This window comes from Mus musculus, chromosome 4 (assembly GCF_000001635.26).
Source record: "Mus musculus strain C57BL/6J chromosome 4, GRCm38.p6 C57BL/6J".
Taxonomy (NCBI): Eukaryota; Metazoa; Chordata; class Mammalia; order Rodentia; family Muridae; genus Mus; species Mus musculus.
Genome location: NC_000070.6, coordinates 34341254 through 34413342, shown reverse-complemented (window position 1 = coordinate 34413342; position 72089 = coordinate 34341254). Strand labels below are relative to the sequence as shown.

Sequence of the window (72089 nt, the reverse complement as noted above, 5' to 3'; positions counted from 1 at the left end):
TTCTAATTTATTGGAGACAGGGATATATCATGATGGGAATGGCAGGGTACCTGGCCCATGAGGTCCCAGGAAGTCTCTTGTTTCCACCTCCCATTTGCTTGAACACTGGAATTGCAAATCTATATACTATCATGCCTGACTATATATGGATTCTGGTGAATCAAATTCAGCTCCACACACTTGTGTGACAAATACTTAACTCACAGAACCATATCCTCAGTCACAAATTTTATTCCATGTGTATATATGATTAAACTATATATGCCCAGTAATTAAATATTTGTGATCCATTATCAGTAAATGTTTGATTTGTATGTTTACTCTATATTCTTATATATCCAGATATGATGCCTAGTTTTATGTCAGTTTGACTCAAGCTGAAGTCATCTGAGAAGAGAGAACCTCAATTGGGAAAATGCCTGTAGGGAAATTAGTAATTTATGGGGAAGGACCCAGCCCATTGTGAGTGGTGCCATCCCTGACCAGGTGGCCCTGGGTTCTACAAGCAAGAGGACTGAGCAAGCTTGTAAACAGCACCCCTCCATGGTCTCCTCCAGGAGGCTGCTCCTGCCTCCTGGTCCCTACCCTGTTTAAGTTCCTGCCCTGCCACCCTGCCATGTTGAACAGTAATGTGGAAGCGTAAGCTTGCTTTTGGCCATGTGTTTCATCACAGCAATAGTAACTATCATGAAGACACAAGAGTTGCATACGTTTTCTCAGGGGGAAAAGGGGTCCCATGTGGGGAGAATTTAAGGAGCCTGGTTCTGTAGCAGAGTTGAATTCTTTGCAACAGTGTTGAATGCTCATCCAGGCTGCACACAATGTTACTGTACAGCCTGCTACTCCTTGGAATATATTCAAGAAACCTGTTTTCTTAAAAAAAAATTAAAACCATCTACTCCGTAAGTTTTTCTTATCCACCCAAAAATGCAGTTTATAAGAGAATTAATAAGATTTCAGTGTGCAGAATAGATTGGAAATCATGAGTCAGTCAAGAAGCCAACGGGAGCCAATCACTGTGGCTTGGCTATAAAGCAGTAGTCACTGAAGCTTCTGACACGGACTGAAATGCTCAAAAGGAGAAGAAGCGTTAGAATTCCTTCTGAAGGCTTCCGTGCTTTAACCACACTGTAGGAAGAAATGCATGTGCGACTCAGGAGCCTGTCTAAATGCCTAGTTTATACATCTGAGTGTTTGCCTGTATGTAAGTACATACACCATGTGCATGCCTGGTGTCCAAGGAGGCCAGAGACGACATTGGATTGCTTGGAACTGAGTTACAAAGGATAGTGAGCTACCACGTGGGTGCTGGAATTGAACCTGGGTCTTCTGTAACAGCAGCCAGTACTCCTAACCTCTGTGCCAGCTCCCCAGGCCCTAGTTTCTGTATTGCTAAAGGTTTTGCACTTCCATTCCGAGTTTGCTGTTATTCTGTTTAGATGGGTTGTCCTTCATTCTTCAGATCCACTCTGTTGTCACTTCCTAATGTCCATCAAACTTAGTCTTACAGAGACAACATCTTAGAAAAATCGCTAGGTTTTCTTTCTTATCTTTTTTTTTTCTTTTTTTTTTGCAGATGTCGTATGCCATTTCCATCTCCTACCAAGACGTCAACTTCTAGAGGACAAGACTCATGGACCTGCCTTTGTGTTCTCTGGAGTACCTCTTCCATGGCTGTCACCTAGACAAGAGTTGAAAGTCGTGTGACATGAATTTTTGAGGGTTGGTTTTAAATGAAGGTGGAATTTTTACTACATGCTCTTGGTACCTGAGAAAACACTAGATGAGGTGTTTTATTCATACACAGTGGTCTGCCAAGTTGTAAAAATGTAAATTATTTTAGTTAAAGGTGTGAAAATCACACACTCTGTGTTTACACCTGTGGTTTCTAAGCTGGCCACTGTGAATAGCCAGTATGATTCTCACTTTCCTGAGTATATAAACACTAGGATTATAGGGTAACCGTTCAAATGACTGCTTCCGAGCTGAGTCCCACCCATTTGGAGTTCCCTGGTTCTTATTTTTGGAGTTTGAATGATATGGGATTTAACTGTGTGGGACTAGCATGGCAAAAGTAAGTTTGCACAATTTCAAAAGATTCATTAGTCAGACCTAATGACTGCATCCTTCGAAACTTGACTAATGAGAACTCGCTCAGAGAGAATTGGTACTCAGGAGAGGGTTCATGACTCACCATGCGAATGCTTTGTCTATGACTCCAGCAGAGGAAAGGGAGGCATCTGAGGCATCCTCTGGGCTTGTGTTTACTTAGTGTTTCATATGTAGATTGTACACTGAAGGGCTTTGCAGATGCAGCGCAGTCACCTGCCCTCAGTGCAGCCCTGGCCCCTTCCTGGGAGAGCATAAACCAGTGAAGACAGATGTGAGGTTGGGCACTCAGTGAGGCTCTCTGATCATCTATTTGCCTTTGGGTTCAGAAAGCCTAGCCCTTTTATATATGACTAGGAAAATCACAATATACAACATTATTCAATAAAAATTCAAACAATTCTTGGAACTCAGCAATCACAAAACAGAGTTTCTTCCTATACTAAAGGAGGGTGGTAGGGGGTGGAATACTCTCCATGCCCTCTGTCCTCTGTAGGAAGCCTGAGCTGTTTCTTTTGTTCTCAGACCTGGGAAGCTCCAAATAAGCACCGAAAAATCTCACAGCAATCTGGTTTTTGGAGTGGAACATGGCTGGTGGTCTCACCGTTTTCATGATCATAATTATTTGTTTGTGGTCAGCTGGGTATGTTACGGACGGAAGCAGCAGGCCAGGGCAAGGAAGCGAGTGTTGCAGTCTCTCCTGCAATATGGCAAAACGACGGTCCTCATCAGTGAGCATACACTCAGGACTCACCTGGCTTTGTCAGCTTCAGCACTGTTTCCTTATCGGCTTATCAGAATCAAATGCATCATTGTTGCTGCTTTGGGAGAGAATTGCTGTAGCAATTCTTATTCTAGATTCACTGACATGTAATTTATAAGTGTTGTAATACTTAAGGCATATGATGTGATTATAGCTGTCAAGCTCATTAACTCTTACTATGTGTGTAAGTATGATGATCTCATACTTCTAGTATGAAGCAGTCTTATAAAGTATTTTAAGCAATTGCGTATGTAAAATTAAAGTCTCTCAAGTGGAATTGTCAACTCTTGTTATCAGGATGTGCTTTAGACTTGAGAGTTTTGAATTGGGATGCTCAGCCTATAAAGAACTTCATAAGTGGTCCCTGTCTAGTTTGGCGTTAGATAGATGCGTACAAAACTCTATGGGAAAAGAATTGGAACCTGAGTAGCACTGACCCAAACCTTCCTCTGGATTCAGTTTTTGTGGAACTGTGATTCGGGAAAACTTGGTTGAACTGGATGCCGCTCGAACCTCTCAGTGTTGGGGAAAACTTAGGAGAGGGCTTCTGGGTCCCCTGATGTGGCTTCCTGTGTCTGTTATGGAAGCTGTTGCCTGATAGGCTTCCATAAGACATTGTTTCTCCATAAGGAGCCAGGGGTCAAATACTTTTAACTGTGCCTGGGCATAGGGGTGGTATGGTCTTATTGTGTGTGACTGGAGAGATGATCCACACAGGTCAATGGGTGTTGAGTTTTGGTTGCCTTTCTGCTACACAGGCTACACTAGAGGTGTCTTTCTTGTCTGGTTGATATCAACTGGAAAGTGACGATTCTATGATTTACTTCATAGAATTCAAACAGAAGTTTGTAGCAGAGACGCTCAGGTGGGAAAACTTTACTGTTAGTCCTTCTTTGTTTTATTATCAAGCATTTCCCGTTATCTTTTTTGTTTGTAAAGTATTATACTAGCTCAGTGTGTCTGTGACTGACTCTGAGTAACTGGATATGGCACGGCCTGTCACCCAGCTCCTGCAAGAGTGTGATAAGAGGATGGTGAGCTTAGGTTGGTCTGGGTAATATAGGAAAACCGCACAGTTCCTGTATGTTCCCGTTCTTTGCTTTCCATACTTTTCCATTTTCCTGGCTTATTTTGTCTAGATCTTCTACTTTATCTTCAAGTCCGCTGAAATTTCTAGTTGGGATATTAAGCTTTTCAATCCCATCTTCACATCACCCTGTGTTCTCTTCAATCTTTTAATCACTTCATTGAATTCACTTTTCAAATCTAGATTTATCTTTGCTAGTTCTTTCAGATGTATATTTATGTTTTCTTGGACATGATTTAAGTGTGCGTTATTAGCCTCTTATAGTTCTGTGTCTTCTTTAAAATTTTGAATTTTTTCATAAAGTTTGTGGTTGCTCTTTTCAGTTCTGTATCGTTGGGTTCATCTAGGTAGCTCTCCTTAGGGGACACTTCTATAGGACTAATGGGTTTGGCAGGAGAGAGACAGGCTGTCAGGGCCATTTGTGTTGTTTTCACTTTTGCAATTTGACCTGGGCATGTGAACTTCTCTGGCTGAGTGTCTGATGTGCTAATCAGGCCTTCCTTAGATTGGGAGACCCGTGCTAAGTCAAGTTAATATGGTGGGTGAGCTGTTTAATTGGACCAGTGAAAGATGGCTTCCAAACCCTGAGGTCTAGTGCTAGGCCAGGCAAGAGAGGGCTGTAAATGTTGGACAGTGTTTTTATTCATAAGCATCATGGTAAGGCTGGGTCATTCACTGTGTAACACCTTCCAGTACTGTGAGAGATAGTCTGCAGTGAGGGTGCTTCCAGGTTGGTTCTTCTAAGTCCTGGATCCGCACGTGGGTGTCTTCAGAAGCAGGAACTTAGTCTTTTGTAGAAGGCAGCCACAATCAGCAGCACTAGCCTTTATTATTTGGGAGTCTTTTGAACTCTTCTAATAACCGAAAAGGTGGTTTCTCATGTCTGGTCCTGGGGGCTTTGTTAGATAGCCTATGGCTCACAGGGGAGAATTATCACACCAAGTGGCAAAATTTCATTTAAATTACACACACACACACACACACACACACACACACAATATATATATATTATAATAATATAATCTCTCTCCATCTCTCTGTATTGCCTGACCTCTCTTTTCTCCCATTAAATCCTCCCCGATTCTCCCTTTCATGGCTTCTGTACCTTGCTCCTCTCTAGATCTCTTCTACTCCTCCATGCTCTATTTTTACTTTCCTTGTTTCTTCAGTTACTCCAGGTTATATACTCACATCTAAAGGTTCAGAACTTTGACCTACAAATAAATGGTAATATGTATTCTTTTTCCTGGGTCTGGGTTACTTCATTCACTGTACACACACACACACACACACACACACACACATACACACACACACACTCACTCACTTATCAGAAAACATTCTTTTATTTTTTTTAAAAGTTGAATATAATTGCATTATGTAAATATGCTACATTTTCATTTTCCATTCAACAGTTAAAAGACGTTTCGGTTGCTTTACTTACCTAGTTATTTCAATAGACACTGAACATGGCTAAACAAGTGTCCTTGGGGTAGAAAGCAAAATCCTTTGGTTATGTGTCTAGGAGCAATATAGCTGGGTCATGTGGTAGATTTATTTTTAGGTTTTGGAAAATTCTCCATATTGGTTTCTACAGTGGTTGTATCAGTTTGCATCCCCAAGTCAGTGAATAAGAGTTCCCTTCCTCTCCATCCTTTCCAACATTTGCTGTGAGTTGTTTTGTTGATCTTGGCCATTCTGACTGGGGTGAGATAAATTTTCAAAAGTAGTTCTCACTTGCATTTCCCAAAGGATGGTGAACTCCTTTAAAGATATGTCTTAATCATCTTTATTTCCGTGTTTGGAGAACTCTCTTCAGATCCGTGTCACCCATTCATTGTTTTAGCTTTATTTACTTTTTTCCATGTGTATGATTCTGAGTGTTCTGCTGAGCATGCATGTGTACCACATGTGTGCCTGGTGCTGGAGGAAAGCACAAGAAGTCATTGGATCTCATGAAATTGAAGTTACGGGTGGTTGGAGCCACCATGTGGGTGGGTTCTGGCAACGAAACCCTAGCCCTCTATGAGACACAGTTGTTTTCAAGGGCTGAGCCAGCTAGCTCTCCAGCCACCAGAGCCTGTTTTTAATGGGGTCATTGATTCTATTGACTTTTTAGTTTTTTTTTATGTATTCTGGGTAGTAATATTTTCTATCAGATGTATACCTGAAAAATGTTCTCTTTCAGTCTCTGGACTTTCTGTTGCCATGCAGAAACTTTTTAGCTTTATGAGGTCCCATTTGTCAGTTGTGACTTAATTTCTGGGCAAAGTGAGTCCTATCCAGAAAGTCTTTAATTATATTATATCTTATAGAGTACTGCCTATAGATTTGTGTGTTTGTTTGTTTTGTTTTGGTTTTGTTTTTTTCCTAGCAGTTTTGGAATTTCAGGTTCATGTTGAAGCCTTTGATCCACTTTGTGTTTTTGTTTTGTTTTGTTTTGTTTGTTTTTGTTTCTGTTTTTTTGGTGCAGGTGATAGGTATCAGTTGTGGCTTTTTTGTTTTTGTTTTAGATCTACTTATTATGTATACAGTGTTCTGCCTGCATGTACATTTGCAGGGCAGAAGAGGGCACCAGATCTCATTATAGATGATTATGAGCCACTATGTGATTGCTGGGAACTGAACTCAGAACCTCTGGAAGAGCAGCCGATGCTCTCAACCTCTGAGCCATCTCTCTAGCCCGAGTTGTGGTGTTTTAATAAGAAGTGTCCTCTATCATCTCAGTCATGTGTGTACTTGATCCCAGTTGGTGGTTCTGCTTTGAGAGGTTTCCTTGGTGTGGCGTGACCTTGCCTCAGAAAGTAGGGGGTGGGCTCTGCGTTTAAAAGCATCACGCCACTGTCAGCAAGCCCTCTAGAGAGGGCTTTGTGTTCTCGGACTGAGACCTTAGTTCTCATGCTCTTGCCACTTGCTGTCATGTTTTTCCCACCATCGTTGACTCGACTTCTCTGGAACCAAGATGAATTTGTGCTTCTATAACGTGTCATGGTCACGGATCCTTATCACAGCAACAGGAACGTAATTCATATAAAATCTAATTTCATTCTTCTACATGCGGACATGTGCCTGGTTTCCGCAGCACCATTTGTTGAAGAAGCTGCTTCTCTGGTATATGGGTTTTTGTTTTTGTTTTTCATCTTTGTGATGGGCTGTCATATCTGAGTCTTCCTTTTGTGTGCATGTCTGTTTTTGTGCATGGCGTTTTTATGCTGTTTTCTATTCCGGTAACTCTGTAATGGAACTTGACATTTGGAATGGTAATCCCTTTAGAGTTTTTCTTTTTGCTCAGGATAGCCTTGACTTCTGAGTCCTTTTGATTCTATATGAATTGTAGGATTTTTTTTTTGTACTTTTGTGGATTTTGGCTGAGATTGCAGTGAATCTATCTGTAAATTGCTTTTGATAAAATGGTCATTTCCACAATATTAATTCTATGAATCCAGGGGGCGTTGGAAGTCTTTTCATTTTCTAGTGTCTTTTTACCTCTTTCTTCAGAGAAGCAAAGGTTTCATTATAGAGGCCTTTCTCCTCTTGCTCCAGTCTATTTCTAGTTACTTTGTTCCTGCTGTCTGAGGCTATTGGGGAGGGAAGAGTGTCAGTGGCCTCTTGGTGTGTGTGTTGGTGGTGCGTAGTGAAGCTGCTGACTTTTGTAAGTAGCTTTTACATCCTGTCCCATTGGTGATACTGATCATTTCTAGAACTTTTTTTTTGGTGGTATTTTTGGGATCTCATGAATAATACCATATCATCTGCAAATGGAGATAACTTGACTTCTTTTCCTATTTGTATCCTTTTATTTATTTCTATTGCTTATTGCTTTAGGTAGTAATGATAAACACTGTATTGATGAGGGGTTATAACAGTGGACAGCTTAGACTCGGTCTTGACCTCCATGGGATTGCTTTGCGTTTTTCTCCATGCAGGGCAATGCTGGGTGTGGACTTGTCTTTTATAAACATTATTGTGTTGAGGCATAGGCTAACCAGTCCTACCCTCTGGCACTTTTATCATCAAAGTGTGTTGAATTTTGTCAAGAGCTTTTTCTGCATCAGTTGAGATGATTCTTGTCTTTAAGTTTATTTATTTGAGTGCTTAGACTTGAGCTAAGCAGTTAGAGTGTTGAACCACCACAGAATCTCTGGATAAAGCCAACTTGATCATGGTGAATGAACTGATTTATGCCTGGATTCAGGTTGTAAGTGCTTTATTGACAATATTTTATCTATTTTCATCAAGGATAATGGCCAATATTTTTCATTTCATCCAGCCTTATATTTGTTTTCTTTTGCATTGCTCAGATATTTATTGCTATTCTCATTGAGCTAGTTTTCATGGCTTCCTTAAACTTTTTGAATTCTTTGATAAAATTTATGATTTTTTAAAAAGTTCTGTGGCCTGGGGTTCATCTAGGCAATTTTCATTGGAAAATATTACTATGGGGGAGATGTACTGTCTTAGCCTTTATTTTGTGTATGTGTTTCTGATGAGAATTGGGTGTGTGGGCTTCTTTTACTGCGTTTCTGATTCTGTAGAGCGGAGCTTTGCTGCTGCTTTTGTTGTTGCTCAGCCTTGATTGAATTCAGGTCAAGAATGAGATGTTGGTAGGTCAATCCTTCGGACGCTCAGTGTTGATTTTGTATTTGAGGAACACTGTGATTCTAGCTGAGTGGTAAGCAAGAAAGAATGCAAGTAGATGAACTTCTGGATCTACTTTTGCTGGTGTGCAAGTTGTGCTGCCCAAGCTATTCCCTGGAACTGTGGGGATGGTGTGGGTGGGCTGGGGTTTGTGGCATTCACTAGATTAGGGCGATGCATAGGCTGTGTGGCTGAGGGAAGGCCTGAGGACTGGGAATAGTGCAGGGAGACTAAGTTCCAGTGAATCACCAGGCTAGATGGGGACTCGGATCTTCTTCCTGAGTTAGGCCTACAGGCAGGATATGCTACAGGCAGGCTAGGGTCTCAAGGATTCGCCAGACTGAACTGACAGACAGGGTCAAGCTGGGAATTGTTCGTAATTCCCAGGCAGGACTGCATTTATTGAGCCAGCCCACAGATGTGCGACCTATGGTATGTCTGGGGACTGGGAAGGGTACAGGTAGGTTGCCGTTCAGGAAACCCTCTAGACATGGGCAAGGCTTGGGTCATGTGATGTGAGTGGGCTAGAGTCAGACAGGCTGACCACATTGGGCCGGCACAGGGGATGAATGGCCGCGGCTGAACTTGAGAGATGGGGATGGTGCAGGCAGGATCAAGCAGACTGGGCTGATCCACAGGCTATGTGACCTGAGATAGGTCTAGGGGTTGGAGAAGGTGCAGGTGGGATAGGGTTCAGGGAACTCACCACACTGGGCCTGGGTACAAGATGAGTGCCTTGGATACATTCCGGAAGATGGATATGGCTGAAGAAGTTTAAAGTCGGGTGAGCTGATGGGACTAGGCTGGACACAAGATGTGTTATTAGGGTCAAGCATCGCAGTTGGAAACAGTGAAAGGGAGAATCAGACAGACCACTCTACAGGGCATGTGGCTGGGACAAAGGCCAGGGACTGGGAGTTAGGGGCTAGTAGTCTTGCCTATAAGGTAAAGGATGGTGTGGTTTGCGAGGTAGAAGGCTGATGTACGTGCTATGAGGTGGGTCTCTGGGATCAGAAGAAAGATTGCGATAGTTGGTAAAGGGGAAAAAAAAAAAAGATCCAGAACTTGTGAAAAAAATCAGAAACATGTTTTCTAGAGATAATTTCTATTTGAGTTTTGGAGCTCGGCGCTGTACATTTTCAGTGTTTATTGCTCAGATACATATGCAGACCTAGCTTTAAGCAGCTCAATTTCTCAGCATAAGCTACATCTTGAGCTAGCAATGAAGCACCACAGGCAAGATATTTGCAAAAGGAGAGGCTAAGGAGATCCCAGTACAAATTCCAAGTTATAAACAGGGGCCAAAGCAACAGCAGTGAGGGCCCCACACCCTTCAGGCAGCATCTTAGGTAGTCTGACTGTAGCAACTGGCCTCTGAGAACTCTGAGTGCCAGAGACTCCATGACCTGGAGTCTCCTGAAGCAGACCCAGAAAAGAAGGCCTTGGTATCCTCCCAGGAAGTAATCCCAGCAGTGGCTGAAGTTGCTAAGCAGAATTTTCTGGTGTGAATGGTAAAATCATTGGATGCCATTGGAGAGCGGCCACGGCTCACTGTTTAATGACTTCCAGAAGGATTACAAAGGATTTCAAAGTAAGCTTGGAGCTATTGAAAGCAAATAATGTGCCAAGAATATGGGAGTAGTTTGGGTTTTGGAGTCTGAATACTACTTTGTTAATTTAGGGAAAAATACAGCTAGTTTCTAGATGTGTTGGAGGTCTGTTGTTTCCCCAATATCATTTGTCTTGTTTCAGCAAGATATGCATCACACGCGCACACACCACCACCACCACCACCACCACCGATGATAAAGGGGATATGTGTGTGTGTGTGTATGTATGTATATATATCTCAGAAAATTTATAGAATCAGGAAAATAATTGTAGATTTGTTTGAGCTGTTCAGTAGATGGGAGGTGGGGAGTAAAGTAGATACAAGAAAAAACAAAATAGAACAAAACTAACAAAAAAACAAAACCATGAATTGTGATTCCTTCCCCAAATGCCAGGAAATATTAAATAAACTTTCTTTTTTAAATAAAAGGACCCCCAAATGTATGACCCTTTGCAATGTAACATTGCATCTCCTTCCATGAAGAGATGGCATGTTTCCCTACTATTTGAATTTGGAAGGGCTTGTTATTTGTTTTGGCCAATAGAAAGCAAGAAGACAATTTGTTGAATTTAGAGCCTTTTCTTACTTCTGCTGTTCCTCTTGGAACTCCACTGAGCCACCAAAGAAGAATCATGGGCAGGCCTGCTAGGTGGCTGTCCAGGTGCCCTAGAAACTGAGGTCAGATTATATACACCCTACTTGAATTTACTAAGTATTCTATCAACCAGTGTTTTTTCAGACTGTGCCTTGGCCTAGGAGACTCTATTACAAGCTGTTTTTTACTTCACTTTGAGGGAGAAGAATGACTGTAGACCCCAAGTGAAAACTGCATCATCTGTCAAGCATCACCATCTGCCACAGACTTGGTAACTTATTCCTAAATGTCTAAAGAGAATCATCTGAAGTCAGATATGGCAGTGCACAGCTTTAATGCTAGCACTCGGAAGGCAGGAACAGGCAGATCTTTGTGAGTTTGAGGCCAGCCTGGTTTACACAGTGAATTCCAGGATGGCAGTGGCTACAGAGAGACCCCGACTCAAAAAACAAACAAAACCAAAACCAAACCACAAAAACCCTAGGCAAAAATAACAGGAAGGTAAAGAAATCTGAGAGCAGGAGAAATAGTCTTCCCCAGGGAAGAACATACCTGTTGTTTATCTAAAATCAGGTAGTCGGCCCTGAAAACATATATACGAATAACATTATACCCTGAAAACAAACATACAAGTATTATTATACAGAACAAGCAGGATATTTTAATGTATTTTACACACACCACCACCACCACAAGCACCACCACCAATTATTGAAAAAGACCTTGAATTTGAAAGAGAGCAAGAAGGGCTATATGAGAGGATTTGGGGCAGAAAAGGGAAGGAGGAAATGGTATAATTATACAGTAATCTCAAAATATAAAAGAAATAATTTTAAACAATACATGTAAAAAGACATCACTCAGTAACCCAGAGCCTCGTGGGTTTTGCCTTGCCCAGTTTGGCATGTCCATTGGCGTCATCCTTGTTCAGCTCGTATTTGGGCAGTCACGTTGGTGAGAAATTACGGGTGTAGCTGTTGATATTAGTGGAACAAATTTTCATAGCAAATTCTCTGATCTGCTGGGTCTTAGAATTTCCATCTCGTCTTCTGTAATGTCCCCTGAACCTGAGGTGTGGAGGTATGAGGTTTTGTAGATATATCTGTTTGGATCGGGCTCTACAACTCTGCATTTTGATTCATTGTGGTTTTCTGTAACGGTCTCCATCTATTGCAAAGAGAAGTTTCCTTGATGAATGGTTAAGACTACACTTATCTGTGGGTATAAGGATAAATGTTTAGATTGTTGTTAGGGATTGTGCTGGTTTAGTGACCATAACCATGATTTTACTAGCACTGAGTAACTAGCTAAGTTCCTAGTATCTAGCATGGTATCCTTCTGTTGAGGAGGTCTTAAGTTCAATTAGAGAGCTACTGATTACTGCCAAGATATGTGTGACGATACTGCACCCTTAAGGTTACCAAGCAGTCATGATAGTTTTGTTCCATTTTTCTATATGTCTGTTTTTGTGCCAGCACCATATGGTTTGTTTGTTTGTTTGTTTTTATTTTTGTTTTTGTTTTGTTTTACTCTAGCTCTCTAATACATCTTAAAATCTGGAATTGTAATCTCTTCAGGATTGTTCTTTTGCTCAAGCGTGCTTTGTGTACCTGGGGTCTTCAGTGATTCCATATGAATTTTAGAATAGTTTTTTCCTACTTCTGTGAAGAATGAGATGGGGATTTTGATTAGGATTTACACTGGATGTATAAATAGATTTAGGTAGAATGGTCATTTTCATGGATTCTACTAATCCATGAACATGGGATGTCTTTCCAATTCCTAGTGTCTTTATCTCTTTCTTTAGAAGTTTAAAGTCCATTGTAGAGGTCTTTCACTTTCTTTGTTAGGTATTCCTAAGATGTCTTATGTTCTTTGAGGCTCCTAGGAATGAGAGTATGCCCATGATTTCTGTCTCTATGTGTTTCTTGTTGATGAATAGTAATATTGATTTGTGGAAGTTGATTTTTTGTCTCCTGACACATTGCTGAATTTATTCTAGAAGTTTCTGGTATAATATTTGGGATCTCTAGTGTATCTCTGTCCATGATTTGTGTCCCTATAATTTCCTTCTCTTGCCTTATTGCTCCAGCTAGTACTTTTGGAACAATGTTGAAAAGGAGTCAGGACAGTGGTCATTCCGGTCTTGTTCCTTACTTTACTGGGATTGCTTCAAGCCTTTCTCCATTTAGGATGACGCTGCCTGTGGCTGTATCTTATGTAGCTCTTACTGTGTTGAGGATGTTAGCCCTAGTTCTGTGTTCTCTGTGACTTTTATCATGAAAATATATTTGACTTTATCAAAGTTTTTTTTTCTTCCACATATTGAGATAGTCGAGTAATCTTTAAGTAGTGTATGTCGTTTATCAAGTTCACTGACTCAAATATTTTTTACCATCCCTCCATTTTAGGGACGAAGCCTGCGTGGTCATTGTGGGTAATCTTTTTGATGTATGTCTGTATTCTGTTTGCAGATCTTCTATTGAACACTTTTTAGTCTATTTTCAAACCTGTAGTTTGGATTTTATATTGTGTCTCTTTACTTGGTTTTAGTATTAGAGTGATACTGGCTTCATAAAAGAGTTTGTGAGTGCTTTCTTTCTTCCTTCCCTTCCTCCCTCCCTTCCTCCCTTCCTTCCTTCCTTCCTTCCTTCCTTCCTTCCTTCCTTCCTTCCTTCCTTCCTTTCTTTCTTTCTTTCTTTCTTTCTTTCTTTCTTTCTTTCTTTCTTTCTTTCTTTCTTTCTTTCAGCAGTTTAAGAAGGCTTGGTTGCATATCTTATTTGAATAACTGGTAGAATTCTGCTGTGAATCCTCTGGCCTACCACTACCACTAGTATTCCTCCTCCTCGTCCTCCTCGTCCTCTTTTTCTTCTTTTTTCTGTAAGGATTTTATTACTATTTCAATATCATTTATATGGGTCTGAGTCTGTTTTGGCTGTTGATTTCTTGATTTAATTTTGGTGGCTTGGATAAGACTAGACATTCAGCCATTTCTTTTTAGTGTTTTTTTTTTTTTTTCCAGCTTAATGGAGTACAGAGTTTTTTTTTTTTTTCCCCAGTATTCTCTTTTAATATTCTAACTTTCATTGGTGTCTCTTGAAATGTTTCCATGTTAATTTCTCCTCTTGTTCCTCTCTTTCTTTTGGTTAATTAGGCCAAGAGTCTGCCATTCTTATTTTTTCTCTCAAAGAACCAATTCTGAGATCTGTTGTTTTTTTTCCCTATTGTTTTGTTTTTTTCCCAGTTCATTGACTTCTGCTCTGATTTTTATTATATCTCGCCTTCTATTGCCTTTGGCTTGGACTTGTTGTTGGTTATTCAAATTTTTGAGTTGCATTATTAAGTCACATGTGTGCTTTTTAAAATGTTTTAACATAGGCACGTAGAGTTCTAAGTTTTCTGAATAGGGCTGCTTTCAATATGCCCCAGAGATTTTGTATTGTTTTTTCATTTAGCTTCAGGAAAATTTCTATTTCCTTAACTCATTCTTCATTCAGTAATGAGTTGTTTAATTCCCATGAGTTTGTGTATGCACTAAACATGTTTTTCTCCCTGGCAACTTTAAATTTTATTGCATTGTGTCAGGTAGCATACAAGGACTGATTTCAACTGTTTTGAATTTGTAAATACTTGTATTGTGTCCCAGGATATCTCTATATTAGAATAGCTCTCATGTGCTGCTAGATAGAATGAATATTCTTTGGTTTTTAGGTAGTATGTTCTGTAGATACCTTTAAGTCCATTTGATGCATGATGTCAATTAATTCTGATGTTTGTCTATTTTTGTTCAGGGGATCTATCTTTTGGAGAAAATGGGATATTAAAATCACCTACTATTAGCGGATAGATGTTAATTCTCTCTGTAAATTGAATAAATACATGCATAATATATATACACCTACACACACATACACACACACACACACACACTACATATATAATGAAATTAGGCACTGCAGGTTTGGTCCATATATGTTTATGATAGCAATGTTTTCTTGGTTAACTATTCCTTTAATCGGAATGAAGTGTCATTCTGATAAGTTTTAGTGTAAAATATATTTTTTCAGATATTAGGTTATTAAAGCCTGCTTGCTTTTTGTTCCCATTTTGTTGGAGTACTTATGTTCACCCTTTACTCTAAGGTGGTGTCTGTCTTTGAAACTAAGATGTGTTTCTTGCAGGAAACAGATGGATTTTTGTTTCTTGATAACATTCAGTCTACCTGTGTCTTTTGATCGGAGAATTGAGACCATTGATATTTAAATTTATTATAGAAATGTGTGTGTTGATTGTAGTAATTGTGTTGTTATTTTTTAGTGTTTTGTGGTGTTCTTGGTGGTACTTTGTGCTGACTAATTATGTTTTTGTATTTCTTTCCACAGTCTCCTCTCTTCAGCTTGAAATACCCCTTCCTGTGTTTTCTTTAGATTTGTTTTTTTTTTTTGGATAGAAAATGTTTAGGCTGATTATGTCATGGAAAGTTTTTCTCTTTCCCTCAGTTATGGCAGATGTTTTTTACTAGGTGTATTAGTCAGTGCTGGCTGACATAGTCTCTTAAGGTTTTGAATGCATTGCTCTAGGCTCCAAATATTACATTGAGCAATCAGCTGTTATTCTGATGGGGTTCTGTATATTTACTAACTATGACATGCTGTGGGGAATTTCTTTTCTGTACCTGTCTGGTGTTCTGTGTGCTTCTTTTATCTATATGGGTATGTCTTTCCATAGTTTGTGGAAGTTTTCTTCTGTGATCTTGTTGAATACCTGGTTTATGTCATTGATTTGCCATTTTTTGTCCCTTATCTATTATGTATCTTTTGCAACATTTGTTTTTTTCCATGGTATCCCACATTTCCTGTATGCTCCTCCCCTCCCCCCATGTGTGTGTGTGTGTGTTTAGTTTTTCATATTCCTTACTTATTTGGTCTAGACCCTCTACTTTATATTTGAGTCCTGCTATTTTACCTTCTGCTTGAATCATTTTAGTTATAAGTCTTTCCTTCAAGCTTTCTAGTTGGGCTATTGGGTTTTTCAGTTTTGTCTTCCTTCCAGCTTGAGCCCTTTCCCTCCCTCCAGTGTTTCTGTCTCCTGACTGAATTCCACACTCAAGTCTTGGGTTATCTTCATTATTTCCATCAGACATCATTCGTACATTTAGTCTCCTTAGTGTCTCTTCCTTTATTTCACTGAGCTGCTTATCTCTGTTCTCTTTAAACTCCTTGAATTCTTTAATAAATTTCATGATTGTTTTGTTTAAGCTTTGTGTCCTGGGGTTCATCGGGGTAATTCCCACTGACAAACATTTCTACAGGACTGGTGGGTTTTCAAGAGAAGACACTGGCTTAATCTTTCAGACTGTTGGTATTATTTTCAATGAGATCCAGGCATGGTTTGTTGGTTTTTGTTTTTTGTTTTTGTTTTTGTTTTTTGTTAGTTCTAAGTCTGATATGGGCAGAGCAGGTTGAGGTAAAAGAAAGAGTGGGAGGGTTGGGCCTAGAGGTTGTAAATGGCTTGAATAGCATTGAGTCAGGTCGACAGAGTGGCCAGGCTGGTAAGTACTGCTCCATGCCTTGAGTGTGAAGGTAGATCTGGTTGGGTAGAAAGTTTGGATATGTTTTAGGAGGAGTCTGTGGGTTAGGAAATAGGTAGGAAGGGTCATGGTTGAAGCCTAGAGATCATTTGCCATGCAGGAAGGGAGGCTATCCTAGGCTGGAATACTAGGTGTGGCACCCAGGCTCAATCAGGTGTACTGGGGAGAAGACTTGGATCAGGTAGCCAGAGAGATTCAATTGGCTAGACTAAAAAAGGAGGTGGGTTGTCTGGATTGGTGGAGATGTTGGATTTGGTACAGAAGGGACTTTAGGTGGTTGTTGGAAGGGTGAGTTCTGGTGCAAGCCTAGAGGTTGGCTGACATGGAGGTGGGGTAGCCAGACTAGTCTGTTATACTGGAGGTGGGACCAAGCTAGAACTGGCTAGTTGGGGAGGAAGCATGGATGAAGAGGTCAGAGTGGCTCACTGGGTTAGACTCTGGAGAAAGAGATGGGGAATCTGCCTGGATAGAAGGGTTGTATGTAGTATCATGTAATATGTTTTAATCCTGTTTTCTTCTAACCTCTCCCAGACCCATTTCACCTCCTTACCTCCTCTAACAATTCCTTTAACAAAAAAATGAAAATCAAAACAAACTTCATGTAACAACAATAACAACAACAACAATAACCTAACATACCAATAGCAAAACATAAAGTATACATGTGTACCCTCCTGCCTCCCAGACACAAAACAAACAAGACCAAAACCCAACCAAACCAACCAACCAACCACCACCACCACCGTCAACAACAACAACAACAACAACAACAACAACAACAACAACAGCAAGAGCTGGTCATCTATTCTATGTTGGTGAACTATTCTTGTTGTTGGTCAACAAGTGTATCCTAGAGTGTGGTTGATTTTCAGGAATTTTTTAAATCATAGCAACAGAAATGACACTAAAACATCTTCTATCACTTTATTTGACGACACAATTTTATCTTGCTGTCAATGCACCCAAATCTAGTCTAGGTTAGATCAGCCTCTCCATTCTTTGTACTGGATACATTGGAAATGTAATTGAATAGAAACTGTCTATGTTTTATTGTTTTTAGGGGTGGGGAAAACTTTTCTTTTTTAAAATAAATAATTAATTAATGTTTTTATACTCCATATTTTATTCCTCCTTCCCCCATCCATCCTTCAACTGTTCCACACCCCACACCTCCTCCCCACGCCCCTATCTCCACATGGATGTCCCCACCCCCACCTGACCTCTAAACTTCCTGGGGCCTCTAGTCTCTTGAGGGTTAGGTGCATCATCTCTGAATGAACACAGACCAGGCAGTCCTCTACTGTATGTGTGTTAGGGGCCTCATATCAGCTGGTGTATGCTGTCTATTTGGTGGTCCAGTGTTTGAGAGATCTCAGGGGTCCACATTAATTGAGACTGCTGGTCCTCTTATAGGATTGCCCTTCTCCTCAGCTTCTTCAGCCTTCTCTAATTCAACAACAGAGGTCAGATCTTCTGTCCATTGGTTGGTTGGGTGCAAATATCTGCATCTGACTCTTGCAGCTGCTTGTTGGGTCTTCCAGAGTGAGGTCATGCTAGGCCCATTTTTTGTGAGCGCTCCATAGCCTAAGTAATAGTGTCAGGCCTTGGACCGGGGAAACCTTTCTTATTGTGCAGCAGTGAATATGTGTGTAGCCTGATGCAGGTAGGGGCTCAAGGGATTTTGAGATTGCTGGGTGCATTGTTTAGGGAGGTGTGGTGTGGTGTGTGTGTGTGTGTGTGTGTGTGTGTGTGTGTGTGTTTGCATGCTATGAGGAAGCCAGATCTGCTTCATTAGTCACTTTTCCATTGCTGTGATAAGACCCACGACCAAGACTACTTACAGAGGAGTTGTTTGGGACTTACAGTTTCAGATGTTTTCAAAGCACCCTGCCAGCACTAATTGGCCAAGCCATGACAGAACTATCAAAGTTAGAAAAGTCTCTGCCCCACTTTTCTTTTCATTTGAAGATATTTGTTGAGAAAGATGAAGAGAAATAGTTACATCTCAGAAAGCTAATGTGGGTTGAAGTAGCAAGACATGGTGTGGTGAAATTGTAAATCACTGGCAGGCTGCATCCAGCTTTGGCCATTCCTCCTCAGGCGCTGAGCAGTGGACAAGTTACTTAGCCACTTTCAGATTCTTGATATGTTAAGGGTGGCAATAATATGCATTTTAGACCGCTATATGAGATTAAAAAAAGAGAGTGATGATATCTGTGTATGTAAAAATTCATGAAACCAAATATGTACTCAGTAAATGGCAAATACTGTCATACTGAAGAGTTAAGTATGGGGCTAGCCATGACCAGCATGGCTTTAGGGATTGCCCTGAGTGGAGCAGCATGGCTTTAGGGATTGCCCTGAGTGGAGCAGCATGGCTTTAGGGATTGACCTGAGTGGAGCAGCATGGCTTTAGGGATTGACCTGAGTGGAGCAGCATGGCTTTAGGGACTGACCTGAGTGGAACACTAGGGGAATGAAGAAAGAGCAGACACACAGTCACATGTACAATAAATCTGCTGCCAGGTGGACCGTGCACACTCTGATGGCGTAGCACCAACTCTGCAGAACCCCAGAATCTCAGTGCATTTATTACATGCAGCACAGGGGAGGGGTTTGTTACTCCCTGGAGGAGGCCTCCATAGGTGAGAGGTGGCAGGCTGTGAACATCAGGGAGAAAGCTGTAGTTTCTAGTTTTTGTACACATTGGTCAATAATTCATGAACATTCATACTTTCACACACTGCAAACATTCTAACACAGACCAGAGGACAGCTTTGCTATCCCTTTGACCACACCCTGGGGATACTCTTCATCAAATTCCTGCCAACTTCACCAAAGCCTCATGAATTGGTTCTTGACATGGCTGTGCCCACGTCAAACAATACACAGCCACTCAGAACGTCATGAACTCCTCCCTTCCTTCCACTGTCACCTAGGGTGCTCTCTGTTTGCCACAGGGCTCTGTTCAGTTGTTTTGCATACTCCTCGGCAAATGCATGTTGTCTTAGTCAGGGTTTCTATTCCTGCACAAACAGCATGACCAAGAAACAAGTTGGGGAGGAAAGGGTTTATTTGGCTTACACTTCCATGCTGCTGTTCATCACCATAGGAAGTCAGGACTGGAACTCAAACAGGGCAGGGAGCAGGAGCTGATGCAGAGGCCATGGAGGGATGTTCTTTACTGGCTTGCTTCTCCTGGCTTGCTCAGCCTGCTCTCTTATAGAACCCAAGACTACCAGCCCAGAGATGGCACCACCCACAAGGGGCCTTTCCCCCTTGATCACTAATTGAGAAAATGCCTTACAGTTGGATCTCATGGAGGCATTTCCTCAACTGAAGCTCCTTTCTCTGTGATAACTCCAGCTGTGTCAAGTTGACACAAAACTAGCCAGTACAATTGACCCCTTGTCAACTTGACACACAAACACATCACTAGTAAGCCTCAACCCTTACATTCTTATTCATCCCCAAGATCTAAACAACTTTAAAAGTCCCACAGTCTTTACATATTCTTAAATTTTCAATCTCTTTAAAATATCCATCTCTTTTAAAATCCAAACTCTTTTTACAATTAAAAGTCTCTTAACTGTGGGCTCCACTAAAACAGTTTCTTCCTTCAAGAGGGAAAATATCAGGGCACAGTCACAATCAAAGCAAAAATCAATCTCCAACCATCCAATGTCTGGGATCCAACTCACGATCTTCTGGGCTCCTCCAAGGGCTTGGGTCACTTCTCCAGCCATGCCCTTTGTAGCACAGGCGTCATCCTCTAGGCTCCAGATGCCTGTACTCCACTGCTGCTGCTGCTCTTGGTGGTCATCTCATGGTACTGGCATCTCCAAAACACTGCATGGTCCCTTCAGTCCTGGGCCTTCAATTGCAACTGAGGCTGCACCGTCACCAATGGCCTTCCATGGCCTCTCACAGTGCCGAGCCTCAGCTGCTCTGCATGACCCCTTCATGCCTTCAAAACCAGTACCACCTGGGTGACCCTTACATATTACCAAGTCCTGCTGCAGCAGGAGTACAACCTTGGCTATCTCTGGAACACAGCCTCTTTGTGCTTTCAGAAAACACTTCCCAGAAGATGTCACCTCAATGATGCTGGTCTCTTCTTAATCACCGCTAATTTCTTAACTCCAGCTAACCAGCATCAATAGTCCCAGTAATGTAAAGTTTTTGCTTTAGTAGTTCTGGTATCTTGTTAATCACAGCTGATTCTTCAGCCCCAGCTAACCAGAACTACAGAATCTTCACAATCAAAACAGCAATGGCCCTGAAAAGAGTCTTTAATTTTCCCTCTGAAATTTCACAAGCCAGGCCTCCATCTTCTGCACTGTTCTCAACATTATCTTCCAAGCTCCCACACAACATCCCACAGAGCTCTTAACAACGAATGGATCTTCAAGACCAAAGTTCCAAAGTCCTTCCACAGACCTCCCCAAAACATGGTCAGGTTGTCACAGGAATACCCCACTCCTGGTACCAATTTGTCTTAGTCAGGGTTTCTATTCCTGCACAAACAGCATGACCAAGAAACAAGTTGGGGAGGAAAGGGTTTATTTGGCTTACACTTCCATGCTGCTGTTCATCACCATAGGAAGTCAGGACTGGAACTCAAACAGGGCAGGGAGCAGGAGCTGATGCAGAGGCCATGGAGGGATGTTCTTTACTGGCTTGCTTCTCCTGGCTTGCTCAGCCTGCTCTCTTATAGAACCCAAGACTACCAGCCCAGAGATGGCACCACCCACAAGGGGCCTTTCCCCCTTGATCACTAATTGAGAAAATGCCTTACAGTTGGATCTCATGGAGGCATTTCCTCAACTGAAGCTCCTTTCTCTGTGATAACTCCAGCTGTGTCAAGTTGACACAAAACTAGCCAGTACACATGTCAAATTCTACTCTACTCATTGCCACCCAGTCTGAGGACTCATCTGTTCCTCCTTCTCTTGACAATGCCTTCTCCCTCCATTCTTGGGTCAGGTAAGCTGTTATCTCAATGCTCGTAGATTCTCTTGATCTCCATTTTGATTATGGTCAGGTCCAAGACTATCAGATCATATGCATTTGCTAAATCATGTGAACCTGACCAAACTGCTGACTTCCCTTCCTTAGCGTGAACCCAAACAGAAACAGTAAAACCTGTAAGGTACTCTTTTCATGGTTACCTTTAGAAAGATTTCTTTTTTATTATGTGTGTGTATGTGGGTTTCTGCCACATGGCGTGCAGTACCTACAGAGGCCAGAAGAGGGAGTTTGATACCATGGCTAAACCCAGAGCCTCATGAACACTAGCTAGGCAACTGGTTTGCCACTGGCTATATGCCCAGCCTCAAATTATTATTTTCTTACGGAAGATATTAATTAGCATTTTCTTGTTTTATGTGACGACTGTGTCATTTAAAAAAATATTCTATATAAAATGAATAAGCGGAATGGATAATGACTTCTGAGGAAAAGCGAAGCTATGTTTCTTTACTTCCAAATGAATTATAATAGCAAGAGTCCAGAAGCTGTAGTTTTTAATTTTTTGTATACTTAATAAGTTAATTAGTTAATTAATTAGTTTATCACGTGTGTATGCGGATATCTCCGTTCTCTCTTTTCTGGGGGTGAGCTCAGGTTGCTTGATTTGGCAGAATGTATCCTGCTCTGAACCTTCTCATCAGCCTAGAAGGCCTGAGTCTAATATAATCACTTCCTGCTTTTCTTTCTTAATTAAAGACTGTAGGTATGTTTGTGCACACATGTATGTATGTATGTGTGCGAACATATGTGTACATGTCTCTGTGTGTGCTGTAGTACACATAGAGATCAGAAGACAGTTTTTCAGACAAGGAATGGTATTTTCTTCCACTTGACTTGAGGCAAGGTCTCTCTGCTTTCTCCTGCTATGCCGCCTGGGAGTTTTTGACCAATTTCCTGTCTCTGTCTTCTGTCTTGCTATAGAAGTATTGGGATGACTGATGCATGTTACTATATCTAGATTTTTATGTGGGTTCCAGGTGTGAAACAAGGTCACCAGAGTTGTACAGCAAGTACTTTAACCCAATATAATCTTTTACAAAATGATGGAAAGTCAAATGAGCTAATTTCAAAGAAATAATGTTTACATTGGAAACAGCTTATTTATTTTCCCCTCTTGAGATGTAGAAAAAATAATCAAATAAATGCATTAGCTTATTTGACGAAGAACATGGAACTTAATAAACATTAGTTATTGATATCATAAGGATGTGTTTTGCATCATTTTATTATCATATAATCGTTACTATCTTAGTGGATTTCATGATAAAAATTTCACACATACATATATAACATATTTTTGATTATGCTCATCCTCACTACTTCCTTTTTGTCATTACTATTCTTGCTGAACCCTTCTTTCCAACTAGTCCCTCTTCTAGAGAAAATATTTTGTGTTGCCATTTTGTGCTGCTACAACAGAAATCCTAGGACTTGATAATTTATAAGACTGGAGGGTTATTTCTCTCTGACTGCAGCATCTGGAAGAGTGGGCCCTGCACCTTGCTTGGGCAGCAGAGTAGAGCTGACTCTGGTGGTGATGGTGTGTGTAGGCCCTCAGGACCAGCTCTCCTGCCTGCTGCAAGTGGTGAGGGGTAGGGTGGGGAATGGAGGAATATCTCCCCCCTACCCATGACACTGCACTGCACAAAGGATGTACTGTGTGACAGCGTGACACACTGCAGCTTTGATCACAAGATTTTGCTTTTTTGTTTGTTTGTTTTGTTTTTTATTTTTTGTTTTCTTTTGAGGGGGAGGTGAGTGGGATTGGGATGCATGATATGAAATTTACAAAGAATCAATTATATATATATATATATATATATATATATATATATATATATATATTAAAGGAGGTAGTTTATTTCTCTCAATTGCAAGCTCAAGATGTGCATGTATTATTTACATTAATGATTAACCCCTAGTGACCAGTGTCACACGAAGAGAGTAATAAGAGGAGTGTGTGCCCTGTGGCCTGGCTTTGGTTTGTGGCCTTATGAGTCACTCTCATCAGTGTCATTGGGTCTAATCCACCTCTTTTTGAATGCAGGTGGAGCTACCACCGCGAGGCTGATTTTTGTGAAGTCTCATGTGGGGAAGACCATCATGCTTGAGGCTGAACCTTCCGACACTATAAAAAATGCAAAGGCGAAGATCCAGGATAAGGAAGGACTTCTGCCTGATCAGCAGAGTTGATCATTGCTGGTAAGCAGCTGGAAGATGGCCGTACTTTGTCTGACTACAACATTCAAATGGAGTCCACCCTTCATCTTGTGTTGAGATTTCATGGTGGTGCTAAAAAGAGGAGGAAGAGGTCTTACACCATTCCCAAGAAGAATAATCATAAGATGAAGAAGGTTAAGTTGGCTGTGCTGAAATGTTATATGGTGGATGAAAATGGCAGAATCAGCCAACCTTGTCGAGAGTGTCATTCTGATGAGCGTGGTGCTGGAGTTTTCATGACTAACACGGGCGTTACTGTGGCAAGTGTTGTCTGGCCTACTGCTTCCACAAGCCAGAAGACAAGTTGCTGTGTAATGTCTTTTGTCTGTGTGATGTCTTTTGTCATCAAAAGGAGGAACTGAAAAAAACCAAACCAAACAAGCAAACAACAAAAAATAAAACAAAAGAAAGAATAAGGGCACCCGTCTCCTGGAATCCAGATGGAACTCTCTATGCTTCCCATGTCTTCCCCTTTCTGCCTGAATATGTGACTGCCCAAAGGCTGTTGTCCGAACCTGCTTGTCCCGTGCCTGTGTATGTGTCTGTCCCTAACAAAAGGCTTCTCTCTGTATTTATTGGATGACATAGATAACATCACAGTGTGGTGTGGGGGAGGAATGGGATAATTTACAGAAATCTATAACGGAGATTTACAAGGGATTAAGACAGTGACTCCAGCTGATCTCAACTGGCCCAGATAAGAAACATCATTGTTTATCAGCTAGTATCCATGCTTCAGCCTTCATGGTAGATTTTAGGAAGTGGCTTTCAGTTTCTGTATTTGCTACTTTCAGCAAATGATTTATATGCATCATCTCTCTCAGGGGCAAAGAAGAGCACATAACATAAAATTACAGCTAGGTGTTAGCTCAGGTTTAAGATGATTGTATAGAAAATCCAAGGCACGTAAGTTTGATTGATACATCAAACTCAGGTTAAACAAACAGTTTGAGTACATAGTAGGCCAGCAGTCTTAAGCCTTAGTGACTTCAGTCTTAAGTTTCAGTCTCTTGTGTAAGGGATATTTTCAGAATATTGCATCACCTCAAAGATTAGGCTTACAAGGAGTAGGGCTTGGTGAGGCCTTTCTTTTTTTTTTTTTTTTGAGACAGGGTTTCTCTGTATAGTCCTGGCTGTCCTGGAACTCACTCTGTAGACCAGGCTGGCCTCGAACTCAGAAATCCGCCTGCCTCTGCCTCCCAAGTGCTGGGATTAAAGGCGTGCGCCACCACGCCCGGCTGGTGAGGCCTTTCTTGATATGATTAGAAATTATTAGAAATATATTTGAACAAACCGTTGATAGTGTCATGGTTACAGATATTATTATGTGAAAGGCACTGGGATAGAAGAGCTAAGGAGCTGGACACAACTTTGACCCTTATTTGCCTTACCATCCAGGATGTCCTCCTACATCAAGAAGTTGTCCAGTATGCTGAAAAAGGGAATTCATTTTATTGGCCCATATCTAGGCTTGGAAACACAAAGAGGAAAAATAAATTCAGCCCAGTGAAATTAGATTTACTTTCAAGTGTGTAATTTTTTTTTCTTGAAGAACATAATTCTTAGAATTAAAAAAAATCCAGAAGGTTGAAGCAGAGGTATTTTGTAGTGTGCATGTGTATGTGTGTGTGAGTGTGTGTGTGCGCGTGCGTGCGAGTGTGTTGTTGTTTTATGAGTCAGTGGTTGATGACTGAAGTTTGGAATGTGATAGGACTCACAGGTTCTTGACAGTATGGTAATAGGGCTACTGCCCTAGTATGATGGACTCTTAACAGACGGTTGAATAAGTATCAGGATGCTAAGAGCCATCTATGAAAATGCCTCCATTTCAAGGAGTAAAGAAGCCCAAAGAATTTCTCGTTGGAGCTGGGGAAGAATTAGGTAATCCAATCAAGCTTAATTCTTTAAATTCATTTTGATTTCTCTCTCTTCTTGAAAAGAAGGTGTCTTATTCTTGACTAACTCTCAGTAAGTCTTTTACCTCTGTTTCTCAAGTGCCGCATTTACACTTGTGAGCCGTAACTAGGTATAACTTGGACTTTAAACAGCAAGAAACAAAATTGGCGTGAGTCATCTTTTCCATAATTAACTCATCAATCCTGTTACCTCGTCAAAGTCAATGTCCTTCTTTTTATTGTTTCTCGGCTATTGTCTTCTGCTTAGGGCTGTCTGTTGCGTGATAACTCAGCAAATAAAAGCAGGGGGAGAAGAAACTGAAATGAGTAGGGGAAAAGAAAGGGCGTTAGTTTCTGGAACCTTAAGAAAAGCTTTGGGCCCTTCCTGAGTGTTCCCTGACCCTGGTGCATCAAGTCTCTGCCAGATGAGGTGCATCTGTGGGAAGAGTCTCAGTGAGGGGTAACGGGGAGGAGGACAGCACTTAGGATATAAATAACCAAATAAATGGATACATTCACAAAAAGAAAAGAAAAGCTTTGAGGACATGGTGCTACCAGTCCTCCCGTGTTTGGAGACTAGAACAAGTACTGCCATCAAGTTTGTTTCAGTGAGGTGAAGTCTCCAGTGTTGCTTCGGCCATAGTGAGTGCTGCATAAATATTATTGGTGGATTAAGCAATAAGTCAAGACTGCCCAGGTCTATGATATGAATAAAAAGGAAACGTTCTGTGAAATTCTGTGATATAGGGCAAGTTTAACTTTAGAGACCTCCAGGACTTGTCTCACTTCTGGTTTCTGATCCCTGAATTATCTTTCCCATGTTGGGTATCAGAAAGATTTGCAATGAAGTAGCCATGGTGCCTTGGTAAGTTTTTCTAATCTTAATGGTATTCGTGGGTTGCAGGAATGTTCTGCCTGCTCCCTGTGAGGGATAATTTCTACCACCCTGCTTGATGGAGAGGCACAGAAAGAAACCTCTTTGGTATTCTATGGTGTTTGCGAAGAGATTTGCCCTGTAGCTTGGGCTGTGCAGTGACTACTAAAGAGAGGAAGTAGGATTTTCTGTGATAAGTGCACCTTGGTCTCTAGTCCTGAAGACAACCCCATTAATGACTTTCCTGTTATTTTAGAGCTCTGACTATCTTCCAAGTATATTACCAGGCTCTCATTCTCATGATTTAATTGTCACATTGTGCACTTTGTAACAATAAAAAAGGGAACTATGTGCAGTGCATGAATAGGAAGTGGTTTCCTTAGCAACGGTTGCAATGTGAATACTATCTCAAATGACATGGGTTTCCCCCTCTATTCATTACACCTAAATGTAGTCCCTAGCCTATTCTTAATCTTCTCTTCTCCTTAGCATTTAGAATCATGTACTCATTGAGAATCTATTATAGTTTGGAGGGTAAATCGGGATTTTATGCACACATATAACACACGGTGTCTGTACTGTTGTTCAGGTGTTGTATTTGAGTACATCTATCTGGCTTGGAAACATTCAGAAAATCAGGTGACTTGTGCAAGTTGCCCTCTTTCCCAAACCTGGACATTTTTACCCTTGTGGCGGGTTCTTCTTGATGTCATTTTGAAATGCAAACACTCCAGTGACTGTCCCAACCTGGGATCCACCTCATGGGTGGGCACCAAAGCCTGACATTACTGATGCTATGTTGTGCTTGCATGGCTGTCCTCTGAGAGGTTCTACCAGCAGCTGATTGAGACAGATGCAGATGCATATAGCCAACTATTAGACTGAGGTCGGGGACCCCCATGGAAGAGTTAGGGGAAGGATTGAAGGAGCTAAAGGAACCCCCATAGGAAGACCAACAGTTTCAATTAATCTGTACCCCTGGGAGATCCCAGATTCTAAGCTACCAACACAGGTTGGTCCGAGGCCCCTGCACATATATAGCAGAGGACTGCCTTGTCTGATTGGAGACAATTTACCTACTTCTCTAGAAAGACTTAAGGCCCCAGGGAAGGGGGATGCCCAGGAGGTAGGGTTGGGAAGAAGGAGAGCATCCCCTTAGAGACAATAGGGAGGGGGGACCAGGAGGTGGGCAATGTTCGAATGTAAATAAATAAAATAATTTGAAAAATGCAAACTCTCAAAACTAGGAAGAATACAAGATGTAAATGTTGAGGGAAATCAGATTTTATTGGAAGTGGTAAAGACTGAGAGTGGATGCTGTTGTCATCTTATAATGTAATGGCTAAACCCCGAATCAGCCCCCCCCCCTTTTTTCCTTTTTCAGGCAAAGCACCTGTAATGTAGAGTAACCACTAGAATCTTCTACTATATGTCTTTTAAAATGATCAAAATTTTTTGACGTGTCCTGGAGCTGGAGTTACACGTTGTGAGGTGCCTGAACTTGGGGCTGGGAACCAAACTAGGGTTTTCTGGACGAGCATTAAGCACTCTTAACCCATAATGCACCACTCCAGTCTGGCCAGCATTGCAGAGGCTTGCATGGGAAATTCTGCCTATTCAGTTTCTTTAGGAATGGGATCGGAGTGGACTTGGAAAAACAGTATTTCTGGTCTTCTGTTGTCCACTAATAATACTGATTCTCATTCCCTCTCTCGTTCTCTCTCTCATTCTCTCTCTCTCTCTCTCTCTCTCTCTCTCTCTCTCTCTCTCTTTGGAGACAGAGTTTCTCTGTGTAGCCCTGGCTGTCCTGGAAATCTTGCTCTGTAGACCAGAATGGCCATGAACTCAGAGATCTGCCTGCCTCTGCCTCCCCAGTGCTGGGATTAAAGTTGTGTGCCTTCACTACTTGACTGTATAATGATTTTTGTAGTTATATTCATCTGAACTACATAGAAATAAGTGATGAATTAATTTTTCTCCTTGGACTCATTGCTCATATTTTAAAAACATACAACAATTATGTAATTTTAAGGGAATTTCTTCTATAATTGTTTTTCTTTCTAGATACCATTACTGCCCCAGTTCACTTTCTATTGTGATAATATACTGACTAAAACCAACTTGGGAAAGGAAGAGTTTATTGCATCTTACAGATTACAGTCCATTCTTAAGGGAGGCCAGGGTGGGAGTTCCAAGAGGGATCTTGAAGTAGAAAACACCGAAAAGCAGTGTTTTCTGTTACTGTCTTGCTCCTTGACTTACATTCAGCTGCATTTCTTACACAGCACAGGACCAACCTGCCTGGAATTGTATTGCCAACAGTGGTCTGGGCCCTTTTATATCAAATGACAATTAATAAAATGCATCACAGATGTGTCCACAGGCCAAGCTGGTGGAGGCAATTCTTGACTGAGGTTACCTTTATCTGGGTGTACCAAGGTGACAACAAAGATTAACTATCACAAGTCTACTCCTTATCAGCTTGACACACTAACATATCACTATGAAACCATAACTGTTCCTTTCTTGTCTCCAAGGTCTTATGTTATTATCCCAATGTAAAATACACAAAGGCATTAGGTCTGCAAATAAGGCTGATCCTTCACCAATAGCAAATAAGGCTTGTTCTTCACCAATAGCTTCTGCTAGCCTTTCTTCAGGAACTGTGATGTCAAGTCTCAGCAACATCTCAAGACCCCTTCATGCCTTCAAAATCAGTACCATGTTGACGGCTCTTTCATAAGGCCACGTTTGTTTTCCAGTTTGAGATGCAGCCTGGGCCTCCCTGGACCACAGCTTCCTTGTGCTGATTCAGAAGAAATGCTTTCTATAAGATGTGACATCAGTAATGCTGTTCTATCAGTCTCAGCTGTTTGTTCAGTCCCAGCTAGTGAGCATCCACCGTGCTCGTGAAGCTGCGGTGGTGCTCAGTTCCTGTTGATCACAGCGGAGTCTTCAGCCCCAGCTAACCAGATATTAAGTATATCATACAAATGGTTCTAAAAGAGTTGCCACTTTCCTCTAAAATGTCAAATGCCAGGCCTCCATTGTCTACCCCAGCCAGGCCATATCCCACCATGGAGATGGGAATTGGTCAGGAAATCCCAGTCCTATCCATGGAGCTATTGGCAATTATTAGCTGTTGAAAGAGAGAGAGAGTCAGTTTTTTCTAAGAGTGTAGCCCCTGGTAAGTCAAAATGAAGGATTACACATACAAGAACTTGGACAGCACAGATGTTTTGATGGGTGTCTTGGTTAAAGTTCTGTCACTGTAAAGAGACTCAACTCTTATTTTAAAAAGGCATTTAACTGGGGACTTAATTATAGTCTTAGAGGGTTAGTCTATGATCAGGAAGCACACAGCCATGAAACTGGAGCAGTAACAGAGATCTCTATCCTAATCCACTGGCAGAGACAGAGATAAACTTTGTCTATCAAAAGCCTGTCACAGGCTTTTGAAACCTCAAAGCCCACCTCCTTCAAGAAGGCCAGACCTCCTAATCCTTCCTAAACACTCCATCAAGTGAGAATCAAACATTCAAATATAGGAGCCAATGGGAACCATTCTTACTCAGATCACCACAGCTCAACCACAGCTTCTATGAGCTCACTCAGAGGAAATACTTCCTAGAAGATCATAGGTAAATAACGTTGATTTTTTTATTAATCAAAGCTGACTCTTCAGCCCTAACTGACCAACAACCATAGATTTTTTAATCCAAAATATCACATGAAAGACCTTGCCATGATCTTTGCTTCCCTCTGAAATTTCATGCCCCCCCATAGTCTACATTTCTATCACCATTATACTCTAAACACTCACAACAATGGCTTACTAAGATCTGATGACTCAGTAGCTTTCCCAGCCCTGAGTTTCAAATGCTCCCACAATACCCCTCCCTCCGAATAACAGGCACAGCAGCCTTGCACGGCAACAAATCTTCTTTTCTGGTACCTATTTCTACTATTATTTGTGTTTCTGTTATTGTGATAAAACGCTATGATAAAATGCAGAGAACTTTGAGAGAAGAGAGTTATTTAATATAGACTTTACCCTCAGATTACTCTAAGCTGTGTTAAGTTGATAGTGGAAGGTAACTAGAACTCACCTGTAAAAAAAATAGAAATTCTTAACTGTGTTGATTTATATTTGAGTATTCTATTAATGTTCCTTTGGTGTGTGTGTGTGTGTGTGTGTGTGTGTGTGTGTGTATGTGTACACATGCCAATATCATGCTATCTTTGTTACGTTGACAGTATAGCATAGTTTGAAGTCTGGTAATACTTCCTCTTTGGCTGTGTTCTTTCTGTTTAGCATTGCTTTGGCTATTCGTGTTCTTTTGTGTTTCCACATAAAATACAGTTTTAAAAGGATTGTTCTGTGAAGAATATCACTGGGTTTTGATGGAGATCACACTGAATTGGTAAATTACTTCAGGTCAGAGAACAATTTTTATATTACTAAGTATGCCAATTCAGAAGCCTGAAAGATCTTTTCATAACTTTATGTCTTCTAAAATTTGGTTTTGATGCCTTGGGGTTAATCCTGTGGAAAACTTTACCTATCATCTGTCTCTCTGTCTGTCTGTCTATCTATCTACCTATCTATCTATTTGAGTAGATAATTTTTCCTCAGCAAATTATTATTGGAATATCTATATAAAGGCCAATAATTTTTATACATGGATTTTGCATCCTTCTACTATAATGAATCCATGCATCGAATCTGAAACTTGTCTGTGGGAAACTTTTAAATATAGAATTATGCTGTGTGTAAGTAGGGATAGCTTAGTTTCTTTCTTTCAAATTTTATCCCTTTTATAGCTTTCTCATTTCTTATTGGCCTAGCAAAAACTTCAAGTACTATATTGAAATAGAATGGAAAGAGTGTAAATCCTTGTCTCATTGCAGATTTTAGAAGAACCTCTGTTATTGTTCTCATTTAATATAATGTGTTACAAGTTTGTCACATATTTAAGATTTTGTTGTACATTACATTTATTGCTAATTTCTTCAAAATGTCTACCACGAAAATACATTGAACTTTGTTATGTGCCTTTCCTACATTATGAGATATCATATTATTCCTGTCTTTAAGTCTGTTAACATGGTATACTATATTTATTGAGTTTCATACTGTCTCAGGCTTCTATTATTGAGCTAAAAGTACCACGAGCAAAAGCAACTTGAGGAGGAGAAGATATATTTGTCTTACTTGTCTCAAACAACTACACCGTTGAGAGAAACTGACAGGAACTCAAGTAGGTCAGGAACCTAAGCCAGAGGCCATGGGGGAATTCTGCATACAGGCTTGCTCTCTTAGGCTTGGTCAATTTGCTTTGTTATACACCTGCTCAGAGATGGCACTCCTCATAGTGGACTGGGCCTTTCCACAGTAATTATTAATCAAGAAAATGTCTGACAAGTTTGTATAAAGGCCAATTGGGTGGGGGCATCACCTCTTCTCAGATGAGTCTACTTTGTGCCAAGTTGGAGAAAAACTAATGAGCGCACATTTAAAGAAAATTGCATCTCTGTGATAAATCAAACAAATAAAAATTTCCAGGAACTAAATAAAAATGAAAACAACACAAAACCTCTGGGACATGTTAAAAGCAGTTCTAAGAGAATAGTTTATGGCCCTAAGTGCCTACATTAAATATCAGAAAGAGCACAAGTAAGTGAATTAATGATGAAACTCAAAAGGTTGAGAAAGAAATAACAAACAAAATTCTAACCCTGTTTTTTAGGCAAGAAATAATAAATATCAAAGCAAAAAATCAATGGAATAGACACAAAACGATAAAAAGATTCAAGAAACCTATGAGTTGATTCTTTGTAAAGATGAGTTCCTGTGAGTTTCTTCCTGCTGTGAACATCAGGGTTCTGGCCTCTGTCTCCTGGCCACAACCCTTGTGTCATGGCCATCAATCAGCATCTGAGAACCTGCCCCAGTCCAAGAAACCCAGACCAGCGTATGTCCCAAACCTGGAGCCCAGACCAGCGTATGTCCCAAACCTGGAGGACCATCAGCCTCTCCTGGCCTGCCGAATGGAGAAAAGGAACAGCAAGAGGCAATTGAACATATTAATGAAGTACAAAATGAAACAGACAGACTTAATGAACAAGCCAGTGAGGACCTTCTGAAAGTAGAACAAAAATATAATGAACTCTGACAACCATTTTTTCAGAAGAGGCCAGAATTGATTGCCAAAACCCCAAATTTTTGGATAACAACATTTGTCAGCCACCCACAAGTGTCTGCACTGCTTGTGAAGGAAGGCAAAGAGGCTCTGAATTATTTCACCAGAGTTTAAAGGACAGAATTTGAAGACATCAAATCTGGTTAAAGAATAGATTTTTTATTTTGATGAAAATCCTTACTGTGAAAGTAAAGTTCTCTTCAAAGAATTTTATCTGAATGAAAGTAGTGACCCATCTTCAAAGTCCATGGAAATCAAGTGGAAATCTGGAAAGGATTCGACAAAATGGTACAGATGAGTTAGGAGAGGCCATCAAAGATATATTTGGCCAAATATCTTTCAGTACTATTTGGTTCCCCATGAAGAAGAAGAAGAAGAAGAAGAGGAAGAGGAAGAGGAAGAGGAAGAGGAAGAAGAGGAGGAGGAGGAGGAGGAGGAGCAGCTGTAAGGTATTGATGAAGGAGGGGATGAGGATGAAGAAGGTGAAGAAGATGAAGATGAAGGTGAAGATGAAGATGAAGGGGAGGAAGGAGAGGAGGATGAAGGTGAGAATGACCAGCACAGAAGACTGATGTATTCTAGCCTTCTTTTTAGTTTTGTAATTTTCTCTAGTTCCTGGGAGCAAGTTGAAGTCATTTTCCTCCCTGTCACTCTTGTGCTCAGTCACCCTGTTTATGTGGTCTCTCGACACCATGGCGCTCAACTTATTTTGGGGAAAATAACTTGAGGGAAATACAATTTCCACTTTTCTGTTCTAAATTCATTTATGCCCTTTCTTGCCTTCAAAACTGGATTCAACACTACCACTGTGCTCTGTGGGAAAAAGGAAAAGCCCTTCAGCTACCTTGGCTCTGCTGGAGGCTGGAGGGGCTGGGCCCCTGTGTACACAGAATTCTAGCTTTTTTCTTTTCTCTGTATATTGTGCTCAGAGATTACACTATGTTTCTTTGTGAACACAGACAGTATTTCCCAATGTATATCTGTCTACTTTCTCTTGTTTAATGAAAAAGAAAAAGGGGGAAGGTATAGAAGGCCAGCAAAGATGTGTTTGAGGTGTCTGGGGGGAGGGGGGTGTTAAGTGGGCATTTGACAACATGGCTTCTACTTTAGCATGTTTAATTGTGATGTCTAACAGACGTCCTTGCAGTTTAAAGTGACACTTTTAAAATAAAATTCTTTCCTAACAATGACTTGAGCCTTGCCACTCAATGGGGGTGTTTTATTTGGAATTCACATTCTCTGTTGTAACTTAATTTTAATTTTTTTATTTCAAGTTTTTTTTTTTTTTTTTTAGTTTTCACAGAAAGGAAAAAGGTGATTATTTTAAATAATGAAGTATACAAGTTACTCTGTTACATTAAACTGATGTGTATTCAAAGGAAAAAAAAAAACATAAGCGCAATCCACAGATCCTTGGCCCAACTAACCAAAAGAAAGAAAGCGATGACCCAAATAAACAGAGTCAAAAAAATAACAGGGAAACATAACAGACATCAAAGAAATCAAAGTTAGTTTGATTTATCTAAACTAACAAACCAAGAAGAGAGCAATAATATAAACAGAGACATAGTACAGGAGGATATTGTAATAGTAATAAAAATAACCTTTACAGCTTAAAGATGAAGTCCAGGGCTAGATGGAGTCACAGAATCCTACCAAACTTGCAAAGACAACCTATAGCCAATCTTCCTTAAACTCTGTATTAGTGCTTCTCAACCTGTGGGTGGCAACTCTTCTGGGGTCTCATATCAGATGTCCTGTACATCACACATTTGCACTATGATTCATAACAGTAGCAAAATTATAGTTATGAAGTAGCAATGCTATATACTTTTATGGTTGGGGGTCACCATGTTAGGAGGAGCTGTATTACAGGGTTGCAGCATTAGGAAGTTTGAGAACCATTGTTCTACACACACACACACACACACACACACACACACACACACACACAGACGACACAGAGGAACACTTCTAAATTCCTTCTGTGAAGCCAGTAATACCGTGGTACCCAAACCAAGTGAAAAATATAACACACTAAAACTATTAGCTAATATCTCTGATGAAAATAGTGTAAAAATAGTAAAATTCTTTCAAACAGAATATAAACATACATCAAAAAGACTGTATGTTGTGACCAAAATGTCTTTCTCTCTGAGGATAACTCTAAAGGGATGGTTAAACACATGCAAATCAATACATTTAATAAACTACCTAAGTGTACTGAAAGAAAATCACATGATAATCTCAATGCTTGCAGAAAAGACTGACAAAATCCAATACCCTTTCATAATAAAGGTCACAGAGAATGTAGTACTAGAAATAACAAATCCCCACAATGTGAAAGGGACACACAAGAAACTCAGACAACATCTTACTAAATGAAGAAAAGCTTAAAGCAATCCCAGTGAAGTCAGGAACAAGACAGGGATGCCCTCTGTCCTGACTCTAACACTGTGTTAGAAATACTAGCTGGAGTAACAAGGCAAGAGAAGGAAATTCAAGGGCTACAAATCATGAAAGAAGAAGCCACAATATCCCTACTTAAAGATACTTGTGGTTTGAATAAGAATGACTTCCATAGGAGTTGGAGTAAATTTGGTCTTGTTGGAGGAAGTGTGTCACTAGGGCTGGTCTTTGAGATTTCAAGAGCCTAAGTCAAGCCTAGTGCCTCTCTCTCTATTCCTGCTGCCTTTGGATACAGATGTAGAACTTTCAGCTACTGTATCTGACTGCATGCCACCATGTTCGCTGCCACGAGGACAATGGATTAAACCTCTGAAACTGTAAGCAAGCACCAATTAAATGGATTATGTTAATAAGAGTTGCCATGGTGGTAGTATTTCCTCATAGCAATAGAACACTGAGTAAGGCAATACTATACATTAGAAATCTCAAAAATTCTACTAGAAAATGTCTAGAAATAAGTAAACAAATTCATCAGTGTGGTAGGATTCAGAATCAGCTTGCACAGATCAATAGCTTTCCTATACATTAAAAGAAACACACAGAGAGAAGGAGATCATGGATGCACATCCATTCACAATAACCTCAAAGGAAATAAAATACATAGGCGTAAATCTAACCAAGGAAGTGAAGAATGTTTACGATGAAAACTGCAAACCTCTAAAGAAAGAGACAGAGGAAGACGCTAGAAAAGTAGACAGGCATCCCACGCTCATCGATTGGTAGAATTAACATTGTGAAAACGATCATCTTCTCAAAATCTAGCGATAGCTTCAAAGCAATCCTAGTCAAGAGTCTCCATCTCATCTTATGCAAAAACAAGAAAAGATATTCTAAAATTAATATGGAACCACAAAAGACTCCAGAGAGCCAACATAATCCTGAGTGAAAAGAACAATGCTGAAGAAATTATAATTCCAGATCTTAAGATACATTACAGAGCTATATTAATAAAAATTAATTATATTAATAGTATATCAATTATATTAATATGGCACAAGCACAAAAACAAACATATAGATCAATGAATGGGACAAAATTGAAGACCCAAACGTGAGTATATGTAACTTCAGCCACTTAATATTTGACAAAGATGCCACAGATATACACTGGAGAAAGGAAAGAATCTTCAACATATGGTGCTAGAAAAATTGGCTGTCTGCATGCAGAAGAATAAATTTAACCTATAATTGTCATCTTGTAAAAAAAATAACTAATTCCAAGTGAATCAAAGACCTGAAATATTGAAATGGCTAGAAGAAAAATATAAGCAGCACCCTACATATTAAAGCAAAGGTCTCCCTGAACAGGACTCCATTTGCCCAAGAACTAAGGCTAACAATTGACAAGTGGGATTTGATGAAACTAAAAGCTTTCAGCATATCTAAAGAAACAATCAGTCAGGGATTAGGACTCCCACAGAGCGGGCGAGAATCTTTGCCCACTATACGTCTGATAGAGGATTAATATAAAAAATATAGAGAGGACTTGAATTGAGAATTCTAAATGGAATAGCTAGAAAATATCTCCAAAATGTTTACTTTCCCTTAGAACTAGGGAAATGCAAATAAAAAACTTACTGATTTCCTAACACCTCAGTCAGAATGGCAAAGATCAACAGAATAACAGACAAAACTTCTGGAGAACACTTATTCATCGTTGGTGGGCTTGTAAACTGGTGTAGCCATTATGGAAGAATGAATGGTTCTTTCATTCTTCAGTGTGAAGAACTTCATAAAAGTAAAACTGAATCTACCATACGACCCAGCTATATCACTCCGTGGCATATGCCCAAAGGACTTGACATCCTTCTCCGTAGATACTTGCTAAGCTATGTTCAATGGTGCTCACTATTCACAATAGGAAACAGAAGCAATCTAAACATCCTTCAACAAGCAAACGGATTATGAAAATGTGGCACATACACAGTATGGAATACTGTTCAGTGGTAAAGAGAAAAATGAAATCATGAACTTTGCAGGTAAGTGGATGAAAGTAGCAAAGATTGTATTGATTGAGGTAACCCACATGTTCTTTCATATTGGAGTCTGTTAGCTCTAATTCTTCAGATGTGAAAACACAGCTCATAGTAACTTCGGAAACCAGGAAAGTAAAATGGTTCTACTGCCAGGACAGGGTGGGTAGACAGGGGGAATAGCAGAGCACAAGCATTCTGATCAGGAAGATGGGATAAAGCAGTTCTCCTCAGGGAGGTAGAGCAAGAAAAATACAGAAGTAGGATAGGAACAGAGTAGAGGGGAATAATAGCAGGATACAAGGGATCTAATATGGGAAATGGGAAAGGTGGGACCCTTTAGGGAGGGCAGAGGGACATAAACCCAGGAGGAGAAAGGAAGTGAGTGAAATAACAGCAAGGATGTCTGAAATGGCCATAAGAAATGATACTATTTACCTACATTTTAAAAAATCAAATATTTACCTTAAAATATTTACCTAAAAAAACCTCCAAAACTATAATGCCAAATTCCATGTATAAACATACACATACAGTTTTATTTTTTTTTTAATTTTTAACCTAGATTGGCAAATGCTCCCTCTAAGAGTCAAAGTGCCCTAAGAGAAACCACCCCAGTACCAGACATAAGATATCTTCTTCTGACTTGTTGATCAGGGCTGTCCAAGAGACTCCCAAAACATACAGCATTTTGCTGTTGCCCTATGTTGGTCCCAGTGGTGGACTTTAAGTTGCTATTGCTGAAGACACCATGCACTTTAGAAACAGGGCTCAGAGAGATCCATGACTTGGAACTAAGCTGAGGACTAGCTTTCATGGCACCAGAAGGCACCACACAAGCTTACAAAGGAGAAAGGCAACTAGTAGCCCTGTCCAGGTATGATGCCTATAAATCATATCTTTGACCAGTTTGGCATGATAACCCTCTGGGTGCAGTGGTGGCACATATTCCTTGGTGGCAACCAACAACTCTCTAATTTGGCTTAAGACCTGCTCAACAAGAGAGAAAGCATGCCTTGTTGATATAACAATTGATGCAAAAAGAAGCCATGAACTTGAAGAAGAGTGGGAAGGAGGTATATGGGAGGTTTTGGAGGGAGAAAAGAGAAGGGAGGAATGTGATTATATTATAATCTAAAAATAAAAATTAAAAGAGATCTGATTATGCTGAAACTCACCTGTATGGGAATAGCCATAAACATTTTAAAATAGCTATGTGATACTTTTACACTCTCAGAAAACAAGCAGCTCCCCTAATCCTGCTCACAGCAAGATCCCTCCTGACTGCATAGTATACTCTCTCCTTAATCCTGGATACATAATCTGAAGTAGAACATATACCACATGCATTCTGTTTCTGAAATTGGCATATATTTAAAAGTTTTATTTTGAGCTACATCTAGGAAGAAAAATACTCTTAACAGTTTCCTTTCTTATTTTAATAATTTTCAATTTTAATCCTTTCTTTCCTACGATTTAAAAATAATTCTGTTTTATATGCATTGGCGTAAGGGTGTCGGACCCCCTGGAATGCCATAACAGACAGCTGTGAGCTGCTATGTGGGTCCAGGGGATCGAACTTAGGTCTTCTGGAAGAACACCCAGTGCTCTTAACCACCGGTTCGTCTCTCCAGCACCTCTTTCCTAGTTTTAAATATTTTCTTTTCTTAGTTTTTGATCCTTTTATTTTTTGATTCTTAAAAACATCCCCCTCCTTTCAGGCACTGTTCTCCCTATTTCCCTTCGTCTTTCCCTATGTCTTCCTAAATTCCATCCTACGTGTCAAATCTATCTCTTTCTCGCTATTCTTTTCCTCCACCTCAACTTGCTGTAACTTCACCATCTAATCTATGGTGGAGATGAGTTGTTTGTGAGCCTGAGAAAAGCTCCGTTTGTTACACACAGGAATACCTTTTGCTGGACACCCTGACTATGGAAGTGTTCGTAGAAGATGGTTCTAGATCAAAGCCTCCAAAACGATCAGCAAGCTCAGCAAGGGCCGGCTTCTCAGTTATTTATTCTTTTCTGCATTTTCTGGTTGCTCTGAGAAGGAATTTCTTTTTTTTTTTCCATTTTTTATTAGGTATTTAGCTCATTTACATTTCCAATGCTAAACCAAAAGTCCCCCATACCCACCCCCCCACTCCCCGACCCACCCACTCCCCCTTTTTGGCCCTGGTGTTCCCCTGTACTGGGGCATATAAAGTTTGCGTGTCCAATAGGCCTCTCTTTCCAGTGATGGCCGTCTAGGCCATCTTTTGATACATATGCAGCTAGAGTCAAGAGCTCTGGGGTACTGGTTAGTTCATAATGTTGTTCCACCTATAGGGTTGCAGATCCCTTTAGCTCCTTAGCTGACTGTGAGCATCCACTTCTGTGTTTGCTAGGCCCCGGCATAGTCTCACAAGAGACAGCTACATCTGGGTCCTTTCGATAAAATCTTGCTAGTGTATGCAATGGTGTCAGCGTTTGGAAGCTGATCATGGGATGGATCTCTGGATATGGCAATCACTAGATGGTCCATCCTTTTGTCACACTTCCAAACTTTGTCTCTGTAACTCCTTCCATGGGTGTTTTGTTTCCTATTCTAAGAAGGGGCCATTCCTAGCCAAATGGAGAAAGAATTTCTAAAGGCCTGTTCGAAACTGACACAAACACAAGGGGGCTTCTGTCCCTATCACTGCACCTAATGGGTTCTTCAAGGTCACCTGTAACCTGGGTTTTGCCAGATTTGATGGTCACAGTTGCATCTGCCTCTCACTTGATGTTCTTAGCTGTTTCTTTGGTGGCCTTCTACTTTTCCTTTTGCTCCTGATCGAGTCTGCTCAGTCTCCCTGGCTGGTACTGATACCTTCTTTATTTAATATGCATGTGCCCAATATCAGCTCCTGGCCTATTCATTTCTCCACCCAAATTCTCTCCTTGGATTGACCAATCGTACCCTGAGCTCTTCTAAACGTGAATCACACATCTGGACTTGCCTCTAAACTCCACATTTCTGACAGAAAGAGGCCTGGTCGTGCAGAAATCCCCTCTTGAGAGATTACTTGACATTTCATTTGGAATGGACTCCTAAACTGAACCACACCCAATTGGATCAGAACCCCGTTTCTCCTCAGCTTTCATCCTCCCAACAGGCCTTTCTCCCAGCATCTAATTCTACTAAGTGGTCCTCAGTGGTCCTCTTCCCCACTGCTCAGCCAAAGCCCACCCCCAGCTTGGCTGCAGCATCACTTAGCTCCATTTAACATAAGGCAGAAGTCTGTCCACTTTCTGCAACTTAGCTGCCTTGCTCTTGTCTAACCTCCTGACTTCTCTAGGCTGCAGGTCTACAACCATTTCCAAAAGTGTTCTCTGTTAGCCTCTTGCCCTTGTAGTGGCACTTTCTCTACACATAGTAGCTGGGATAATTTTCATAAATATAAGTCATTCTCTTTGCTAACAACCCCTTACAGTGCCCTTACCCCAGTGAGAACCCCATGACCAATCCTTACATTTTCTAGTACTTTGCTTTCTCTGTGTTTGGACCTCTTGAAGAAGTTAGACATTTTTATGTCTCCTGGTTCTCCTTGCCTAGGTAAAATAAGAGCAAATAATTAAGTCAGGTGTGCTGTCACACAACTTTAATTCTAGCACTTGTGATGGATCTTCAAGAGTTTAAGGCCAGCCTGATCTACTGTATAGGTGAAATCTTCCTGTGCATCCCCCTTACTTTCAATAAGTCTCAAAGCTTACGATCTCGGGGATGATGCTCAGTTGCCCATGGTCTGATAGGCACTACAGAAGAAAGCTATGGGAAGTAGTGTGGATTTGGATAGGAAGAGGCAGAACTGTGGGAGAATAAATAGAAAAGCAAATCACAAAGGGAGGTGGGTGGTTTCACAGCGAGGCATAAAGAACAGTCTTTTTCTTATTTTGTAATTCATATTGTAAAATATTATAAACGGAGCTGTTATAGAAAGAAGAGTAATGAAATGATATTAATTAGCATCATATTAATTATGCTAAATAATCTTTCTGAAAAGATCTAAAAATGGTTTAAAAGGAGCTAATGATGTTATATTAATGGGCAATGTGTCTATAATAAACATTAATTATATGGTATTAAACCAGTCCATAGAGCTTTTGAAAAGTACAACACGCTAATAAAACAGCAGAAACTTAATTGCTACCCTTAAACTTTAGAACTGGAATGACTTAATGATAAGAAGTACTTCAGTAAGGAAAAACATTCACAAAACACTTGGTATGACATAGTGTTTCAGTGTAGGAAAAATACATCTAAAAGTCAATAAAACCAAAAGAATTATTCAGACCTTGTAGCCCAGATAGCACTGTCAAATCCCCTCTTATTTTTCACGTAGCTCATTGTGTGGATTCCAGAGTCTTTTCTAAGTCAGCCACTAGAGAGCAAACTTCTTCCTTTTATCAGGCTGCAGCCTTGCTATTATTATTTTTTTTTTCTTTTAAAAAAACCTCAACCATATACATAGGCAGCTTTCTCAGGACCGCATTATCTGGCTATAAAATCTGATGATATGGCTTCTAGGTGCCTGGGGCTGTGGTGTGGGGAGCGGAAGAGGGGATTTTTAAGGCCATTTGTATTAAAAAAAATGTAAGAAAGAACAAGTAAGATGTGGTTATGTCAAGCCACTTTCCTGGGGTGAAAACGAAGCCTGCTGCTAATGGAGCCCAGAGTCTTATATTTCATCCCATGTATAAAATAAGACAGGCACTGTTGGCTCTGACAGGCATCTTGGGCCTTTTTTTTCTAGTCGAGGTCTCCAGAGAGCTCAAAGAAATGATGCTGTTTCCAGATGAAGTGCGGATGGATTACACTCTGTTACCTCTGCGGCTTTCAGCTCCAGAGGCTCTAGCTAGGAGAGAGAAAGCTGCTACTTTAAGAACATTTGCATCACTGGGCTAACCCTTCGTTGTGGGTGTTTCTTCCACAGGTGAGTATGGTATCCATAACATTACAGTGCAAGCTGCTAAAGATACCTGAGAACAGAAGAGCCCATGGAGGTCTTCATTACCAGGCTCCAGAGTCCATCCCAGCCTGCTTTTTGCCTGAATTGAGAGATAACCAAACAGGTCATATCTTTCCTTTTCTGGTGGCTGTTAAATAGTTGGCTGGAGCGATTCTTTGCTGAACAAAATTATTGTAATCAGATTTTTATCACTGTCGTGATTTTCTTCTAGGGCATTGGAGCGTTACTATCCTAGAATTAACATTACAAAAAGTATCTATGGCAGATTCCAAAACCTTCAAGGGAACACGTCTCTGAAATCCAGTGGCTGTTCTGGTTAGGCTGATACTGTATGTTGAAAGGCATGGGTAAACCTGTCTCTGTGTAAACCATTTGTCTTAGTAAATTCTCTGAGTTTACAAGGCTTAGCCTAACATTTCACACTCCAGGGCATTCATGTGAGAGCTCTCCTGTGGGCCTTGTCTCCTACATCATCATCCATGAGCATAGATGCATGCCCACAGGCCCCAGTACAGTGGTAATACCACTACCTCCCACTACGTGAAGCCTTCTCAAAGGCACGTCGATCCATGAATACTCACTGGGTGAGGTCTTGTGTTTACGGGGAGAAGCTGAAATCCTTACCCACTACAGAAGCACACTGTGCACCTTCTCTAAAGTGCTGTTGGGAGCAGGCAAAAGGACGACTGTTAGCATTCTTAGAGTTTTTGTGTCAAGGGTGACACCTGCATGGGTGGTGGATTCTTCTACTGAGAAATGGACACTTAACCAGGGCTTAGGTGACAAACCTACCCTGGAGCCAAACTGCCACATGTCTAGATGGGCAACTTTGAGCAATTTATTCAACTTCTCAGTACTACCGAATTATAAGATGCAGGGAAATATCACCTTCCTATGTTTCCTTTAGGAAGTTAGACTTGACTGCATGTCCACAGGTATGTAGGGGGTCAGCTAAGTTCTTTACTGCTACACCAAGGTATAACTTTAATTTTTTTTCAAGCCTTATTTTTAATGATAGTTCTTAAATGCTTTAACCTCCCTTCTAGGCCCTCACCCACCAAAGGTAGTAGGAAAGAAAGGATATGGGGGAAGTGGACCTGTTTAGAAATGTTTTTTTGGAGCAACTTCTGTTTGTGTTGTCTGGAAATCGACAATTCAGTTCACAGGTTAGCAGTGGCAGCTTGATCCACTTGCAAATACTTCACGGATACACCAGCAGTCCAGTTCAGTAGAGTCAGGAAAGCAAACAGGAATCAGCAAAGGTGGCACTACCTAGCAGAGACAGCCAGGCCTCAGCCTCCGCACAAGTCAGCAGGAGGGATCAGGAGAGACACCAGGAGCAGCTGTGCCTCTTCCAACGCAGTGAAAATCAGTGAAGACTTGAGACCCACATGCGTAGTACAGCTAGCTCTATAAGCAAGCCTAGATTAGCCTGTCACTGTCCTTTGAGTCCTATTTATACCCTCCCAACATCAAGTGACCTCCACGGGTCTTGCCTCAGCACATGCATCTAAGTTGACATCACTCTGTCCATTAGCTGAAGTCTGAGGAAGCGGCAAGGAACTGCAGCACACCACCAGAATTTTTTTTGGTGTCCTGACAAATGCAGCTCAATTATGCAATGTAAGGCAGACCAACACATGCGTGTTGTTAGCAAAGAATCCTTCATCACATGCCCTTTCATGTGTTTGTTTTAACCTTTGTCTGCTTCAGCTAAACGTTCCTTCATGTGTTTGCTCCAGCAAAACACCATCCAACCAACTTTCCAATGAGCCCTGAAGTTTTCATTTCACCAAGGAGTCTCCAAGGAAGAACCTGGAACTAAACCTGAGGGAGCCTCTGTGGAATAAGAGAGTTACAGAAAATAGCTTTTCCATGGTATGTTATTGCTTGGCCCAGTTTCTTGCGTGCGCCGGACTGGCCAGCAGTAATGACGCTGCAACAGGATCCTTCTGCACACGTTTATTGGGAGAGCTTGATTGCAGAGGCGAAGAGATCCTGAGCCCAGAACTGGTGCTGCTTATATAGGCCTAGGAGAGGCGTGTCTCACACCCGGATTGGTTATGCACTAAGCCTCATTTGCATGTTCCTCATCTGATTGGCTACTCTCTCTCTCTCTGTACCTCACAGAGCCTCATTATCATACCTCATTTGCGTGTCTCACATCTGATTGGTTATACTCTCAAAGCCTCATTATCATGCCCGGGCCAGGCAGTGTCTTTGCAAAAAACTTTACTGCATATGTACACATTGGTTGTTTGTCCAAACTTATGCGTGATGGCCAGCAGTAGTCAGTGCCACTCTGCAATGGCACATGTGGCTTCCCACACCAGTTTCCTGCAGAGGAGGAGGGAGAAGGGAGAGAGAATTTTAGTAAAGAAGACCTGAGAGAATTATGTTTACCTTCTATCACTAAGATTCTAAAACCATGGCAGAATTGCTTCCATTGCCTCTGTACCTTGGGATTGGGGTAGAGAGACTTGAAGGATTAACAGCTCCAGAGCCTACAGTCCAGCACTCCCATCCCCATGTCTCTAAGGCTTCTGCCGGGGTCTGGGAGAGGCCAAAGGGGAAGAGTTACCTAACAGAAACAAAAGCTTCACTTAGGTCAGATGTAATTGTTCCTCGGTACATTCCAGAGAAGCCACTCCTTATGAGGTTAATGGGGGTGGGGGTGGGGGTGGGCATTTTCATCCAAATCACCATATTCCACTCCCTGGCTCTCATAGGCTTGTAGCCATATCATAATGAAAGCTACATTTAGTCCAACTTCAAAAGTCCCCATAGTCGATCACAGTAGCAGCATTGTTTAAAACTTCAAAGTTCAACCTCTCTTCTGAATCTCATGCAAACTTTTAACTCTAATTCCCTGTGAAAACAAAATGAAAAAGAAGATCACATACCTTCAACATATAATGGCACAGGGTATATACATTCCTGTTCCAAAAGCATGGAAAGGGAGCAACATGAAGAAATACTGGACCAAAGCAAGACTGAAAACCAAACCAAACCAAAGCAAACTCCAGACTGCATCCTCATTTCTGATGTCCAAATACTCTTCATATCTCTAACTCCTTTCTGTTTGTGATGGTTTCCTTCATATCCTAAGCGAGGCTGTTCTGGGACTTGCTCTGTAGACTAGTCTGGCCTCGAAAGGCATGAACCAGCACCACACCTGGCCCTTAGCTTTTCTTTAATTTCCTTTTCACAAGTTAGAAGCCTAGTTGGCTGGGATCTTGCTCTGAGATCACCATGTCTGTTACTCCACCTAGCACCAGGCTTTTCTTCCATCTCATCACACATCCTGGTGCCCCTTTTCTCCTCCAACAGTCTACTTTGTATTTACCTTTGCTCAGCTTGCTCCTTTTCATTATGGATCTGCACAAGACTGGCGACTAATAGCCACAAAACATAGTTTATAATAGGTTATTTGAAAATGTCCTCTGATAAAGCTGATAGTCTATAGCTCTTCAATTTAACCTAAGGAAGGCTTTTTTTTTTTTTTTTTTAAAGACAAGGAGAGAAAACAGCAACATTCTTCACCAAGATACCACAAGAATGATCTCTAGGCTACATATTAATATTCTCTTCCAAGCCTCTTGAGCCAGGCATCCACAATTCAAATCACTCTCAGCACCACTGTCTTCCATGCTTATACTAGTATGACCCACTAAACTCCATTTAAAGGATTCAACTGCTTTTCTAACCCAAAGTCCCAATGTGTTCCACACTTCTCATCATATTTTGTAAACATCCTCTCTTACCTCCTGATTGGATTAATAAAAAATCTGGAGGAGAGACTAGGTGGGACTTCCAGTAGAGATAGGAACTCAGGAAAGAGTCAGGTATGGGAGAATTTGCTATCAAGCCAGATACAGAGGAAGAAACAGCCTGAGAGTGAAGGTGAGGTAACTAACAAGCCATGTGGCAGAACTTAGATTAGTATAAATGGGCTAATTAAGTTATATGAGTGAGTCAGGAACAAGAGTAAGCTAGTCCCAAAGCTATATTAATAAATGTAAGTCTTTGTGTCTTTACTCAGAGCTGGGGCAGGCATATAGAGTATATACAGCTCTACACCATGACCGCAGCAACTCTTATAAAGGAAAACATTTAATCGGAGCTAGCTTACAGTTCAGAGGCTTAGTTCTGTTATTGTCATGGTGGAAAACATGGCAGCATGCAGGTAGACATGGTGCTGGAGAGGTAGCTGAGAGTTCTACATCTGGATCAACAGACAGCAGGAAGAAATGGAGACAGTGGGCCTGGCTTGAGCATCTGAGACCTCAAAGCCTATCCCCAATGACACATTTCCTTCAACAAAGCCACATCTACTCCAAGAAGGCCACACCTTCTAATAGTGCCACTCTCTAAAGCCTTATGGGAACCATCCATGCAACCCCCCACACTTCTGTATGCTCAGGAGTATTGAGTGGGTGGGTGCTGTGCAGCGGGAAACTCAGACTGACAGAGTGAGAGCCAGATTTAACAGCTTATTATTTCTTCTTTTACCTGTTTAACCATCTTGCTGGTACCATAATTATATTTTAATTTTTAGTTAGATACCTGATTGTTAGTTTCTTTGTCATTATTGTTTAATTTTGACTTCAGTCTTACAGTGTGGCAACATTTGTCTGTCTTCTGGGTATGTTTTAGGTTTTGGATGTTAATGTTGGTTATTTTCACTCGATTCACTTTTTTTGACATATCATAAGTCTTCTCCATTTGAAAAGCTTTATAAAATGGCTTTTTAATGTAAGTTTCACATGGTCAAACCTGTTATATAATTTGTCATTTCTATTTTATTCTGTAAAATTCTTTCTGAGCTCTCTAACCTCCATTCTGCTCCTAGGACAAGTATCTCTAGATTTTTATTGTCAGTTTTGTTTTGGGCACATTACAATGCTGTCAGCTTTCAATATCCATTGACTCTGCACCTACAGATATAACCAAGTTAAAAAAATTAAATTGTGTCTATCAAGGTCAAACTCCTTTCTTATCATTATTCCCTAGACAATGTATCATAGCAATTATTTTATGATGTTTGTATTAAATGAAGTTTAATATATAATCCACTGATTATGTAGGAGGTCTTGTGTATTGATTATGTAGGAGGTCTTGTGTATTGATTATGTAGGAGGTCTTGTGTATTGATTATGTAGGAGGTCTTGTGTATTGATTATGTAGGAGGTCTTGTGTATTGCCTATATGCATATTGAGCAGGGTTTTACTTAAAGGATTTGAATGTCTTTGCAAAGGAATCATACAAAGTTTCCTACAAACACAGAAATGATTGTACCTCTAATATTTGTATCATTTGCTTATGTTTCTTTACTGTAAATAAAATAGAATGTCCTTTATGAAACATAAAAATATTAAAAGGCTAACATACTACCAAAAGGACAGCATTTTTTTCCTTTCTGTGCCCTCACTTTTACCCTTCATTCGCCAAGATCATGACATTTTTCCAGGTTAGCTCATGCTGGTTGGGTTGTCCCTGACTTTCCTTTACTGTTCACCCTGGAATTTCTTTTGTGCATTTTTTTTTTTACAGTGGGCCTTGTTTTCCAGGTTTTGTGTTCTCTTTTTTGTATCTGTACTAGCATCTTTTAGTAGCTTTTTAAGAAAAGGTGCAAGGGAGACAAATTCCTAAATGCTGCCTGCCCAAATGTATTTACTATCAAGGGAGTGGTGACTAGAGGCAGCAATTATATACAGTGTATTTCAAAGAGCTAGAAGAAAAGACTTAGAAATTTTTACCACAAGAAATGAAAAATGGTTGAAAAGATAAGTATGTTTAAATGTTATTTAATGGGTGCACATATTGAACATTATATGAGATTCTGTTTATACACAACATGTTTTACATGTGTCTATCATAAAAGGGTTTTACTTATTTGATTGTACATTTTAACTTTCAATTTTATTTATTCTATATCCCAATTACAGTTTCTCCTCCCTCCTCTCCTCTCAGTTCCTCCCCTCACATCCCCTCTTCCCCCAAGAAGAAATGTTTTTATCTTTAAAATAATGAGATAATAAGTCACGATCTGAGAGGAAATATTTACAAAGTATGTATCTGATAAAATAATCTATTCAAGATAGAAACTTCAAGAAAGCAAACAACTCAATTTAAAAATAGGCAAATGGTCAGAACATAAGACAGCTAATGAAAGAAGACATACAGACACCATTGTGTAACGTAGTTAAGTACAAAACGTAAACATGATATGTCACAAGGAATAACAAGTCACTGCATATATGTGATATTGTAAAGTCCAAATCACAGATGCCACCAAATGCCAGCAAGGAAATGGAGCAACAGGAGTGTTCATCCATTGCTGGTGGAATGTCAAACACAGTCACTTTAGGGGGTGAGTGTTTCATTTCTTATAAAATTAAACATAGTCTTAGTGCATAGCTCTTACCCAAATGTTTGTTCAAAGCTGAAGTTGTACAAAACCTTCATATAAATATTTACAGCAGCTTGAGTTATAATTGCCCGAACTTGGAAGCAATTGTCTTCTAATAGGTGAGTGGAGTAAAGAATCCATGGAACCCCCACACAATGGAATGTATTAGTGAAATAAAGAGGTGAAAAATGAGAACACATGTGCATATCCCAAGTGAACAAAGTTAGTTTGGAAAAACTGCATTGTTCTCACTATACAATACATTGAGAAAGATAAAATTGTACAGACAGTGAAATGTTTGACGATCATGAGGAGTTTGTGGAGGAGAAATGGAGAAGAAATGGATATTCAAACAGTGAAACTATTTCATAAAGTATTATGATATAGGTATCTATATATCATCTATGTCTATGTATATAACTATAACTAATTTGCCAGATGATATGTACATATCATTATAGATTTGACCAAACCCACAGATGAGCACATCTTTTTTTTTTTTTTTTTTTTTTTTTTTTATTATTTATTATATGTAAGTACACTGTAGCTGTCTTCAGACCCTCCAGAAGAGGGAGTCAGATCTCGTTACGGATGGTTGTGAGCCACCATGTGGTTGCTGGGATTTGAACTCTGGACCTTCGGAAGAGCAGTCGGGTGCTCTTACCCACTGAGCCATCTCACCAGCCCCAGATGAGCACATCTTTTAGTGTGTCTAATATTGATGACAAAATTCTTCATTCATAAATGGATTATAATGAATATGTAACATTAACATAAGATAGTAATAAGTTATAGTAGGGATTGAGATAGTAAGGAACACAGGAATGAGAGTGTGGTCGTTTAAACCTGCTTGACCCAAGGAGTGGCACTATTAGGAGGTGTGACCTTGTTGGAGTAGGTGTGGCCTTGTTGGAGGAAGTATGTCACTGTGAGGGTGGGCTTTGAGATCCTCCCCTTAGCCACCTGAAAACAGTCTGCTCCTAGCTTCTTTTGGATGAAGATGTAGAACCTCACCTCCTCCAGCACCATGCCTGCCTGGATGCTGCCATGTTTCCTGCTTTCATGATAATGGACTGTAAGGACTCTGAACCTGTAAGCCAGCCCCAATTAAATGTTGTCATTTACAAGCATTGCCTGGTCATGGTGTCTGTTCACAGCAGTAAAACCCTAAGACAGAGCGCTATGGCGCTCTTAATTTTTGTCCAGTTTTTTTGTTTGGTGAGTGTACTGGCTAGTTTTGTGTCAACTTGACACAGCTTGAGTTATCACAGAGAAAGAAGTTTCAGTTGGGGAAATGCTTCCATGAGATCCAGCTGTAAGGCATTTTCTCAATTAGTGATCGAGGGGAGGGGGGAGGGCCCCTTGTGGGTGGTGCCATCTCTGGGCTGGTAGTCTTGGGGTCTATAAGAGAGCAGGCCGAGCAACCCAGGGGAGGCAAGCCAATAAAGAACATCTCTCCATGGCCTCTGCATCAGCTCCTGCTCCCTGATCTGCTTGAGTTCCACTCCTGACTTCCTTCAGTGATGAACAGCAATGTGGAAATGTAAGCTGAATAAACCCTTTCCTCCCCAACTTGCTTCTTGGTCATGATGTTTTGTCCGGGAATAGAAACCCTGACTAAGACAGAGAGTGACATGGAGGAAGATCTAGAAGGAATTCTCAAATAACACTGTATTTTCATAAAAAGGAAGTCTTTTAACTTCTCTACTGCTTATCTGAAGCTATATGTTGGTGAGTGCTTTCTTCAAATCAGAGCCTTAACTTTGTTGCTTGTTTTCCAATTCTTCAGTTGGGTTTCTCTCAGTTTCTGCAACATTTTCTCCTGCTTTTGATGTTGTCTCAGTTTCCTATGTGCCTCGCACCTGTACTAGGTGTTTTTTTGTTTTTTTTCCTTATGTTGGAAGCTTTCCTCCAATTTCTGGCAAAACTTATCTGTGTTTCTGTAGCTAAGAACTGAAACTGAACAGCTCATTGGAAGCTTTGTGTACATATGTGGGGCTGGCTGATGTGAACAGTTGCGCCTAGAGCTTGTTAGAGCTCCTCATGTACATGGGGTTCAGAGAAGGATGCTCCCCTCCCCTGGTGAACAACACTTTGGCGTTGGTAGTGGAAATACTCCAGAGAGGGAGGGGTATCTATTTCATCATGCAGAGTAAGAGTGAGAACTTGGTTTAGGAATTCCTTACCTGTTCTTTAAACATATTTTCAATGAATCTCCATCTTCAGCACAGCCTAGTACCCAAGGCATCTTGGTTATTCACCTTCTGAGCTTCTTTTAAAGTTCTGTGGACAAGCCAGCGCTTAACTGATATCAGTTGCTATTACTGTTACATTTGTCTGTTGCCATACACAGCACCATTGTTTTTGTTTGATAATCTGTTTTGATTTTTTTCTGCTAACATTTGTTCTACCCCTGTCTGCTTTCAATCTCCGTGTAATAAGAGTGATAACAGTTGTTGAAGTAAGTAGAAAACTCTGCATCCCACTCCTAAGATATCCATGTTGTATTTCTGGAATATGTGACTGTACTATATTTGGAAAAAGAAGTTTTTACAGGCATGATTAAATCAGGGATTTTGAGTTAAAGATTATCCTGATTATTTGGGTGACTCTAAATGCCAGCACAAGTATCCTTATATAAGAGAGACATAGAAGAGAAGGCAAGGGAATCATGGAGGCAGATATTAGAGTGATGTACTCTCAAATCAAGGGACTGCTGAAGCTACAAGGTGCTGGGAGAATGGGTTCCGCCCTTGAATCTTCAAGAGGCCTGCCAACACCTTACCTGTGCACTGCTGGGCTCCAGAGCTGTGAAAGAATATGTTCCTGTTGCAAGTTACCTACTTCATAGGAATCTCTTAGAAAGTATAATGGAATCAATGCAAATATCTTCTAGTTTTATAAAAGGCAGGACTTAAGTTTTAGATTTTTATTCTCTTGATTAGCATAAGCAAGGGGGACTTACTATCCTTGTTGAGCCCGGAAGCGATTCAACATGATTTAATATTTCTACATTGTTTAGAACATTGGTGTTGTCTAGTTAGTTCCCGTGCTGGTGAGCCACAGTGGACACTCTAGGGATGCAGACCTTTAAAATGTTTACTGTGGACTGGGGCTCAATCAGCAAAGTGCCTGCTGCATAAGCCTTCGTTCAGGCTCCATGCACCCATGGACAAGCTGGGTGCAGAGTTGTATCCTTGTAATACCAGTGCTGGGAGAGCAGAGCCTGAAGGATCCTTGAGGTTTGCTGGACAACCCAATGCCACTCATCTGATGAGTCTCAAGTTCAGCGAGAGACCCTGCGTGCTGGCTAGTTTTATGTCGAGCTAGAGTTATCTGAAAGGAGGGAACTTCAATTGAGACGATGCCTCCATAAGATCTGGCTGTAGTGCATTTTCTTAATTAGTGATTGACAGGGAAGGGTCCAACCCATTGTGAGTACTGCCATCTTTGAGCTGCTGATCCTAGGTTGTAGAGGAAAGTAGGTTGAGCAAGCCGTGATGAGGAAGTCTGTAAGCCTCCTACTGCTACCTCTGCAGTACCTCCTGCCTCTAGATCCCTGTCCTGTTTGAGCTCCTGCCATGACTTCCGTCAGCAATGGACTGTTACCTGGAAATGTAAGCTGAAATAAACCCTTTCTTCTCCAAGTTGATTTGATTACAGTGTTTCATCACAGCAATAGCAACCCTAACTAGGAAACTCTGTCTCTAAAAACATGCCGAGCACGAACAGGAAAGATCTCACTATTGATCTCTGGCTTCCGAATGCATTGGCACATTCATGCATGCACACATCCACATATTTTAATAGTTATTTGAACTTATTACTCAGTGGTTCATGGATTTGTATCCTTTGATTTTTTTTTCTTCAACACAATTTCTACAATATAAATGAAAAACTAGCAAACGAAATGGCCTTAATTTTGTTTTTTTGTATGTGTCACGAAAACACTTGCATGAAAGGATTTTTGTTTTTTAAGTTTACTTACTGGGCTGGGGAAATGGGATCAGAAGATAAAAATGCTTGCTGCACAGGCCTGATAATCTGGGTTCAATCTTCAAAATGGATGTAAAGGTGGAAAAAGAGAATTAACTTCACTGAGTTGTTCCCAGAACAGATATAATGCTGCATGCACACACACACACACAGACATACAAATAAATACAGTAAAAGCTTATTTATTTTCTTTCAAGAACTGTGTGAGAATACTGCTTTCATTCCAGCCTTTCCCACAATGAAAGTTTTATTATCCTTCCTAACATTACCTTATATTATGATGTATATAAGATCATGCATACAAAGGGCCTCTGACTTTAATTTGCTTGCAGTGTGGACATGTCTCACTTGCTCATTATATAAAAGCATAGTTTTCTATTTGTAGCTTGCTTATATCCTTTACTTATTTTTGATCAAGATTTTAATATTCTTTTTGTTAGAAAGGTATGGTTTATACATTTAAAAATGTACATTAAAGTAAAATATAAGTATACCACTTCCCTGGCTTTCTTTCCTCTAACTCTTCCTATTTCCCCTCCCCTTCACTCCCCCTCAAATTGTTGGCCTCTTTTTCTTTTCTTTCTTTATTATTATCATGTATAAATACATAAGTGTAACCCAATGAATCTGTTACTGCTGTGTGTATATGATTTTAGGGCTAATGATGGAGGAGGGCCCAGCCCATTATAAGTGGGGCCATCCCTGGGCTGGTGGTTCTGGGTTCTATAAGAAAGCAGGCTGAGCAATCAATCCATGGTGAGCAAGCCAGTAAGCAGCTCCCCTCCATGGCCTCTGTATCAGCTCCTGCTTCCAGGTTCCTGCCCTGCTTGAGTTCCTGTCTTGACTTCCTTCAGTGATGAACAGCATGTGGAAATACAAGCCTAATAAACCATTTCCTCCCCAAGTTGCTTTTGGTCATGGTGTTTTATCACAACGATGATAACCACTTTGTAGTAGATAACCAAGTATCTGTGGTGTAATATGTCAAGTCTTTGGGTATATGCCAAGGAGTGGTATATCTAGGTCATATGGTAGATTTATTTTAGGTTTTTTGAAGGTTCTCTTCTAATTGATTTCCAAGGTGGCTATGACAGTTTGCTTACCAACAACAGTGAATGGGGGTTCTCTTTCTCTCACACCCTCTCTAGCGTCCATTGCCGGTTGCTTTGCTGATCATAGCTGTTCTGATTGGAGTGAGATGAAATCTCAAAGGTGTTTTCCTTTGCATGCCCCCAGTTGCTAAGGACAATGGACTCGCTTGAGGTGCTTCTTAGCCACCTTTGTGTCTTCTGTTAGGAACTCACTGTTAAGGTGCACAGCTCATGTTTTAATTGGGTCATTTGCTTTTAGGCTCTTTGTATATTCTGGATATTACTCTTCCACCAGATGGACACATGGCAAAGATTCTCTCTCACTCTGTCTCCTCTTCACCCACTTGATTGCTTGCTCAGTTGTGCAGAAATGCTTTAGTCTTACTTTTATGAAGTCCCACTCATCAGTTTTTGGTCTTAGTTCCTAAGCAAATGGAGAAATTTCTTTCCCACGCCTGTATTTTGTAGGGTCCTGTATTATGTTTTCTTCTAGTGGTTTTAGCATCTCAAGTTTCAAATTAAGGTCTTTGATCTACTTGGTATTAACTTTTATACAGGGTGATAGATTAGATGCAGGTCTAATTTTATTCTTCTGCATGTGGACAGCCATTTTTTCCAAAACCAGTTGTTGATGTTATCTTCTTTCCAGAGCATGCTTTTTTTTTTTTTTCCTTTTTTGGCATATTGTCAAATATCACATGGCTGTAGTTGCAAGTACTCATGTTCCAGGCTTCTGTTTTATTCTATTGGTTTCCGTGTTTTCTGATAGATTTTAATGGAAGGGTTTCAAGTTTTTTTTTAATTTCACTTAAGGTATGTTGGTTATTGGTTTGTCCTATATAACTTTGTCTTTATCACTATATTATTGCTCTGAAGCGACACCATGGCCATGGCAACTCCTAAGTGAAAGGATTTATCGCAGCTTACTTATAGTTTTAAAGACTTAGTCTATTATTATTATGATGTAGGGCATGGTGCAGGTGTGGAAGGCGTGATGCTAGGAGGTAGCTGAGAGCTACATCCTCACTTAGCTTAACAAGGACTTTTAAAACCTCAAAGCCCACTCCCAGTAACACACTTCCTCCAACAAGGCCACACCTCCCATTCTTCTAAAAGTGGTACTTTTAAATAATATCACTCCCTGGTGACTAAGCATTCAAATTCATGAGCCTATGGGAGCTGTTCTTATTCAAACCACCAGAACTGCTTTTATTATTTTGAGGTATTGTGCTGGTTAATTTTATGTAAATTTGGCATAAGCTAGAGTAATTTGGAAATCGGGAAAGTCAATTTAAAAAATACAGTCACTAGATTGACTTGTATTGCATATTCTTGAAGGATGACTGATATGGTAGGGCCTAGTTCATTAATGGGGATGCTACCTGGGCTGGTGTTCTTGGATGCTATGAGAAACTAGACTGAGGGCGTCCCCTCAAATAACTGGACCTGCTGGACGGGTCACCAATACAACAAAACTTCTGAGATACATTAAAAAGCAGTTCTGGGACTAGAGAGATAATTCAGGAGTTAAGAGGTCTCATGTTCAATTTCCAGTGTTTCCACAACCGCTCACAACTGTCTGTTTCCATTCCAGGGACCCCTATTTTGCTCCACAGGGTGTGGCATGCATGTGGAAGATATAAGCTTGCAGAACCACACACACACACACACACACACACACACACACACACACACACACACACACATATATATATATATGTACTGGCTAGTTTTGTGTCAACTTCACACAGCTGGAGTTAGAGAAAGGAGTTTCGGTTGAGGAAATGCCTCCATGAGATCCAACTGTAAGGCATTTTCTCAATTAGTGATCAAGGGGGAAAGGCCCCTTGTGGGTGGGACCATCTCTGGGCTGGTAGTCTTGGTTCTATAAGAAAGCAGGGTGAGCAAGCCAGGTGAGGCAAGCCAGTAAAGAACATCCCTCCATGGCCTCTGCATCAGCTCCTGCTTCCTGACCTGCTTGAGTTCCATTCCTGACTTCCTTGGTGATGAACAGCAGTATGGAAGTGTAAGCCGAATAAACCCTTTCCTCCCCAACTTGCGTCTTGGTCATGATGTTTGTGCAGGAATAGAAACCCTGACTAAGACAATATATATTCATAAAAGTAAAAGATACGTAATTAAAAACATAAATTTAAATTTATAAATGTAAAAACATTTCTGTAGGACAAGTGGGTTTAATAGAAGACGTGCTGTCTTGGACAGTCATGTTATTTGTGCTTTTGAGATTTGGCCTGGGTCTTTGGACATCTTTCCTTGGCTGTGTTTCTGATAGGAGAATCTGGCCTGTCTTAGATTGCTGCAGTACTGTGAGCGACAGAAGTTAGCTCTGCTGAAGCTGGTGCAAGAGCTGTTAGTTGGACCAGGTAAAGATCTCTCCTGAGCTGAGAGTCTGGAACTAGGTCTATAGGTATCAAGATGTCAGAGGGTGGAGGGAAATGGGCAGAGGAGAGGAGGCAAAGGTGGTTTCTGAACAAAACAGGTTCAAAATCCAAGGGTCTGGAGCTTGGTCTCTGGGTGTGGAGATGGCAGCAGGCAGAAGTAGTGGTGAAAAAGAAGCCATGATTTACACTGTGAAGACATTGTGAATAAAGCAGGCTTGCTCTCTGGGTCTGGAACTAGGTCTGTGGGTGGGTAGATGGTGGCAGTCAGAGGAAACACGGGAAAGGGAATAAGGGACTTACCCAGCTAGCAAAGGCAGCTCACAAACTGGCTGTGCGTACTTTTGCCATACTATCTCAAAGGTTTTGCAAGTTTGCAGTTTGCCATTATGATTTTATAACACTGTAGAATATATACAAGTTTAATATTCTTAAATGCTGTTTTTACATTTACTTATTTATTTTTGTGTAGGGACATGTGCATGGGACAGCGTACTTGTGAAGTCAGAAGACGGCCTATAAGATTTGGTTCCCTCCTTCTACTGTGTGGATTCCAGGGATTGAATTCAGGTCTCCAGGCTTCATGGCAACCACTTTACCTTCTGAACTATCTTGCCAAATGGAAGCTCAGTATTTTCATTTGTCAAATTGTATTAGTGTTTCCTTTTATCATCTCTTTTCATTGTATATTTATAATGTTATTCTCTAAACAACGATAAATTTTTTTGTAGTGACAATGTTTATATTTATCTCTGGAGTTTCAGTACTTGACATAAATATAAAATGCTTGTGAAATATTAAGTATTTAGTTTTAGTGTGTTACATTAAAGTGGTACTCTACTCCTCTCCCATTATAGTCACTAATTGTCCTAGATTACTTATTACATAATTATTCCTTTCTCTAGTAATCTGTGTTAGGGTCTCTATTTCTAGTCTACTCTGCATCTTATAATTAGAAAAACCACCTTCAAATTCTTATCAGTTCTGTTATTTCACAATTAAAATAACATTTAAAAATGTATGAAAGATTCAGTTCATGTTTTTTTATGTTTGACTATTCATACCTGCCACTTCAATCTTGTAACTTCCCTGTGGCTCATCTATGCAGATTTGACATCTTGATTATAGTATTCTACAAACTCAAATTTGCACTTTACATAAAATTACATTCCTGAAATGTCTTTTTCCCCATTTTTGTGTTTAAATATATCAATGTCTGACGTGGTTATAAAAATAGAATAGATGGACCCAATACCCATTTGAAGTTGGTTTGGCTATGGAAACAGATGATATCAGGCACTCATTTTGAAAACTGAAGGTTCCATGTTTTGTGTAGAGATCATGCCGACCTCCAAAGCTTACCGCAAAATGTCTTGAGAGATCAGGAAAAGCAGACTTGCTTAGCTTTCAGTATGATTCAGGAGTGCGGTTGGCTTCAGGATGCGACTTATCCACATAACTTATTCACAGCAGCAAAGAAGAAAGCACATATGTTTTTTACTGACTTGCCCAGGTATAGTCAGAAAGTGTATGGGGAATGAGATGGTCTGAACAAGAAATGGCCCTCATAGTCCCATTGTTTAAATACTGGACCCCAGTTGGTAGAATTGTTTGGGAAAGATAAGGAGGTATGGCTTTGTTGGCAGAGGTATGTCACTGGGATGGGCTTGAGGTTTCTAAAGATTCACACCATTCCTATTGCTCTCTCTCTGCATACTGTGTGTAGACCAAGATGTAAGTTCTCAGCTGTTCCTGCTGCCATGCCATCACAGACACTAACCCTCTAAAACCTTAAGCCCAACTAAATGCTTTCTTCTATAAATTGCCTTGGTTATGGTGTCTCTTCATAGTAATAAAAAAAGCAACTAATGTAGAAATTGGTACCATGAAGTGGGTCATTGCTAAGAATGTGACCATGTTGTTATTTAGAAAAATACGGAAGTTTTTAGAGTTTTGAACTAGAAAAGGGATTGAATGTCTTGCGCGCGCTCAACAGGCCAGGAAGAACGACGCTGCTACAGGATCCTTCTGCACACATTTATTCAGTCCTGTTTCTTCTTTCTCCATATATCTCCCTTGTTTATATCTTCCTTGTTTATATCTCCCTTGTTTTTATATCTCCCTTGTTTTTATATCTCCCTTGTTTTTATATCTCCCTTGTTTTTATATCTCCCCTGTTTTTATCTCTCCCCTGTTTTTATCTCCCTTGTTTATATCTCTCCCTTGTTTTTATATCTCCCCCGAACCCTGGGCCTCTCACTCTTTTATACTCTCAGTTCCCATCCACACACAGCAGGCCACGCCACCTCGCCAGTCACGAGGCTTCAGCTAATCAGGGCAGCAGGGGCAAATCTCCACCAAATTGGATTCACCTGTATCCTGGTACACCTGCGCAGCACTCAAGATGTTTGTGTCTTATATGAGGAAGTCAGGTGCAAGTCATATGACTTAGCTGCAGTCCCTGGCGCCTTTAGGACTGCCGCCACACCCGCTCCCCACAATTCCCCCTTTTTTCTTTTTTTTTTTTTTTTTTTTTTTTTGCGTTTCTAAGTATTTTATTGATTTTTTTGAGAAATTCTGGGAAATGACCACAAAAGAGCAGTACATCAAAAAACTAGGAGTTTTTAAACTTTCTCAAAATCTCAAATTCTAAAACTGCCTGTTTTGAAACGAACTTCCAAGTAAGGTAGGATAAAGACACCACGGATATGCGGGGGCCATGCCGAGTCAGCTTGCTCTCACCGCGACACCTTCAGGATAAGGTAGTTAAGATTTGTTTTAGTAAAGTTTTCTTCTCCCGTTAACAACAACAACAACAGCAACAAGAACAACCACACAGTACCAACAGCCTCCTTAAAACAAAGGACCCACTGAGAAAGTCACTCTCAGGTGCCAGCCGGCCACCTCCCTGTCTTCTTTGCTGCGCCCAGTGGCAGGTGCAGTGCTGGGCTGGGCTAGCCCTGCGGCTGTCTCATCGCCTGCTGGGCCGTGGGTCGCACTTGTCCCGGGAGGTCCGGGAGGTCCGCTTCCGTGGAGGAGAGCAGCCTGCGGAGCCCCGGGACGAGTGAAGGCTGCGCTTGTACGAGTGACTTCGGTACTTCTTCCCACTTGCTTCCTTCTGGTCTTGGCTTTTGCCAGGCTCCTTACTGCCCTCTTTTTGTTCATGGTCTTGCTCTTTATGGGAGGGCAGTGTGTTCTTAATTGTGTTAATTAGGAATCTTTTATTTGTACCAGCAAGAGGACACTTCATCCAGCCCATCGGCCCCATTGTCTCCGCTCTGGTTTTCCCACGCTTTGCCTCCTTTAGCAATTCCTCTATGGCTTTCCTCTCCAGCTCCTGATCGTCTTCCATCGCGGGAGGTGGGGGTGGCGGCTCCAGGAAATCCTCAGGTGGCGCTGGCGAAATGGAAGCTCTTCCTGCCTTGTCCCGCACCTTTAATTGTCACGCCCGCTCTCGACCAGCAAGAACGACGTGACCACCAGTCCTTCTAACAGCAGTTTATTCAGTCTTCATCTTTCTTCTTTCTCTTCATCAGTACCGTTCCCCAGCTGAAGAGTTCTGAATCCACGCCAGATCCTTCTCAACAGTCTGTTTTATGGGAACACTTTATTAACCCCTTCTTCCCCGTTATGCAGTTCTGAATCCTCCCTGTAGCAGGGGGTCTTCACTCTTGCCTGAAGATGTTTCTTTTCCCGGGTTTCCTCGTCCCAGGTCTTCTCGTCCCGGGTTTCAGCACCACTTGTTGCGCGCGCTCAACTGGCCAGGAAGAACGACGCTGCTACAGGATCCTTCTGCACACGTTTATTCAGTCCTGTTTCTTCTTGTTTATATCTCCCTTGTTTATATCTCCCCTGTTTACATCTCCCCTGTTTATATCGCCCCCGAACCCTGGGCCTCTCACTCTTTTATACTCTCAGTTCCCATCCACGCACAGCAGGCCACGCCACCTCACCAGGCACGCAGCTTCAGCTAATCAGGGCAGCAGGGGCATATCTCCACCAAATTGGATTCACCTGTATCCTGGTACACCTGCGCAGCACTCAAGATGTTTGTGTCTTATATGAGGAAGTCAGGTGCAAGTCATATGACTTAGCTGCAGTCTCTGGCGCCTTTGGGACTGCCGCCACACCCGCTCCCCACAATTCCCCCTTTTTTCTTTTTTGGCAGAGAGAATGTCTGTAGATAGCCCCTCGCAGCCATGCCCCTTACCCGTCCTTGGGTGACAAACAGCATTGGTTTGATCCCTGTCTTAGGTTGGTGACATGCCCAGGGAGTCTTATCACTGACTACCTCTCTATCATGCCAAGCCACACCTGGGGAGATTGTGTTTTGCTTGCGGCAGGTGCATCAAAAGGCCAGAATGTTAATTAACCTATGGCCAGATCTTAATTGCTGCAAGCAAGCCTCATGGGTGAAGGTAGAGGTCTGATCCCCAGTGTGCAAGCATAGGGGCCCTACACAAAACCATCCCTTAGGCTCATCACCCAGAGAGGTCTTGGCCAGCTCCCGTGTCGTTTTTCCTGAGGGAAGGGAACTAGGACACTGAACCTTCATGCAATCAGACGTGCCTTCCACAGGATGCCAACAGCAAGCTATCCTCTGTGCAGTGCTTAGCCTCGCACCCCACGGCATAATGCAGCATAATTTCTTTTAGAGCGGCAAACCAAATCTGAGGAGATTGTCCCGCCTCCACTGCAGCAAAAGCCTACGCTACCATGGCGAAAGTGCGGGCCCGCACACTCTGCACCTAACACATGTGCCAAACACACAACACACACACACTATAACAATGATACATCCCAGGGCTCTCATCCCCACTCATCTTCCCTGAAGCAAGGGATAGATAGCCAGAGGGGCTATCTCTTTAAGGGAAATTCAGGGATCAAAAAGGCATAGAAAAATTTGAATGTCATGTCGAGCTGGTATCGACTTCTGGAATACCGAAAGGATCTCTCATCTCGGCTCCATCCTTTGTGCTTGTGGGATCATCCACCACATCCACAGGGGCAACTGGATCAGGAGCCTCATTCTTGCAGCGTCTCACCAATCTCTCCGGCACCCAAAGAGGTTCCGTCTGGTCCTGTGGAAACACACAAACAGACCCTCTCGCCCACGTCAACACCTGATCCTGTCGATCCCAGGGGGGATGGACACAATACCTCGTGGTGATGAGACCATAACCTCAATCACCTGTGTGTCCATCTGGGGAGTCAATACGCCAAATCTCCGGACAGAAGGTCCACCTATAGGCGGCTGACGAGGAGGCATAGGGAGGGGGAGCAGAAGCTAATTCGCCTTCCTCCTCCGCCTCGACTCTTTTATTTTGTCCTTTCTGTCCACCTGATAACACTGTGTCTCCTTTCTTTTTCCTTTTTCTTTTTAAGCCCTTCTCCTTTTCCGACATACTTTCTTGTTGCTCTGTAAGGATTTTCTGACCTGTCTTGACTGCCTCTACACACAGTTTCAAACAGTAACAGAGTCCATATATCAGAACAAACAAGACCAAAACTATCAGACCTACCCACAAAGGGTCAACGGGAGAAAAAAGCATAACTACACAGCGAGGATCTATTGATCACTACACTGAGGTTATCATAGTTCCTTAACTTGTCCCCAAACCAGGAACCTTAACTTGTCCCAAAGCCTACTTCCTGGCAACTTTATGCTCACCTCTATTTTATCCGAGGTCCTTCCCAAACTCCTGGGTTACTTTGTGCCTACTTCTTGGCAACTTTATGCTCACCTCTATTTTATCGAGGTCCTTCCCAAACTCCTGGGGTCGCAAGTTTCACTCACCGTGAACTTACCCTGCCGGCAACCACTGACTGCTGAAAGTTCTGAACTCGGTGGGGGAGTCGGTTCCCCGTACGGGCCACCAATTGTCACGCCCGCTCTCGACCAGCAAGAACGACGTGACCACCAGTCCTTCTAACAGCAGTTTATTCAGTCTTCATCTTTCTTCTTTCTCTTCATCAGTACCGTTCCCCAGCTGAAGAGTTCTGAATCCACGCCAGATCCTTCTCAACAGTCTGTTTTATGGGAACACTTTATTAACCCCTTCTTCCCCGTTATGCAGTTCTGAATCCTCCCTGTAGCAGGGGGTCTTCACTCTTGCCTGAAGATGTTTCTTTTCCCGGGTTTCCTCGTCCCAGGTCTTCTCGTCCCGGGTTTCAGCACCACTTGTTGCGCGCGCTCAACTGGCCAGGAAGAACGACGCTGCTACAGGATCCTTCTGCACACGTTTATTCAGTCCTGTTTCTTCTTGTTTATATCTCCCTTGTTTATATCTCCCCTGTTTACATCTCCCCTGTTTATATCGCCCCCGAACCCTGGGCCTCTCACTCTTTTATACTCTCAGTTCCCATCCACGCACAGCAGGCCACGCCACCTCACCAGGCACGCAGCTTCAGCTAATCAGGGCAGCAGGGGCATATCTCCACCAAATTGGATTCACCTGTATCCTGGTACACCTGCGCAGCACTCAAGATGTTTGTGTCTTATATGAGGAAGTCAGGTGCAAGTCATATGACTTAGCTGCAGTCTCTGGCGCCTTTGGGACTGCCGCCACACCCGCTCCCCACAGAATGCTATAAACAGAGCTTAATGGGCTGTCCTAGTAGTATCTTGGAATATGGTAGTTCTGAGAGAAACATGGACTGTGGAATACTAACTCAAGACATTTCGAGGAGCAACATTAGCAACTAGGCTAGAGATCATTATTTGTACAAGAATGTGACTGTCTTCTGCCCTTGTTCTACGAATTTTCCAAAGGCTAAATTGAAAAATTAATGAACTTTTTTTTTGACAGAGAAGATTTTAAGACAGTCTAACATTGACTCAGTTGTGTGGTTATTATAAATTTCTTTTTTCAGATCTACAATGAAAAGAACAACTGCGGCATTTAAAAAACAAGTACAGTTGAGAGGAAAACAGCAGCAGGGGATTTAAAGTTGCAGTCAAGGCTTTTGCTGAAAGAGCTAAATAGATCAAGGAGAGGTCTGATTTGGAGTAAAAGGAGGTAGACCCTAAGAGCAAGCCCCAACCCAGCTAAGCCTATAAACTTGTGAAAAGAAAAGACCTAAAGAATTGTCTCCTTCTCAGAAGCACAACCAATGGCAGCTGCTGCAACTGTGATCCCAAGGGTCAGGCTCCACCTAAGCAAGCAGCTGAACTTGACATGTTGTCCATGTGGTTCTGGCTTTGGAGTCATGAAGGAAGCCCAGTAAAGGGCTGGGAATTCTTTCTTCATGGTTAAGGAGAGCCACTGAGGCCAAAAATTTGACAGGGCACTCCCTGTATGGAGTCCCCAAGAGGCTATTGTGTGGAGCTTTAAAAATGAAGCCTAGAGTTCATTGGAGACCCCATTTTAGAGGTGCCAGAGCTATGGCATATCTGCCAAGAGAAGCTCCACACGGGGACTGGGATCAGCCTGAAGGAGAGGAATAGCTTGTACCCAGCAAAACTGCGAGGGCAGAGCCATCCAAACTATTAGATTTGAAGGATTTGAAGTTTGCCTTGCTGGCTTTCATTCTTAGCTTTGATTCAATATATGTTTACTATGTCCCATTTCCTCTCTTTTGCAATGGTAATATATATTCTGTGCCACTGTATGTTGGAAGAATGCAGTTTGCCTTTTAATCTTACAGAGTTTGATGACTCTTCTTGGTTATCAACCTGACTACAACTGGAATCTTGTCTACAATCCAGAAATGGAGGACACATCTGTGGAAGGTTGTTGTTATTGTTTTGTTTTTCTTTTTTGTTTTTGGTTGGTCTAAAGTGGATGGATCAACTTCTACTCTGGATTTTCTGACGTAGTGAAAGGAAATAAAACTGTAATTCATGTAATGTATGTTAAATAGCCCAAAGAGTTGTTTCTGAGCTTTGAAACCTGGGGCTGAGAACATAGCAGAACAGACCAGGACATGCCCGGGCAAGCCCATCGCCTCCCTAGCTCCCACCCCTCTGACCTAAGTTAAATGTTACAGGCTGCTGATGTTTAAATGGACCAATCATGTGAAACCGCGCCAATTCCTCCCCCAGCCCCACTCCTTTTCTATAAAAACCCCTAGCTTCCAAGCCTCGTGGTCGAATCCACTGTCTCCTGTTATGTGAGATACGTTTCGACCCGGAGCTCCGCCATTAAAAAACCTCTTGTTGTTACATCAAGGTGTTGTGTTCTATTCGTGATTCTTGGGTGCACGCCGAATCGGGAGCTGAGTGGGGGTTTCCCCACTGAGTTCTTTCATTTGGAGGTCCCACCGAGATCTGCGTGACACCCAGGAACCCCGAAGGACCCCTTGGAGGTGCGTTTGTTTGTGTGAGTCTTGTTATGTTGTCTGTTGTCTAAGTGTCTAAGTGTGGCACTGCTGAATTTGTGTCTTAGTTTTTCAGTTCTGAGATTGTGGGTTTGAGCCCCACCTGTGTTACCAGTTTTGGTATTCTGTATTCTGGCAGCTGCCACTGCGGACCGTAAGGACCCTAGTGGCTGTGGGAAGACGACGGTCTATTTCCCCACAGGCTGCACCCTTGGAAGACATTCCGAGGGAGACCCTGGAGTGCCCGGGGTACGGAACAGTCAGGAGGACCTGGCTGTTGTCTGGCAGAGTGAAGAAGAGTGAGTGCTCTTCCTGCCAGAGGAGTGGAGCGGAATCCCACTCCATCAGAGGTAGCGTTTGGCTGGTTGTGTAAGTCCAGACGCAGACGAGTGTGCTTGGATGTCTTAGTGTTTTCCGTCTCTGTCATTGTGTTGTGTTTACTCTTATTCTTCACTATGGGACAGACCGTGTCTACTCCTTTATCTTTGACTAAGGACCATTAGACGGACGTTTGGGCTAGAGGACAAAATTTGTCAGTAAAAGTGAAGAAAAAGCCATGGATGACTTTCTGTTCCTCAGAATGGCCTGTTTTTGGAGTAGGTTGGCCAGCAGAAGGAACTTTTTACTTACCCACCATAAGGGCTGTGAAGGCCATTGTTTTTCAGGAAGGGCCAGGGTCGCATCCAGACCAACAACCGTACATCATGGTATGGGAGGACTTGGCACGCTACCCACCCCCGTGGGTTCGCCCATTCCTCCCGCCTCTCCGCCCTGGCACCAAGATTCTAGCCATCCGAGAAAATGGTGAAAAAGAGAAACCGAAACCACCGCTCGGGAGAGATGATGATCGCAGCACACCAGTGACGAAACCCCCCAAGATCTATCCAGAGATTAAAGAACCCCCTGAGTGGCCCGACACCCCTCAACCCCCACCATATGCTCCCCAGCCCCAACCTTTAGCTCCCTCGGGACCCCTGCCTCAGGCCCCGGCCGGAGGAGGGGGTCCCTCCACAGGAACAAGGAGTCGGCGAGGAGTCACCCCTGAGGGGCCTGCGGATTCAACCGTGGCGCTCCCCCTCAGGGCTATTGGGGCTCCCCCTGCCGATCCAAATAGTCTACAGCCCCTACAGTATTGGCCTTTTTCCTCTTCTGACCTTTATAACTGGAAAGCTAATCACCCCCCTTTTTCAGAAAACCCTGCAAGACTCACTGGGTTGGTTGAATCATTAATGTATTCACACCAGCCGACCTGGGATGACTGCCAGCAGCTTCTGCAGATTCTATTCACAACCGAGGAGAGAGAGAGGATTCTCCTCGAGGCTCGGAAAAACGTCCGAGACGAGGCTGGGCGCCCTGTCCAAACTCCAGCTGAGATAGATGAAGGATTTCCGCTAACCCAGCCCCGATGGGATTATAATACGGCATCAGGTAGGGAACGACTGTCCAATTATTGCCGGGTCCTAGTGGCGGGTCTCAGAGGTGCTGCCCGGCAGCCCACAAATCTGGCCAAGGTAAGAGAGGTTATGCAGGGAGCGACTGAGCCCCCCTCAGTCTTCCTTGAAAGGCTCATGGAGGCTTATAGGAGATATACCCCATTCGACCCCACGTCTGAGGGTCAAAGGGCCTCAGTAATTATGGCCTTCATTGGCCAGTCAGCTCCTGACATTAGGAAGAAGTTACAGCGAATTGAGGGCTTGCAGGATTACACCATAAGGGATGTAGTAAGAGAGGCAGAGAAAGTGTATCATAGGAGAGAAACAGAAGATGAAAAGTTAGAGAGAGAGAAAAGAGAGAAAAGAGAAGAGGAGGATAGGAGAGACAGGAGGCAAGAAAAGGTTTTGACTAGGATCCTGGCCGCAGTAGGAGAAAGAGATAATGGAAGAAGAGGTAGACAGTCAGGGAACCTGGGAGACAAAAGGCAGCAGGGACCAAGGAGATCCAGAGAAGGCGGGCAGCGTCTGGAGAGGAACCAATGCGCGTATTGCAAGGAAATGGGCCACTGGAAGAGCGACTGTCCGAAAAAAAAAAACAAGAGGTAAAGGTGCTTTCTCTTGGGGAAGATGAAGACTAGGGGGAACGGGGCTCGGCTCCCCTCCCCGAGCCTAGGGTAACTTTAGAAGTGGAGGGGACCCCTGTGGACTTTCTAGTTGACACGGGAGCTGAATTTTCAGTACTCAAAACACCTCTAGGAAAAGTAAAGAAAAATGAAAAAACCTTGGTGATCGGGGCCACGGGACAAAAATCGTATCCATGGACCACATCCCGAGTAGTAGACATAGGGCGAAATCGAGTAACTCATTCGATTCTAGTCATTCCAGAGTGTCCTATGCCTTTATTGGGGAGAGACTTACTAACCAAGTTAAAAGCACAAATAACTTTCACCTCTCATCGACCGGATGTTTTCTGGGGAATAAAAGCGCCCCAGACTCTAGAGCTGTCTTTACAACTAGGAGAGGAATATCGACTTTACCAAAATAAAGTAAAGCCCCCTGAGGGATTACAGGACTGGTTGAATCGATACCCTCAGGCGTGGGCAGAGACGGGAGGAGTGGGGATGGCAAAACTGGTCCCCCCTGTGGTGATTGAACTTAAGTCCGGGGCCACCCCTATAGGGGTCCGACGATATCCCATGAGCAGAGAAGCTCAAGAGGGTATACGCCCCCAAATCAACGAACTGCTCCAACAAGGGATTTTGGTCCCATGCAAATCCCCTTGGAACACTCCTCTACTTCCAGTAAAAAAACCAGGAACCAGGGACTACCGTCCAGTACAGGACCTTAGAGAAGTCAACAAGAGAGTTCAGGACATACACCCCACGGTGCCAAATCCTTATAACCTCCTCAGCACCTTGCCACCTGGTCGGACATGGTACACAGTCCTGGATCTCAAAGACGCTTTTTTCTGTTTGAGGTTACACCCCAACAGCCAGCCCTTGTTCGCTTTCGAATGGCGAGACTCCGAGAGTGGACAAGCCGGACAGCTCACATGGACGAGGCTGCCTCAGGGATTCAAGAACTCGCCCACTTTGTTCGATGAAGCCCTACACCGAGATCTTGCTCTTTTCCGAGCCAATAACCCACAGGTGACTCTTCTGCAATATGTAGATGACCTGCTCCTAGCTACAGAAACACGCGAGGACCGTGAAATTGGGACCCAAAACCTCCTGGGCGAGTTAGGTAAGCTGGGGTATCGGGCCTCTGCTAAAAAGGCTCAGTTATGCCAGATAGAAGTGACCTACCTAGGATATGTCTTGAGAGATGGACAACGGTGGCTCACAGAAGCCAGAAAACAAGCTGTTATGCAGATCCCGACCCCAACCACTGCTCGCCAGGTAAGAGAGTTCCTGGGGACCGCCGGGTTTTGCAGACTCTGGATTCCCGGATTTGCCACACTGGCAGCTCCCTTGTATCCACTAACCAAAGAGAAAGGGGAATTCACCTGGATCAGAGAACATCAGCTAGCCTTTGAAACTCTCAAAAAGGCACTGCTGCAGGCTCCGGCATTGGCCCTGCCAGATTTAAACAAACCTTTCACCCTATACATTGATAAAAGAAATGGAGTGGCAAGGGGAGTCCTTACCCAGGTTTTGGGACCATGGAAGTGCCCGGTAGCCTACTTATCAAAGAAACTGGACGCTGTGGCCAGTGGACGGCCCTCCTGCCTGCGAGCGATAGCAGCCACGGCTGTGCTAGTAAGAGATGCTGACAAACTGACTATGGGCCAGAATGTTACTATAGTGGCCCCACACTCTCTTGAGAGCATCATCAGGCAACCACCGGACCGCTGGATGACCAACGCCCGAATGACACACTACCAGAGTCTATTGCTGACAGAGCGAGTAAGTTTTACACCCCCAGCCATTCTCAACCCCGCCTCCTTACTACCTGAAGCTGACAAGGCCCCTGCACATAAGTGTGAAGAAATACTGGCAGAAGAGACTGGAATCCGGCCAGACCTCACAGACCAACCTTGGCCAGGGGCGATGACTTGGTTCACGGACGGAAGCAGCTTTGTGGTAGAAGGTAAGCGGAAGGCTGGGGCGGCAGTAGTGGATGAAAAGGCTGTCATATGGGCCAGCAGTCTGCCGGAGGGTACATCAGCTCAAAAAGCGGAACTAATCGCATTAATTCAAGCCTTAAGGCTGGCAGAAGGAAGGGCTCTTAAAGTCTATACCGACAGCCGGTACGCTTTTGCCACGGCTCATGTTCACGGAGCAATATACCAACACCGTGGACTGCTGAAGTCTGCCGGCAAAGATATCAAAAATAAAGAAGAAATTCTCAGCTTATTAGAAGCTGTTCATTTGCCCCGTAGGGTGGCAATTATCCATTGCCCAGGACACCAGAAGGGAACTGGGCCCGTTGAAAAGGGAAATCAAATGGCAGACCAAGAAGCTAAAAAAGCAGCCCAAGGGCCAATGACTCTGGTGGTGAGAACCCAACAGCCCGCTGCTGAGGAAATAAATAAAAGAACCCTCACAGAAGAAGAGGGGCGAGATTACTTAGCTAACATACACCATCTGACTCATTTAGGAACTAAAAAATTACTAAAATTGGTTAGTAAGTCCCCCTATTACATTCCTGGATTAAAAGGAATTGTGGAAGAGATAGTAAAAAACTGCCGTGCTTGTGCACTTACCAACGCTGGGTCTAGCAGGCTCCAGGAAGGAAAACGACTGCGAGGAGACAGACCTGGAGCCTACTAGGAAACTGACTTCACTGAGGTAAAACCGGCTAGGTATGGAAATAAATATCTCCTAGTTTTTATAGACACCTTTTCAGGATGGGTCGAAGCGTTTCCCACCAAGAAAGAAACGGCTAATGTAGTGGTCAAGAAGATACTTGAAGAAATCCTTCCCCGCTTTGGGATACCTAAGGTAATGGGGTCAGACAACGGACCTGCCTTCGTCTCCCAGGTAAGTCAGGGATTGGCCAGACAACTGGGGACAAATTGGAAATTACATTGTGCATACAGACCCCAGAGTTCAGGACAGGTAGAAAGGATGAACAGAACGCTAAAGGAGACTCTGACTAAAATAGCCTTAGAATCCGGCGGAAGCGATTGGACAGCCGTTCTCCCTTATGCCTTGTTCAGGGTTCGGAATACACCTGGACCCCTTGGCCTAACTCCATTTAAATTAATGTATGGGGCGCCCCCACCCATTTTTATGACCGTAGGGGATAAGAATCGCCCGGATGTGTCTTTCTCTCCTTCTTCTAGTCTTTTGGTTCGATTAAAAGCTCTCAAAATAGTAAGAAAAGAGGTCTGGGAACAGCTAAAAGAAACCTATGTTGCTGGTGACACACAGGTGCCGCATCAGTTTGAAGTAGGAGACGCAGTCCTGGTGAGGAGACACCGAGCGGGAAACCTAGAACCGAGGTGGAAGGGACCCTACTTGGTGCTACTGACAACGCCCACCGCGGTCAAAGTGGAAGGAATCCCCACTTGGGTCCACGCATCCCACGTCAAGAGAGCACCCCCTGGAGTCAGCCATGATGAGTGGACTTTGGAGAAGACTACTAATCCTTTTAAGTTGCGCCTGCTTCGTAGGAGCGATCCCAAAAGACTTCAACCCCCACAGTCCTGTTCAACAAACGTGGGAGGTACTCAATGAGGGGGGTAGGGCTGTATGGACAATCGCCGAGGTACACCCTCTGTGGACTTGGTGGCCTGATCTTTTCCCTGACATCTGTAAGTTGGCTATAGGAGCCCCTCCTGGATGGGACTTGGAGGGGTACTCTGACATTCAGAGGGCACCTTTAACACCCCCTCCGTACGTAGAAAAACATTCGAGAGACCCATGGGGTGGTTGCTCTAACCAAAGGGATAGAAGGATGCTTCGAACCCATCCCTTCTATGTCTGCCCCGGGCCCCACCGAAGTCAGTCCCTCAATCCAACGTGTGGAGGTAAGGCTGACTTCTTTTGTAAGAGCTGGGGTTGCGAGACTTCAGGTACAGCCCGCTGAAAGCCCTCCTCGAGCTGGGACTATATTAGAGTAACAACCAACTATTCCCTAGCGTCTTGTGTACCTGGAGGATTTGACCTAGACGAGTGTACTGACTGGTGCCATCCGCTCCGTGTCACCTTCACTGAACCAGGGAAGAGAGCTCTGGGATGGACAAAAGGGTATACCTGGGGTCTTAGGATTTACAAGGAAAGATATGATGAGGGATTATTGTTCACTATCAGATTAAAAATAGAGACCCCCTACAATCCTTTAGGCCCCCCAACCAAGTTCACACCCCTCACCCATACAATTACTCAGCCTACTCCAGTGATTGCGGACCCCCTTAATATGGCCACTATCACCCAACCTCCCACTCCTCAGGTACCTCTAACTATTACCCCCGCGATTCCTTCAAGACAGAGGATGTTTAACCTAGTGAGAGGAGCCTTTTATGCCCTTAACAGAACTGATCCAAGCGCTACTGAGGACTGCTGGCTATGCCTGTCCTTGGGTCCGTCTTATTATGAAGGAATCGCCTTCAATGGAGATTTCAACAGAACCAGCAGCCATACTTCCTGCTCTTGGGGTACAGGACAAAAACTGACCCTGACTGAAGTATCCGCGAGGAATCCAGGTCTCTGTATAGGAACCCCACCTTCCACTCACAAACACCTATGCGGACAAATTCAGTCCGTGTCCAGAACGGAAGCTAATTACTATCTTGTACCTTCCCCAGTTGGATGGTGGGCTTGCAATACAGGACTTACTCCCTGTGTATCAACTAAGGTTTTTAATTCATCTCATGATTTTTGTGTCATGATCCAGCTGTTACCCCGCGTATATTATCACCCTGCATCCAGTTTAGAAGAAAGCTATGCTGGCCGGCGGTCAAAAAGAGAACCAATTACTTTAACCCTGGCTGCATTCATGGGAATAGGTATGGCAGTAGGAGTGGGGACGGGAGTGTCAGCTTTGATAGAAGGAAGACAGGGAATTCAGTCTTTGAGGGATGCTGTCAATGAAGACCTAGCGGCAATAGAAAAGTCCATTGACGCTTTAGAAAAATCTTTGACCTCCCTGTCTGAGGTAGTTTTACAGAACAGGAGAGGTCTTGATTTGTTGTTCCTAAAGGAAGGAGGACTGTGTGCTGCCCTTAAAGAAGAGTGCTGCTTCTATGCAGATCATACAGGAATAGTTAGAGACTATATGCAGAAACTGAGAGAAAGATTAGAGCGAAGGAAACGGGAACGGGATGCTCAACGGGGGTGGTTTGAGTCGTGGTTTGAATCACGACCATCTTGGATAACTTCTTTAATTTCTGCTGTAGCCGGACCAATCCTTATGATATGCTTAGCTTTAGTTTTCGGCCCTTGTATAATAAATAGAGGAATGGCTTTCATCCAGAGTAAAATTGATACAGTAAAACTCATGGTTCTTCAAAGGCAATATCAACCTATAGTTCAGGTAGATGAAGAGTTAGGGGACACCAATCTCTAAAATTCTATGATTAGAATTAGTCTAAACAGAAGAAGAGGGGAATGAAAGGAAATAAAACTGTAATTCATGTAATGTATGTTAAATAGCCCAAAGAGTTGTTTCTGAGCTTTGAAACCTGGGGCTGAGAACATAGCAGAACAGACCAGGACATGCCCGGGCAAGCCCATCGCCTCCCTAGCTCCCACCCCTCTGACCTAAGTTAAATGTTACAGGCTGCTGATGTTTAAATGGACCAATCATGTGAAACCGCGCCAATTCCTCCCCCAGCCCCACTCCTTTTCTATAAAAACCCCTAGCTTCCAAGCCTCGTGGTCGAATCCACTGTCTCCTGTTATGTGAGATACGTTTCGACCCGGAGCTCCTCCATTAAAAAACCT

At 42.1% G+C, this 72089-nt stretch overlaps 1 long non-coding RNA gene and 3 pseudogenes across 1 annotated transcript; 3 read left to right on the top strand and 1 right to left on the bottom strand.

Moving 5' to 3' along the window:
• Positions 23380–23959, top strand: Gm12754 (predicted gene 12754; annotated as a pseudogene).
• Positions 32262–33004, top strand: Gm12752 (predicted gene 12752; annotated as a pseudogene).
• Positions 41514–47449, top strand: Gm46882. The gene is made up of 2 exons (XR_001784527.1): positions 41514–42013; positions 43792–47449. It is a non-coding gene; the product is annotated as a predicted gene, 46882 (long non-coding RNA).
• Gm12751 (predicted gene 12751) lies at positions 58489–59378 on the bottom strand (annotated as a pseudogene).